Raw genomic sequence first — 72089 nt, 5'->3', positions numbered from 1 at the left:
AATTGAAAGTTTGGTGGGGAAAACAGATAAATGGGCAATAAATTAAGATGTTATACTTTTGTATGTATTTATTTATATATGGTATATATTTTTTATATATTTATTTTATATATTTTTGTTTGTCTTTTCTGTTTTATCAGTGTTATTAGATCTTAGCAAACCCCAAATTAATGGTTATAATATTGAACAGTACTGAAAAATTATTTCCACCAAAGCTCATGGATAACATTTTGCCCACCCACTTACATAAAATGTAGTTAAATCTGGCAACACTGGCTTTAACCCTGTCTCCTAAAAATGACATTTATTTGTTACGGATCATTTGATTTGCCTCAATACATTTTGAAGGAAATGTAATTGCTGCTTGGATTGAGTTCAGTGGCTACATTTTAAAGGAGTAAAGGAAGTGCAACCTTTTTGTGCCGCACACATGGTGGTTGGGGTGGATGGCCCTGCAAAGCACAGTGCTTAACCAGATACCAGCAGATACCTGAGGATGCCAGAGGCTGAGCTTCACATTCTGAGTCCTAACATGTGGTTACGTTTAGACCACAAGGATCTTTCAGTTAAATGTTGATAAAGTAGGCACATTTTGTTTTTGTCTTGTACTTCACGTTGCTTTTGACTTTTTCAATATTTGACCAAGACCATCTTTCCCTAAACGTAACCGAGTGCTGTGAGGTTCTAAACATAACCATAAACAAGGCCTTTGGTTTATGACGATGCTAGCACCTCTGTGAGGCTGTACTTAGGTGGTGCTTTGGTGGTGCTTTGAGCTTAATGTGAATGTCGGCATGCTAGCATGCTCACAATGACGATACTACAGTCCCTCCAGGATTTTGCTGTCTTTTTTGGGGGGGATTGTAGCAGCCTGAAAACACTCCACAGTAGCTTACCCTTTACAAGATATTGTTTGAGCTTATTTGTATTTAACTATTTGTTCTCTCTTTTGCCTCACTCAGTGATGTCTCTCTCACACACATGCTCTCCATCTCTGATTTCATTACAGATCCAACTTGATATTTTGTCACAGTTTGTCACACTATGTTGTTGACACCATTCATTGTAAAAGATAAATACACAGCTGGTCGCTCGCAAGGGCGATCACCATGTAAGCCTGATATGTGTTAAATGTTTAGTCAGGGATTATAATGTAATACGCTTTTTGTCAAATTTAGCGAATATCTCTTCATGGTCCACTAGCTGTCCTTTCTCTGTGTGTGCTGAAAAAGGATTTGGTGTTCCGACACAGCCTTGGCTATGTAGATGGGATACAAACAAAGTGGCTCGGACCGACAGTTCCAGCCAATCAGCACCCGGGGGTGATCGTGCTTGCGTTGGGGGGGTAAAAGGGGGCAGTGGGAGCGAGAGAGATTGAAATTCCAGGGCATGCTAACATGCTACACAACAGAGAAGGAGAGATGGCCGATTACAATCCTAAGAGAAAAAGGTCTGAGGAACAAAAGTTGAAGAAGAAGGGCTATGATCAGGCGAGGGGGAAGACTTTAATGGTGAGGCTTTCCAATGGTGGAGACTGAACGGTCAGACTGTGAAAGAAATTTAGCCCTGGACTTATCCGCTGGGACTGGTCTGAACCTCAAATGATAGGCACACAGAGATGGCCAGTAAAGAGACTGACGGACGGTAAAAACTTAAAAAATCTTAAGGATTTTTTAACGGTCTACCGGCCCACTGGGATTTGTCCTGCAATCCAACTATGACAGAGAGACCTCCAAGAGTGTAAGAGTGTTGATCCCAAAGGATCAACAATCTACCTTCCAGAAAATCGGATGCATTTCTGGCAAATTTTGGCCAGCTGTCTTGCAGTATGAGCAGATCCATTGTCTGAATTCCCACAAATCCATGTGAAACCACTTCAATGCGCTTGCACATGGCGCAGACGAGACATCACATTTTGTGGACAGAATCACTTGAGACCACGCTAATCGAGCTCTGGTGACAACACACTCGCTTGTACGATGTGTCAACAGAATTTTAAAAAATTGTAAAATTGTCAGTAGACTGCTGCTGTTGTTCAGCTGACTAGTAAGTTTTTCGCTTGTTTTAGGCTGCCATTAGCATAGCATGTAACACTAGCTGTGTGTATGTGAGAGTGACAGATATAAGTGGAACTGTGAAGGGTACAAATGTTAAGACAAAGGTGCCATCAGATGATTGTCCAAATAGTCTTGTTCTACAGCAGAAATAGAGTGAAATGTGTTTTTATCCCCTTTTTGATGAAAAGTCTTCGAAGTGAAACCTGAATCCCTCAGAATGCAGTTAGGAAAGCGTATGAAGCCAAAGGGAAGTTGCAGTAGTTACAAACCTCCAACATCCAAACGGCAGTGGATCCTCAGGCATCTTGACTTTCTGAGGCCCCACAGGATTCGTGTTTTTTTAGTGAAATCGTACACATATAAATTGGTGAGTACAATAGGTATGAACTGAGTAGGCAAGCTGCCATCTCATTTATATTCTTAATAGGACAACATTACGGCTTGAGGATGAGGAGTGTGAGGTGGACACAGGTCTGGTGACTGAGAAACAGGGGGGAGGAGGCTAATACGCTGCCTGGGACCCTGAATCTCCCTCCGCCTTGACGACTGTGACTTCTCACTCTAAAAGTTCTACGTCCTCAACACCTGGTCAGACCTCTAAAAGATTCCACAAGAGCAAGACCAAAAGGTCCTCTGATGCCACCCATCTAGAATTACTGAAGCTATCAAATATTTCCCTTCAAGATGTTGTAAAAAATGAACTGTTCCTTCATGAATGTTTGAGAGGTTTAATGTGAGCCTACACCACAAAAAAGATCATACATCTCTTGAAGCAGAGCTGAAATGATTAATGGGTCGACAAAAAAATAACCAGCAACTAATTTAATAATCGATTCATTGAAAGTGAAAAAGTCTGCAGATTTTCAGGTTCCAGCCTCTCAGATATCAGGATTTGCTGCATATTTTTGTCATATAAAAAAGTAATCTGAGTCATTTTCGGTTTTCAGCCAAAACAAGACATTTGAAGACGTCCCGTTGAGTTCTGTGAAGTTGTGATTGGCATCACCTTTTGATATTTCATACACCAAAAGATTAATCAATGAATCAAAAATAATCTGCATATCAGTCGATAATAATATAATAATGATTGTTGCAGCCCTATACGTAAGACAGAGGTTGTGCAGGCTACATTTGTTAGTCAGATGTGAATCTAAGTGTACTCTCTGTGGTCAGTTCAGTCTTTTAAAACACTAGACCATACTGCCTTAGAGGGAGAGAATTCCAGCACGTGAGAGAAGGTACCCACAAAACGGTTTCCTGCTCTCCCACCTGCCGCAGGCAGGAGTGCAGCCTCTCGTCTCCAAGCCCCTTCAATCAACCGGACTGTTGGCAGCTTCAGAATCTACATAGGCAGGTGGAAGGTGCGCGTCAGACCTTCTTTCTCACAAAAAGTTGTGGAGACACAGACACGCAAGGGTGATGCTTGATAATGCTCCAGGGAAATGGGAGATCAGAAAACTCAGAAGTGATCTGCCCAAATGCCAAAGGCATTTTCTACAACACGCCGTGTCCTTAGTGCTTGCTAGGTGTAGATCCTTTGACTCCTGTTGAGATTCTGAAAGGGATCTTCATCAGATAACATCTGAGTGGGTAGGTGTCATCACTGATGAAATATAAATACGATGTCACTGTTTGGCAATGGCTGCTGGGGGGGGTGCGGGGGTTGGCATGCAGCAGGTCTCTGCCCGTGGCAGCTCTCAGATCTGAGTATGCAAACACCCCAGCATCTGAAATCCTACCCTACGTGCCCACACTTGCATACAAAAAACTTGAAAGGTGCAATAACAGCAGCCATGAATGTGATGGAAAACCTGGATTTGCAATTATAATCCATGCTCCCACTGTTGGCAGGGGCTTGTTTGAAAACATGCTTACTATCGATTTCCCCCAGGCAAGTGGGGAAGCTGCCACACTGCCACTCAGCAAAATCTCTGGCAGTTGTTGGTAATCATTGTTGTAATCATATCCCAAAACTCACATCAACGTTTAGGGTGATTTTATTGCGGTAAAGCTGAGAATAGGGTGAAACCTGTATTTTGCCAGGCTCCATTTATTCCCATATTCCCTTCCAGATTATGAATACCAGAATAAACACAAAGTCAGTATTTTGTATAAACACAAAGGCATGAAGTGAAATATAAAAACCGTCTCCATGACCAGTTTTGCTTCCGATGCTGTACTGCAAGCTTAAAGAGTTGAATGTCTCACCTACCAAAGTAGGCACAGACCTCTGTCAACATTTAAACAAAAGTCAATAACAGTTTAGGGCTTACGGCCGCTTGTACTGATCAGAGACAAAATAAAAGGTGATATTACTGTCAGAGACAATACCGCGGAGGACGATGGGTCTCCTACCTCTGGCTGTGGGGAGCAACTCCTACCTGAAGGCAGCTGAACCCCTCGTGTGACGTGCGCAGAAGGTTGTGAAAATCCCCTCACACCGTCTATCTACATTACAGTATCAAAAAAATGACAACCACTGCAACCGGGCCTATGGCCACGATTTCAACAGGTAAACTAGTCGGTGCAGTTGAAATGGTCGGTCTGGCTGTGAAGAGAGTAATGGACTTTTTTCACAGCAGCGATTTTAATGTTTCATTTGCTGAATGCGATTAATTTTGTTTCTTCAGCATCTGTTATAAATTGTAGTGGGCTTGTTTAAATGATACTAGTGTAGTTTTTTGTACATTATACCTAACTGTAGGCTGCTCTTGTCATCGTTAAAACTGAACTTGAACCACAAATACGCTCAGCTGACTGGGGTATTGTAGAGAACGGTGCAGATTGTGATGCTGTTGAACTGCATTGTACTGTATTATAAAGAGAGATATTGTCATCATTTAACCTACCCCTGACTGATATCAATGGGATGGACAAAATAACCCAAAACCCTGAAATACAGCAGAAGAGCACCACAAACGTAATCCTCCAGAATGGACATACAGTTGAATCAGCAACGCTCCGACACAGTTTCAACACGGAATGAACATCGTAACCTTCATGAAGGAGGATTTATTACAGGCCTGGTAGATTAGACTGCATTAGTTTTAGCTCGGTATACCTAATAAATAGGTGTTTCATATCTACTAGTGACTATGTTAACTGGTGACCATCAGCTGGATGTGTTGGTGGCTGTTGATAGTTACGACAGCTTCCATAGCAAAAAAAAACAAAAAAACGATTCCAAAGACAAATTAAGTGTCTGTGTTTTGATAGCAGCCAAAGTGGCTTTTCACAGCTACATTACAGTGCAAGCACAGAAATTGTGGCTTCTGGCCGTGCAGGAAGCCGAAGCGTGCAGTGGGAGTTCACACGTCGCACAACATTAATAAAAATCGCAGTGTCGGCCCAGCTTTAGAGGCCAAGCTGGAAACTTAGGTCTCCCGCTTCGTGCTCAACATCCTTCGCCTTACTCGCTCTCCTCCCTCCTGCAGATATGCAACTGCTGCTTCTCTCCTCCTCTCTCTCTCTCTCACACACACACGCACGCACGCACGCACGCACGCACTCACACACACACACACACACACACACACACATTTGCATCTAGCAAGGATTTACCCTTTGTGTCTTGTGTTTGTTATGCTCAGATAATCTTGGCTGTGTAGTTGATGCTTTTAGTGTGTAAGACACCCCTGTTATGTTTGAATGACCGGCCATGATGGTCGTTCTTGCTGTAATATTATCTACACTAACCACCTATCGTCTCTGGTTACACACTTGAATGGTCTCGATTTTCTCATCTAACTCTTAGAAAATGTTCAAGTTTTCCTTGGCAGGTATGGTTACTGGTGTTTTTTATAAATGTAAGCAGCTTTCTTAGAGGCCAAAAAACCCAGACTTGCAGTATGATCGATGTTGACAAGTCTCTGAAACATGAAGATGGGGTCTAGTAAGGGAGCAACTGAATAAACTGAGGTTCTAATATTCTAGAAGTAGAGTTGATATTTGTTTTAGTACGTTTTTTGCTGTTTCACTAATGATGCCCACGGACAGCAGGTCATTGTCTCCTCGCCTTTTAATCCACCATGACCACATTGTCTGTTAGAAAGTCTTTATGACTGAGTCCAGCGGGAGCAGCCCCGTTAAATTCACCAGCTAAAGAAGTTTGGTGTGGTCTGACATATGGAGGCTGTTCACAGCTCACTGGTGAAACAACAGATACAGCACAAGCCAAGTACGCAGTCGGGGAAATGACTTAGGTAGACGAGGATTCCGGTTACGAATACAGCTGTGGATGTTGTCCTGACTGCTCAGTGCTTTGGCTGCATTGCGACAGCGAGGCGGGGAGCTGGTAACCAGCAATCAAGTGGCTGGCCTGGGAGTTAACCCCCTCTTGCTGTCGTTGCTATTCTCCATATTCCTCAATACGACTGGAGGTCATGATTTATTTACCTTATTTACTGCCACACCACTGCTTTATTGTCTTACTCGTCACATTTTAACTGATGCATTTCTTCAGCAAAACATACAAACTTGGCCCCTACAGTAAACTTGATCATCACAAATACTCACACTCTTCAGCCCCACCACCATGAACAAAAATCGAGTACATGCTTATCCCTTAACACACCATTCTCACTGTCACTATGATGTATATTACTATCAAGGTACATCTGATCCTGAACGGACAGAACCCTGAGTACTCCCTGCTACATCCTTGCTTCCACAGTCTTTTCAGAGCAGTAACAGGTGCATCACTGTTAGGTTACCATGTAGCGCCTCCCTATGGTCTCTTTAAAAATGGACACTAAGTCAACAGTTTGGTTATGTTGCCATCTGGAGGTGAATGATTCACACATTTCACAAATTCCCCAAAAATATGCTAAACCTTTGGGTAATACAGTTGGTTTGGAATTGTTTGTGAGACTACATGTAAAGTCAAGAGATAAAAATGTCCTTAATAGTGTTCTGGATTTTATTTGGTTGACATTCTTCTGAAGTTGCGGCTCCTAAACCTTGGAACTGTCTTCTGCTGGGCCCACAGTCTGTGGCCACCGTGACCAGGTTCAAAAAGTCGTCTTGCGTTGGATTTCTCACTTATTTTCATCCCTCTTTTATTCATTATGTCTCTATGTCGTGTCTCCCTTTGGCCTTTTCATTCATTGTGAAGCAGTTTGTGATGTCTGATCTAGAAAGGTGCTACATACATAAATTTGACTAACTCAAGGTATTAATCATCTGCGTCATCGTTTCAAAAAAGACAGATGTCAAAAAAGACAGATGAATCTTTTTTCATCTTATTTTATTCTAATTTAATTTATCATAAGTTCTAATGCCTTTTTCACTTTGAATTTTCTTTTGTATCTAAAGGTGTTACACAAGTAAAGTTGCCTTACCTCACCTATGAGCCACTAGTAGGCACTGCAGTCCAGCAAAGTGACATTGATCTGGTATTACATTAGACAACAGATTCTTCCTTTAATTGCCCTAATAGTCTCACGTAAGATACAGCATCTGTATGTTGTTAAAGCAGGTGAGAGGATTGTCCTCAGCTGGACTTTGTAATTCCAATGACATCAGAAAAGGAGACATTTCGAGATACATTTCAGGACCGTCGGCATAACATCCTCTACCATGAGTCTTTAAAAGAGGAAGCTTCTCAAGCAGGTATTTGCTCAAATCTACTTCGCACCTTGGCAGAGAAAAAACCAGTAAAACACCCATAACCTCAGTGCAAAAAGCACAAACACTTCTTGTTTCTACTCTATGCTCATTTTGGTATAACCAGTAATCCCCCTGTGTGTGACCAGGCTTTTTGAAAAATTTGCATAAACTGTTTTTGTAAGCTTGAATTGATTGATTTTGAAAAACAGACCACAGTCTGTTGAGTTGTTTTTTGTTTTTTTTCTGGCTGGCCACAGTGTCCTGAGATGATTTTTGTAATGTTTATTTGTTTCAAGATGTGAGAAGCACAATGAGGTCAAAGGAACCACTCCATATTTCTTCTAGTGGCATTAAAGATTTTTTTTTTTTTTTTTTTAAATAAAAATAGACAAAGATACAGAAAGTCAGTAAAAATACTTTTGGGGGTTCTGTCTCAGGTTTTGTCCTTTAAAGGGCAGAGAGCTCAAACGTATGTTCTCAGAGCTGCAGGCTTGTGTGTGTGTGTGTGTGTGTGTGTGTGTGTGTGTGTGTGTGTGTGTGTGTGTGTGTGTGTGTGTGTGTGTGTGTGTGTGTGTGTGTGTGTATGTGTGTGTGCATTTTATTATGTAAGAAAGAAAGGAAAACAAGACTTAGAGAATGAAAGGTGGAGACTGCCTCCAGAAAACAAGCAGAAACTGGGCTGTGACAAGAGATTGCATAACCTGTCGAGGACAAAGAACATGTGGTCTGCATGTAAACCTGCCCGTGCTGCAAGCTGATACTGATGTGAAACAACACTTAATTCATTTACTGCTCAAAAAACGATGGCTGCATGCTGCCGGTCAGGAGGGCGAGTGGGTGCTGCGGCAGCCCCACGCTAATGATAAAGCTGCATAGATATTTGCTCTGGAACAAGATGGAAGTCACCAAATGACGGCGCCGCTGTTACTGTCGTCTGTAAATGTCATTACTGACTGAGGGGATTAGTGCAATTAACGTTTGCTTGATTTTTATTTGTGGAGCTGAGTGCACAAACTGTAGCACAGAAAAGCGGAGTACTGACAAAACAATCTCAACTCAAAGACCATTTAGTAACTGTTCCGGGGCTTTCAGTCAAATCACATGATCTTCATTAGCAGATGGAGCAAATCTGAATGTATTTGCAAGGACAACAAGTTGTAGTTTGTCCGGCCCATCACAACTAAATGGTGTCCTCAAACAAAGCTATATTAAAGCATAACTCTATGACACTGATTAAAATGAATAAATGCTCTTCCATGAGTATAACTGAGAAAATCCTCTTAGGCCAAAAAGAAAAAAAAAAGCCTATAAAATACACTGTCACAAACGCTTAAATGTGGCCACTTTTACAGCCGAAACAATGAATCAGTACGTCAGTCCACAGAACATTTATCTGAAACAATTTTGCTTTTTCCAAAAGTCCTTTTTCAATAAGAACCATAATATATCTCTGGTTCCAGCTTCTCTAATCTGAGGAATTGCTGGTTTTCTCTGTTTTCTATCATTGTAAATGGAATATTTTGGTTTTTCGTCTGAAAAAAACAAGACATGATCTTGCGGTGAAGAAAGATGTGCTGCACATTTTGCTCTACTTACGAAACTTTACAGACCAAAGAATTAATCAACAAATAGTTACACCACCAGCTATTTTTCTTATAGCTGTTGTTATGGCTCTGCCGTTTTTTGACATGTGCTCTTGCCTGGGGCCTTTTTCTTTCCTGAGTGCGTCTCTCGACACCAGAGCTCTAATGCGCCAACAGAGCAGTGATCTTCTAAATCTCCTCTAACAGTCAAGGATCCAGGTTAAACATATTTGGGTTAATGCTTTAAAATCACAATCTGATATCAAAGGTACCCTGTGGCGTTTCTGACCTCTAGTAGTGGGATGGAGCAGCTTTTTAAAAAGTTGGTCACTGTGCACGTGCCTGACGATGCAAGTGCATAGCGCCGCGCATTGACACCTAAATGTAAACAGAAACTTTGTGAGTTTACACAACGATCTCCATCAGCAAAGAGATTCTGCTCAGTTCTCATGGAATTTTATCTTCAAGAAAAAGTTTTTTTCTGAGCATTTTAAAGACTTCTCGTCCACATTGGCTTAAATATTGAACGTCTAACATGCATTAATCTACAATTCTACAACAACTGAGCAAATTCTGGCTGCTGATGAAGATCATGTGAAATCATGGAAAGTTCTAGAGTAGCTACGAAATGGACCTGGAAGTGAGATTGTTTTGTAAGGAATAATCTTTGAAACTTATGCTTTTGGACTTCATTTCACTCGAATGTCAGTTTAAGTTCAGCAAATTTACCACCTATGTACAAGTCTTCAATACTCTTCCCGGTTTAATACTCTTCTTTGGATGATGTGTTAAAGGAAGGTATTAAACTGGTTTGAGTTGTCACCATAGCAACTCATGACTTCTCCGGACTATGCCAGCAGCTCACCCCCCCCTGGGTGCAGTTGTTACAGTGACACTGTGAGTGTGTCTGTTCATGTGCCTGGATGGCGGTAGCCCTGGCTTCAACACAAACACTGCCCCGGCCCCCAAAACACAAAGAGTGCTCAGCGGAGGGCCTCCAGCCAGTTCCACTGTCGGTACGGACCATGCACAGTCAATGCAAAGCAACTTCTCCAGTAATCCAGAAATAATACAAATCTGCTGACCTCTTGCTCTTCCCTGCGAATGTCTTCATACTGCATGTGAAGGAGGAGACAGTCCAGATGTCCGTCTATGTTATCCATGATGACCTGAGGCGCCTCCTCGACCACAATCACAAGTCTGGGAGTCTCAAATTGAAATTTTATTTTCATTGGACATGCATTTATTCATTTAACTGAACAATACTGTTTTCGGGGATCAAAGTATTTCTTCATTTAAAGGTAGTTTATGGATCCCAGGGGACCTCTGCTACTGAATGGTGGCCTGGCAAACCACCAAAGCAACATTTCAATTTAGAGTTGACTGTTGAGTTATACTCTACTTCTGAGGCTTTTCCTCCCTAGCAAAAAAAAAAACACAGGTAGAAACACAGAATAGTAATTTAATAGTAAGAATAAGTAATAATAATCAAGTAGTCGCTTCAAGTCATTTATTAATGAAATCTCAAATATTTTGTTTGTTTTATATTGTTGTAAACCCCAAATCCCTGGGTTTTAGATTGTTGGTCGAACATAATAAGACATTTGACAACATTGCTTTGGAACATGTAATGGATGTTTTACTAGTGCCTGACATTTCACAGACTAAAAGATTAATTATTATTAATCGATTAATCAGTACAATCGAAAATGAAAATACAATATACGTATTGTATCAATCTAAACTGTTTGTGTTGAGCTTGACAGTTTATTCTTGACTTTGGAAAACTGTGAAAGTAATCTCCATTCAAAGTCCCCTTACTTGCTAGTTCTCGAACTTTTGACAGCATCACACTGTTTTCATCAGCAGATGGAGTTTGCTTAGCTGTCATGGAACTGCTGGTGTTTTAACTTTCCATTATTCCTTTGGATCATGTGATAACAAAGCTCAAGAACAAGCAAGTAGGTTGACTTTGAGTGGAGAGTGTTTTGTCAACTGCTGTCTTCAAGGTCTGGAATGTAGTTCTAAACTTAACTTTAAACCAGTGCCAAGTCCTTGAAGTGCTTAAAAAGATGGAAAGATTCATCAACAACTACGCAACTCCATCTACTGAAGAAGAATGCGTGATAAAATCAAACGCTCCAGAACAAGTAAGTACGCTATAAGAGAACCCAGTGTGGAGAGTTTTGTCAACTACATTAACTGAGGCTTTAGATCCTGGTCACCTCACAGTCTGATATTTGTTTCTTGGCACTGAGAGAGGCAAAAATAATTATTAGCACGAATCACACTTAACATCTAATAAGGTTTTCTAAATCAAATTTAAATGAATTAAGGTAAAAAAATCTGGAATGTTCAAATTGAAACTGTAAACAACATAGTAAAGGTCTAAGGCCGCAGGCTTAGAGACGTCAGGAGAGTTAGAAGTCAGATGAGGACTTAAATATCATATTTAACTGAAAGGAATCCAATTTATTCAATGCAGATTTTCAGCAAAAATACTATCAAAATACTATGACATTTATTCACCCGTATCCCTCAGTGCTTGACTAATCCATTGCTGCTTACAGTTTTATCTGTAAATCCGATTTTGGAGGATTTTTCAGCAATGCAAAGTTTCCATCCAACAGCCTCCCATTCCTGCTTTGTTGTTAGAGAAGTGGAGCTGAACAGCGACTGTTCCAAGAAATGGGTCTGATCTTTATTATGGGGCATTGAGATGTTTTCATCCACACACTTTTTGTTGTTGTTGGACATAAATCATGAACCTGCAGGCAACAGCAACTTGGCGGAGAGCTGACAGAGCATAGCAAATGCAAAACCTCTATACAAAGGGGCAGAAAACGATAAGATGTAATTCACAAATGAGCTTGAGGAAGCAGAGTACATTTCTGGTCAGCCTCCAGAAAGCTAGAAAAAGGCCTGGGATAAATTTAAAGTTAAGTCTCATAAAAAATAACCAAGCAACTTACCAGCCCCTTGTAAAATGTACAAACCACCTCAGGGCAAGAAAATAATGAGTGTGAACAACACTTGAAGATTTAATATATCATTTTTGGTAACTTTATTGTTTTTGAAAATATGCTCAGAAACCACCATCAAATGTTTAAAAGACTGGGACACAATATGTGAGAGACAACGAAGAAACTGATTCACAGCATTAACATGCACAACACGACCACATTTTCAAAAGTCACATTGCAGAGAAACACCCGACATAGGACAGTGCAGAGGAGTCGGGGAACAGAGTTATAGTTAACAGTGGACCTGTACAATCTCATATATTACTGTAACAGACATCAACATACACTTTTGCGTCTGTGTTGTAATTGTCTATAGGAGGTTGCTGTTCTATGTAACCTTTGGTGTAAATATGTAAAGTTCCAAGAACAAATAGCTGTGTGTTTTTTTACATGAAAAATGGAACATCTATCATCTACTACTGATTAAAGCAGATAAATACAGCAGCTTAATAATCCCACATGACAAATACATTTCCTTGCTCAGTTTTTCTTATAAAAGAGAAAAATGTCTTGCTTTAAATTGATCCTTTTAATGTTTTAACAAATACTTTTCATGCTATTACAACATAACCTTCTGGCTATTACTACATATCAAATGATTTTTTTTTTAAACAAGAAACCTGTCGTTATAAAAACAAATCTCTATCTTGTTATATCATGTTATTTGTGTTGTATCACCAAACTGTCTCCTTTACAAAAACAATTGCACAAAATCAAGGTACGCCGTTAAAAGAAATGTTTCTAGTTATAATATTATAGACTTTTCTTATTATCACATAGCTGGTACATTGTTATAATGAGAAAAGGATCTGGTCGATGCTTTAGACGTACTGTGGCCAAAAGGCAGAATGTTTTTATGCATTATGGTTGTGAGCTTTTTTCGGCTTGTTTTGCGCATTTATGCATCATTTCTGTGTGGATTTGGTGTCGGTTTAGCCCAGTGATTGTCCACAAACAGGTGACAATTCAGTAACCTACCCTCTGTCTATCAGCAGGGAGGATCCCATTCTATACTTGCTGAGACTATGTACAGCTGAAGCAAAACCGACACTACTGGGTTCTGTTCCAGAAGAAAGAAATACTTCTTTCGAAATCCCACTGATATTTGTTACTATGCTAGTCATGGAACATAACATAACTCAACAGTATGTTGTGTGGTTCACTCCATAAGTCTAGATAAGGGTGGTAATTTCAAATGAAAAGAAAAAGAAAACAATAGATTGAATATTGTTGGTTAACCAAGATTCCTGAATTTAGTGGCCTAACAAACAACATTTCCCAAAAGCCCTAACCATCGCAGGTGAAGTGTCACGGCTCGTAAGATGAGGTGAGTCCGTGAGTGAGTCGAGGGGCTGCGGCTAGTTAAACCAAGTCTGTAACAACAGCAGGCCAGAGAGGACTGAGCGTGGCAGACGTTTTTACACGGCAGAGATTACACATTTGGAAGAGTGTGTTGGTGAGTGGATGGATACGGATGAAACCAGGTTATGATGATGTAAGTAGCTGTGTTTTTGTATGCTCCAAAAGTGATCACCTTCGTGACTAACTTAAAATCACAAAGGTTTCTAATAGCCAGTGCTGTGTGGAATTGTAGATTTGTCGCAGAATATGCAAAGTAAACCCCGGGCACACACTTTATTATGCTTACTACATACATATCGAAAGCCAAGGACATGACATCACGTCCCGTTTAGGCTCTTTTCCACTAGCTTCTGCAACCCGATATAATCTCTGATTCAGCATTTCTGAAAAAATAAAGTATCTGATGCTGAGTACCACATGCTGTATCTACGATCAGCACCAAACCTCCACCCCTGTCTGGGCCAGACTGAACAATGTTGAGGTTGTTTCACTTGGTACGCATATATTTTTACATACAGCTTTTAATGTGGACAATAACAGATTTATGCTAATAACCAATGATAAGAAAAAAAAAACAAGATAAGAATAGTATGTCATTATAGCATGAAAAATATGAACTTATAACGTGAAAAGGATCTAAAGCAAGAAAATGTTCTTGATATCATGATATACTGAGTGTATATGTTTTTGTCTGGGTGGCAGCAATATGCCGCAGTATAGTATAAGCGTGTGAATGTGTGCCGTGTCATTTTGCAGTTTTAGCATAACAACATACATGGAATTCCTTCATCAGAATGAGCAAGCAAAAATACAAACCTCCACAACATAAGATCTATAAAAGCTTCCACATTCAGCACAATCTGGCACAATAAAAAGAACACAGTTAACAGTATCAGTACGGAGAGCTAGAACTGGGTGCTTATCATGGTCAGTGGTTACACCACAGCTGCATTACTGCGGGAAAGACCAAACCAAACTTCTTCAAGCCATCTTGTAAGGCAAAATCCAGGAAAAAGCACTTCCTAATAGGTCGCTCCTGTCTGTCAGCACTGACACCTCACTCCTTCTTTTATGGTTGGAATTCAGAATGAGTCGTCACTTAGCATTTCGAACAAATAAATAGGTTAATAAATAGACTGAATCACAAAGGAATTTAAGACAAGGATGAGGCCACTAAACCAGGGTATAAGCACAAAACACTGGAATGATAGTAACATTAAAATCTGCCTCCTTTTTTTTCACTCACTTAAACTTGGCATCAGATCCCCACGACTTAACCAAATATACATATTCGGTTGCAGGAGAAGTATTAAATGTATTTCAAATGAGAAAATACTGCATACTTTTAATCTCAAAATAACCGATTTGGAGCTGACTCTATGCTCCTAAATATAAAACACAAAGGTATGCAGTAGTACAATTCACACGACAACTTGTGTAAATTTAATAGGCACCATTTCGGAACATTAAAATGTTTCCAGAAAAGGCTGAGAAACTGATTTACTCTACATTACATCATGATTCTGGCCGGCTTCAACTGAAATGTAACTCATCGGTATTTTAAGACAGTTTGTGAGACGGCATTAAGCTTACACCTGTCTGTGATAAGAGACATGAATAATGATCTGAGCCGTAACATACTTGGATACAGCTGGATACAAACTTTTTCAGTAAAATACAACAGTTTTCTGTTCATTGCCTTTATCCAGCTGGGGAAGAAGTCCTGATTGTTGTGTTACCACCATGCAATAAGGCAATAAGATACAAAGGCAAATTTCAGAAGTACAAAAACCTTCAGTGATTCGTTTAAAGTGACTTTAGAGACCGTGTGGTGACGCCACCAAAACTCTCTTCAGATGGTTTCTTAAGTGACTAAAGGATGATTGATGACAGCCACTCAGCTGCATGATTACATTGTCGCCAGGCAGCAACGGTGGAGGTCTGGGAGACAGGATTGAATTTAGACACTGGCTCATCACATTGTCATGGACGTGATGAGTTTTGTGGATTATTTGATGGGAATTTTTAACAGTGACACAATTGCTCGAATGTGGTTTTAGGTATTAAAGGTTTTCCTGCAACATGTATTGGTGGAGGTACAACGCCTTGCCTAAAAATAGAGTTAGAAGAATATCAGAAACTATTACACCTTTATGAAATATAATTATACTACATTATGCTAGACAAGATGCTTCCGAATCGGTCTGGTTCGACTCAGCAGGGCACAAGGACCCATTGTTTGATCACAGCTTTCATTTGCTTTGCGGTAATAAATTAGAACAGCTCTTTGTAATGGAAGGAAAAAAAGAAAACCTTTTAAACACTGGTAAAAGTGGCAATCAGGTGAGGAGGAATAAAATGAAGGAAAAATAGGCATCAAGCTAACGTTAGCCTTGGGACATGCCTTAAGACTAGCTAAAAACTTACAAAGACTGGACAAACCATACATACAAATTGTTTCCATCAACTTGCACAATTTTTTAGTCTTTGACACTGACTCAGTGATCAGTAACAACTGGAGTTCTGGGAGTAGACGACCTTTGGGCTCAAATTAGGGTCAAAAAGATTTTGAGCTTGTAAAGTGACTTTCACAAATAATTCCAAAGTTTGTAGCTGCAGATAAACTTTTGTAAACCTTTAGAATAAATCTGCATGAGAAATTCAAGTGTGTACATGTGTAGAAAAGATTAGTATTTAAAAAAAAAAAAAAAAGAGAGACTGTATGCTTAAAATCTGTGACCAAATAGTATCAGTGAGTTTACACAAAGACACTGTGAAAAAAGAAGTGCTTTTGCGAACGTCTGTGTAAAGATACAAAGCAGACAACTGCGCCCTTGGCGTTCAAAGTGGTAAATGGTAAACAATTAATGTGCTGTGTACATATGCAAACCCGCCTGTATGAAAACCCATCTTTACAAAGGGTGACTTATAACTACAAACTTTGGAAATATTTGTGAACATCACTTTACAAGCTCAAAATCTTTTTGAAAGTAGTTTGAGCCCATAACAACATCCCACATTCTGTGGGAATACCAACTGTCATGCATTCTTGTACCAGTACAAACATGGACAGCAACCAGCAGCTTGCTCTGCTGACATGCAGTGACTTTGGTGCTGACAAAAGCCAAAAAAAAGGAGGAAAAAAGAACAGAGATTGGGTGAGATGCTGGATGGAGAAGCGTGTAGGACTGTATAGCCTATAGAGTGAATTGAGGTGAGTGAACTTTGTAAAGTAAAGCTGTTAATTTACCGGTATGTCTCCCTCAGGCGGTACACAAGTGATGTCATCAGTCGCCCATGTCAGTCGCAATTATCAAACAAGTTTAAAAAAAATTTTATGAGAAAAAGTGGCCACCATGAACTGACCCAGATTGAAACAAGCATGATCCAATTTGGCAAGAATTTGTGTCCCTTTCTTTACTTTTTCAATCACCAGTGCTAGACACATCCAACAGAATCTGTATTGAGCTGAAGATAGTTTAAAGTTTGCATTTAAGTCTATAAGTTGGACTTGTCAGTCATCAGACAGTTATTTTAAAGAGCGGCACCTTCCACCTGCTCTATCCAATTTACTGGGGAAAAACTGTATTTGCATTACATTAGCTACTTAAATATGGCATGTCTTCAGTTAACAACAGGCCACAGAGGACATTTTGACATGTTATGGAAGGAAAAGCACAGGTGTAAATCATAATTAATAATGACTGAATTCCGTTTAGCTGCTTCAGTTTTAGGCTCCTGGTAAAGTTCATGCTCTCTCACTGTCATACTGTCACGGCTTCCAGGGACACTTGAACAGAACAGAGCCGTAGTTAATGTTATTCGTAACACCTATACTTTTCATACTCTGACGAACTCAAAAGGTCTGCCGTGAAAAATGCCTTTTACATTCTCGGCATTAATAGAATCCACAGAACGCAATGTCGACAGATTTCATAGGGACTCTTTTTTCAACAGAGAGTAGTTCAAAGTGAGGTCTGTGGATTTTACAGAGAAACCCATTGCACTAGGGTGGAAAAGGCAGAAATCTTTGAGACTGATAACTGAAAACGTGGACAAATAAAACCAAAGGTATCAGCATGGATAGAAAGGAGAGAGAGAGAGAGAGAGAGAGAGAGAGAGAGTACTGTTTCACAGTAGTCTACACAAAAATCTAACGTTACTGAATGGACCTATGCCAACACCAGTCGCTCTTCATATACCAGTTTTTGTCAAGCCTAGCTCTTGTGTTATTTATACATATTCATACAACTGCACAGATAATTTTCCGAGGAACCTGTTAAAAGAACCTACCTGTAAAGCCAGCTTATGGCCAACTCTTAACCACCATACACTACATATGTACTTTTCCTACACCTGGACAGTTGCAGGTTAAAAACTTCCAGAGACCTATGATGCCTCAGGAAGGCTCAGATTTAGGAAGTATAGCTCAAATTATGTCAGAATCACACGTGGCTCTACACAGAGCCAGTAGGATACCGAAGAATGGGTTAACAGAAACTAGAAACAGTGACGCTAAATCGCTATAGACCGTTTTGAGATTTAAGTTGGGGGAAAAAGCAAATCCTGAATCTCCCGATTAGAACAACAGGTGCAAGGTCTTCTACCCAGAGACTGTGGGAGGGGATGAGGGAGAGTGAAAACCATCTGAAGTGAGTTTAATCAAAGCTGGGGGCTTTAGTAGTCAGGAAGAGGGTGGATGTGGACGACAGATGATGCTTTGCCACATGTTTAGATCTGCACTTCACGTGAGACACATGAGATCAAACACAAACCATGTGCTCTCATGTAATTAAAGCTGCTTCAAATGTAGTGTGTGTTTAAGTGTGTGTGTATACAGGACACCATGTTCAAGAGCCTCACATGTTAATACATCATCACGTAATTACAGAGAGAACTGAGTGACATCAAGGGTTAAAAGTGGGGACAGAGAATATCCAGTCTCACCAGAAACCTTAACTTACACTCTCATTGCAGAACATTAGTAGAATGGGAGCAGCCTCACTGTCACACTGTTTTTCAACAATTCAGCGGTGGTGAATGATTAGGCTGATAGTTAGGATGATGAAAAGTTAAAGCGTGTGGGTTGTCTCCTCATGCCATCAACTTCTCTGGATTTTTAGAGAGGGTCTGCAGCAGGCCCCTCTGGAAGTCCTCCTCAGGTACTTCAGGAACCAGGAACTCCAGAAGAAGGTCAAATATACAGTAGACCAAGTGTCTAAGAGAACAGGACCAACATATTTTCTTTAGTGACTTAATTTGAATGAAACCTGGTGAGGATATCCTATGATAATGTAGCTGATGTGAGGCCCCTTTGAGTTGTCATGACAGATTAATAAAAAATTAATAGGATGCTATTTATGTTTCTGTCAGTTCCTTTCTATAAGTCATGTTGTTTAAAGTGGGAAGTTTGAGTTATTTCACACTATAGCTGACCAGAAAAATTTATCAAACACATTTGTTTGCATTGTATGCTGCTTCCCCTAGAGGTAATGTAGAGAATCAAATTGTACTGTAAATCTTGAGTTGATACATTTATCATCAGCAGCCTGTTGCATTATAATGTCAGTGTTTATTGAGCAGAGATTTAAGCATTGCTAAATGGTCACACCACACAAACTACTTCTTACATAGAGATTAGTTCTTATAAAATATTTACACCCAGTAACTGCAAGGTTACTGGGTGTAAGTAACTGAAAAAAAAAAATGCTAGCCTCCTAATACATGATTAAAGAGTTAAATATGGTCAATACACAATGTTTGACCTACAGGGCATAGGGCATGCACGACAAAGACTTCTACAGGTCCTGAATCAAAAAACAAACTGAAGGCAAAAGTCAGACAAAACAACACCCCACTGCCCTGATAGCTCCCAGCATATTGAATCTTACAGGGCAACGTTTAAATCATCATTTGACCTAACACTTGATAAAATGCTGTTTAATAATGACTTCAACTGGTAAGATAGCACAAATAATACACAACATAAACACAACAACATTAGCCTAATTTACCTAGTAACATTAGCTAGGTTAGCTTAATCAGATATTTCTCTCTCACTCTAAAGGTGGTTTGAGATCAGTTCCACTTGAACTGTGATACACTGCAAGCAAAGAATTAGGATAAACAAATGAGGAAGCAGAGCAGGCAACTAATATTCAGACTCTGACAAACAATCCCCGGAAGGAAAAATGGGCCTAAATAAAGCTTGTTTAAATCATATTTCGTCTGATAATCTCTGAGATGTCCCTCCAACTAACCCCATGTGTAACAACAAGGCCACAGGTGACAAATTCCCCTAAATAGACATGATTTACAAAGGCACATACTTTCCTACATGTATTTAATGTGCAAGAGCTCACTGGCCATGTTAGAACTAAAATAAAGGGATGAGGTTCAGGAGGCTCTCACACAGAACTGAGACGAAATTGCTCAATACTACCATTTCCCAGAACTACAATAAAAGATGGAAGTTTGAAACCAGTGCGACTTTAAGTAGAGCTGTCTGTCTGGACAAATTCAGTAACGACCAAATTTCAACAAATTTCAATCAATAATGATTAAATTTAAACAATCAAATCAAGATTTTACAAAAACTAAATATGGCAAAAGTGAAGGGTAGTTAGTTAGAATGTGAAATCGGCTGATTCTAACTACGGTTTCTTTCCTACATCTGTAAACCTTTTTAGACTTCTTCAACTGTTGTTTAGTCAACAGCCTGTTGTTTAGTGGAGAAATTAGTCCAGACTGAAAGTTTCCAGTATGAGTCTTTTTTTTTTATGTCTGTGTGCAAGTGACCTCATACACTCCCTGGCCACTTGATTACATACACCTGCTCGTTAAAACAAGCCAGCACCTCCGTCAGCAAACAGTGTAGTTGCATCTGAGTATGCAAAGTATACAAAGCAGGGAGGCAGCTTCAAGATGATCACCTGATCAGTACAGTTTTTACACCAGAGAGGACAGGACTCGTGAGGTAAGTTAATGGTGTGGTGTCATTATTGTTACTAGAGGTGGCATTTCCAACAGAATCACACTTCTGTCAATCTCATATTATTGTGCACTACATTGTGTAGTTGCAGACAAAGGAAGTTCTGTAGGCACCAACACAGTGGAGCGGCTGGAGGAGCATGACCACACATTCAATAACAGAAGTGCATCTATGAATGAATTTTGAAGTGGACTTCTTACTGCATACGAAGACCTGGTTTAACTTCAGTCAGCTGAGAACAAAAAGATGAGGCTACAGTAATAAACGAACTGGAAGACTCAACAGTGGTTATCGTCACTTGGTCTGAAAAGTCTCTTGTAACATGCACTTAGCGAGAAAATGGAGTAAATAGCATGAATAAATATAATAATTTTTCCAAGGTTCACAGAACAGGTGGGTGGTGTGTGTGTGGAGGTACTATGGAGGTCTACCTACTGTAATCACTGGCTGTCTTGAATGCAGAGTCACTACATGCCATACACTGTTGGGCCATACACAGGATAGGTTGGGAAACTAAAAATGCCATCAATTTACAATTCACATGTCATATACAGGTTCTTAAAAAAAATGTATTGTGCAATTTATTTTTTTCCCTCTTTGTCCATTTTTGAATGCCTTATCCCAATGAATGTAAGAGAGTGTCTGAACCACGTTGAGGAGACATTCTGAGTTTTGGTAATCATCACATCAGCCATGTCATGCTAATAAGCACTAAACACAAAGTAAATCTGAGGCTGATGGCGATTTCTTCAATTTTTCAGTATTGGACAATGAAATTAAAATAATTAAATTAAATTAAATTAAATTAAATTCAATTAAATTAAATTAAATTAAATTGTACAGATGGGTGACAAATTAAAAGAAAAACCTGAAAAATGAGTAGAGAAACAGGATGACAAGCCCTCCATCCATAGAGCACCCAGGTTCACTGAATGGTTTGATGAGTATAAAAATGATGTGAATCATATTCTATGGCCTTGACAGACACCAGATCTCAACCCAATTGAAGGCCTATGAAAAAAGCTAATATTAATGGATTTTGTCCCTCCTTGTTTTTCTATTTAGGAAATACAAATCCCATAATGCCTCTGGCGATGTAAGCTTTGGGCTACACCTTGAGTCTCTTTCAAGTTTGGAGAGTCTGCATCATGGTAAGTCATACCAAATTAGCCATTATTTCTTGTTTATACTGTAACCACTACTGTACAAACAACAATTACTCGATTACTTCTGATAATGAAGAAAACATCTAAAGATGAAAATCTGAATCTATAAGAAACATATTTTTTTTCTATGATTTCTCAGCAGATCATGGACATTTATCTGTGCCGGAAGCTGGAGATACCATGATACCTGTCAACACTGATTTTAGGAGTGTATCATGTCTGTGTGTTAAGTTTCAAATAAGATATGAATCTAAGAAGAAAGGTGTAAAGGGAGAGCCTTCACCCCCATGCACTGGTGCCTTAGGCAAATTGCCTATGTTGCCTATACCATGACTTGCAACTGACTGTAATGAAGTGGCCATTAAGTATATAGTATACAGTATACTCACTTGTTAATGTGGGGGTCTTGAAAAGAGTCCAATGCAGTCTGCCAGCTGAGTTTGTACTTGTCTGAACCCAACATATCTGAGACCAGATCTGGAAAAACACAAAGATATGGAGAATTATAGACCATTGTCTAACTGGTGTTTGTTGTGTGTGTGTGTATCCCTCTGACATAATTTTTAGCTGAAGCACTCAATCTACCGTGACCACCTAGCATTAAAGCAGAATTTACAACGGGGCCTGAGTAATGCCGGAAATTCAAGGCTAATACTGATATTTTACGTCATCTGATACCAATTAATTTTTTTACATAAACACATAACACAAGATTTTTGATGAGGATAACTTTCATTATTTTATTAAAAAAACTGTGACCAAGAGAATTAGAGATTTGTTGGACAAACTATGTAATGGCAATTCAGTTTCTTAATATTTGTACTGCAATTTTTTATTAGGTTATCAGTCTACACATACCCCAATATCAATACATCTGTGATAAGCTAAAATGGTCCAATAATGCTGGCCATGCCGATGTATTGGTCGGGCTCTAATTTACACACTGTGAACTGAAAATTTTTACCACTTTACTGTGTGTATATGTACCTGGTAGGAGTCTCATCAGACAGTGTAAGGCTTGTTGCCTGGTGCTTTCCTTCTGCTGCTGGCTGCGTTCAAGTTGAGGGGAGGTAGGCAGAGCTCCACCTGGCCATACAGCCTCCTGGATGACCTGCAGGTACACCACCCAGTACCTTTTGCATGTCAGGTTGGCTACGCTCACATCCAGCCATCTGAATTTTACAAACACATAACAGTTGTTTCAAGTAAGAACCAAAATTTAGTTTAGGGTAGAGTCTGGGGGTCTCCTACTATTCAAGTTTTGAGGTACATCTGATTTCTGCCACCATCCCAGTATTTAGTGTTATTGTGATTTGGGTGGACTGAAACACTTCCCTCTGAATAAAAGTTTATCTCATGTCAAGGCAGAATGACCTTGGCAACTGTTGGTTAACCTCCTGACTTTAAGGTCCCACAAAACAGTCCAGTGAATTGTGACCTTTCTCATCATGCCTGACCTGACAAATACTGACTGATCTTGTCCTCAGACCAACCAGTCCCTTTACATATAACCCATGCATCATTGCATTCCCACACAGATTTGAAACTAGAGGTTCAGCAGAGGAGTCCAGCCTAGCACAGTCTCACACTGAAAGTGATCTCAAACTGAGCCCATATCCCTGAAGTATTCCACATAACTGTTGGATTTAAGGTCTTGTGATGAGTAAATTCAAAAGACTGTGTAGCTTGGAGACTTTGACCCTTTGAAACTCAAGGTTCTGACCTGACCCTTTTCCCACAAAGATTTACCATCTGAGGCGTGGAGAAACAGCCATTTGCCATCCAGACTGGATGAGGAGGTTATTTAAAGCACAAAGTAAAAGCTAAAAACATCAATGTAGCTCAAGCATTCAAGCACTGTATAGGTCAAGCCTATAAAGATGTAGGTGATACTTGCAAGTTGGTAGGAGTTTAAATGTCAACAAAGTAATTAAATGCAAAATCTTGGTGTTCAAGACCATTTGAGGCCTTAGAATCACTTGCAGACACCCTAAAATGTTTAACACCATGCAGATGCTGTTATGCAATATTGTTCAAAAACTCAGAGCTGTGTTAAAAAGAACCAGGAACCTCCCTCAGGCCTTACTGTTCTGCTTAATGTTTGCCCAATTATGCAGGCCCTAATGAAGTTATTTCATTAGCCAGTTCTGGCCAGTTACCATTCTGCTGAGCCGCATTTAGAGAAGCTATGAATGGACAAGCTGAGCCAGACACCATTTTTGGTTTCCACTATTTTGTATATTTTCCTCCCATGGTATTTCATAATAGTGGAAGAGAAGCCAAATCCTTGATATTGATGGTATTTTTGATTCTTCAAGTTGTACAACTGCAGAGGAAAAACAGGCGTGATCATAAAAAAGAACTTCCATTGCTTGGTCCGTAAGAACTTTTTAAAGAAATTTTAGTCAAGATCAGTTCAGCCATTTTTCATTCAAAAATGCAACAGCTTCTGAATAGTTGGGATTGGCTGCTTTTTCTTTGTCTTACGTGATATCAAACAAAATAATTCGTTTTGGACTACTGGTCGGACAAAAGTAAAGTTTAGGAAGACACAAACACAGAGAATACACTCACTATGCATTTGATTAGGAACATCATACTAACACTGGGTAGGGCCTCCCTTTGACCTCAAAACAGCCTCAGTTCTTTGTGGCATGGAGTCCAGAAGATGTTGGAAACATCCCTTGAAATTCTGGTCCAGGTTGACATGATTGCAACCCATCATTTATGCAGATTTGTCAGCTGCACATTCATGCTGCCAATTTCCCATTCTACTACATCCCAAAGGTGTTCTACTGGATTCAGATCTAGTGACTGGGGAGGCCACTGAAGTACACTGAACTCATTGTCATGTTCATGAAACCAGTTTGAGACGACTTCTGCACATGGTCAGCAACAATTCTCAGATAGAAGGCAGGTTGGGTTCCTGGATTCATATGCTATTGACGCCAAATTCTGAACCAACCATCTGCATGCCTCAGCAGAAATCCAGATTTATCAGACCAGGCTAAGTTTTTCCAGTCTTCAACTGTCCAGTTTTGGTGAGCCTGTGCCCACTGCAGCCTCAGTTGTCTGTTCTTGGCTGACAGGAGTGGAACCTGATGTGGTTTTCTGCTGTTTTAGTCCATGTGCCTTAAGGTTGGACGTGTTGTGTATTCTGATATGCCTTACTGCTCTCCACAGTTGTAAATAGTGGTTTTCTGAGTTACCATAGCCTTTCTGTCAGTTCTAACCAGTCTGGGCCTTCTCCTCTGATCACTCTCATCAAAAAGATGAAAATCACAGAAACTACTGTAAACTGCATATGTGCAGTGCAAGAATGGAAAGTTCAACAGATATAGCAAACAGTGACTGAAATTATATTTTGCATGCAAGTTCTTAATTTTTTTTGATGATCAAAAAAATGAAATACATGCCAATAATACCAGACAACGATTCTTTATGAACAATCAGGAATTAGTCATAATAGTCACGGCTCCACTGTACAGTATATGCAAGTTAAAAGTATGCAGATCTGCGAAGCACTGTTCAAGATTTTTTTGAGGACAAAATACAGACTTAGTGCTCACTGTGTCACACTTTCAGTGAATCCAAGAAGCCTTAAGATTTGAAAATAAGAAACACTGGTCACAATGAAGAAAAAACAAAAAACTATTTTTCAGGCACTTTTAGGCAGAGCAAGGAGTGGGGATGTATTAAAATCCTTTATTTAGTCGGGCACATTAGTTAAAACACCGACCAGTTTCGACCTCACTGGGTCTTCGTCAGGGCGAAAAAAAGAAACCGTGAGTGAACCTCATATCAGCAACAGTATCATTAAGGATGAACACATGCTTCTCATCAGTTTCTCTGTGGCATGGCAAAGTTGTGCAGCATCATTTGGAACAGACATCTCAAATTGCATCTCAGTAAATGACAGGGTGCCAAATAGCTGCTGGTGAAATCTGTGATATCATGTTAAGAAGACAATTAGGGTTGAGCTCTGACTCAGTGTTGTGTCTGACTGAGCCTGTTGATTTGTATTTACCCTTACTTTAACCGAACTAGTTGTCTTTCGCGAGGCTTGACCTCAACTCAACGTTACCCTAGCCTTAACCAGTTATCTCTGCAACCTTAACTAACATTAATCTAAATTAAAACCTACCCCCAACCATGGAGGGCGGCGCTACGTGTAACACACTGGTAAACTTTGTTCGAATAGGAAACAGATTTCAACACAAGACAAGTTCCACTTTGGAACCAGTTCCTGGCTGGCAAAATACCATGATTTGCTAAGCTCTGATACCATCTCTTATCAAATCTGTTTCAGCTGTTGCTCATTAACATTAATTCATAACAGACAAAATGACATGTGGCTGTTGTCTGTGCTCTGCCAAAGAACATTTATCAGTGAAATAAAACATCACTCTGTAACACCACTCTATGACTGCGAGTGAACTGTGTGGTTTTGTAGTCCAACAAGGACGTCAGAGTGGAAACTCTAAAAAAAATGATTTAATTGATCACATCATGTCAATGTTAAGATAATCTCCCAGTTAAACATTTATGTGTATCCCATCAATATTTGTTGCTTATCTAACTCATAGTTCTGCATCTGTACCTCCAGCATTTAGAGCAAGTTGCTCTCGGAATAAAAGAAAGAAAATTTGTCAAATTAAGCGGGCTAAAGCTGTTATTTCAGTGTGAATGTTAATGTCAAGTAGGCTGCCACTTTCAACTGTAGTGCTTCTGCCCCCAACAAAAACTGATACTTTAGTTACTTGAAAATGTTGAAAGCTCAACCTAACCACAGTCAATAAGAAATTTCAAAGAATTTGTACTTAATAAGCAATTTTGACACTATACTTCAGGTTTTCTAAATAATTTAGAACATTAAACATTATAAAACCTGAGTGTGTATTTATTTGAAACAAAATGTCAGAATAAAAAGCTGCTGTCCAGTGGAACCACCATTTTTCCATTGCTTATTCAACAATCTGCACAACTCTTTGCTCATTCCACTATTACTATTGGCACTATATACTGAATTAATGTGACCACAGAGTCAGACTGGTACACACATCACAGGCTGTAACAAACTGATAGAACTTGTTGCTGGACGATAGAAAGGTACCTCCATGTTTTATCTCATAGTAATGAGCAGCATCTGTTTTACTGGACCCCATGACACTCACTCAGGCACACTTCCTTTCAAACTCTGTACACTGGAGGTTCAGAGAGAAACTCTTCAACATCTAAAACAGGACAGACTGGAGCACAGAAACAGGATGTGGCAAATAAACACATTTCTCAATGGCTGTAGTATTAGTGATTATATCACCACTCACATAGACAAGTCTGTCTTAAATTACCTCCATAAATTTTAGCTGCAGGTAGAGTCTCAAGAGTACAGTTCACTTCTGCCCAGAGCTCAACATGTGGAACATGAGAAAATACACAGGATGAACACATACAACCTTCTCTGAATTCACTGTATCTACCACTGTTGTTCGTGAGAAAGAAACCTGACCAAAAGTTGCGAAAAAAAAACCCTCAAAATATTGAAAAAAGGTATTTAAGTTGACTGAGGCGGAAAAGGTGGTGTAGAGATAAAAGCTTAATGCAAGGTGCAATGAAAACAGATTTACTGAATAAATCATGACGAAGCACGTGACTTAAACGTCACGTAGGCTTGCAAAGAAGAGATGAACATATCAAATCTGCGTGGAGCAATGAGAATACATGAAACAAACAGAAATGTCATTATTGCCATCACGTTTTCTACATTCTTTTTCACTGGTTGAGGTTTTCTTTTAATTATGTCACCTTGTTGCACCCACTTCTTTTGCAATGATATAACGGCACCCAACTGGAAAATTAGCGCCACTAGCTGTTTATCTAAACAAATAAATTCCTTATAATAACATAATGGTAGTGATTGGAAACATACTTTTACTGCATTTTCTCTTGCAGATTTTTGAGTTGAAACCCAGCTTACTGATCCACCCTCTCAGTTTGCGTTGTTGAAGAGATATTATCTCTAGAGGTGAAGCCAGGGGAGTCAACTGAACAGTGTGCAGATCCTACATTATTCAGTCTGTCGCTTACTGCTTGATAGTAAACACTAACTAGCCAGCTGTCTGCAAAAGTCAGGCTGATATCAAGAAACAAAAACACCAGGGTGTGCCTCAGTAGCCTAATGGTTAAGGCGCATACCTCGTAACCGCAACGTCCCGGCCAAGGACCCCTGTCGCACACCATACCCCTCTCTCCCTCTCCCCTCATTCTTTTCTATCTCCACTACCACTACCAAACAAAGACAAAAATACCAAAAGAATCATCTAAAAAAAAGAGCTGAATTAGTGAGCAGACTTTTCTGAATATGTATAACAATGATAACCTTGCAGGCAGTGCAAGTCTTTTATTATTCTTGCTTAACTAGCTGGTACATGAAGACCTAAAAAATATAAAGTCTTAATCATGTTTTAGTATTCAGGCATTTTGAAATGGGAATAAAAAACGATTAATATCGTTAATCATCCCCAAGCTTTAGGAAAAAAAATCTTTAATCATCAAAATCATTAATCATCCCCAAGCTTTAGAAAAAAAGAAAAAAAAATTGGCCATATCACCAAGCCCTAGTTAGACTTCAAGGATACACACAATTTTTTTCAGTGAGAAATCTTCACAGGGTATCTTTAATAAGGAGTAACCCTGAGACATAACTACTCACTATATTGACAAAGTAGTAAGTTACCTAGAAAAGCCCCAGCCCCATTGGGTTGGGATTCATATTCCAGGGAGTTCTGTGAGATAAAATTGCCGTGCTCCTCATTGTTTCAGAGCTACAGCATTGGCAGCAATTTGGCAGCTTTTTATCCATTGCCAAATTACAAGATGTGGTTAGTAAGAAACGATATTCTGTGGAAAAATCCCTTGACCCATGTCTGTTCTGACAGCACTTGAATGTGCCAAAAAAACCCACTAGATATCTGGCACTGTAAATGATACAGAAATAGAGGGGAAAATATCCGACACATGCATCCCTAAGAGGATAAGAATCACTAATCAGCACACACATTATTAAAAATAATCCATTCTACTTTCCAGAATTAAATCCTATCCATATGGGGGTGTCACTGCTAAAGGATCACCCCCAAGAGCCCCTTCAAGCATGAAAGTTTGATGGCAAACCCTAACGTGTCTGAGCACTAAAACAACGATTAATTGATTATTCCAGACTTTCTAACAAAGACGGCCTTTTTTCTCCTAACTGCCTTGTTACATACATCCAATGCAAACAATACAGCTCTAAGAATGACAGTACATTCGATTGTTGCTTTTACGAGAAACTCTGTTGAGGTAAAAGTCAGTGCCATGTGTTCACCACAAGAAGCTGTGTTCTGCTTGAGATGCAGGGATAAAATTAGAGGTCAGTCAATATGATGAAGTGCTAATTGTCTAGCGTTCACAGCCAACCCTTACTCAGAACATGATTATAGACAGGAGGAGAGACTGCTAAGTTTAACACTACATCTGTTTACATACAACAATATACTACTTATGGATATATTAGCAAGAACGTGTTTCCTAAATCTAATCATCCTTTGCTAAAACAACATGACACCCATATGTATAGTCTATTTGGGCATTCCACCTAAATAGATTTGCCCCCACCTTAAAAGACGTTTTTTTCCTTTCGAACTTTGCTTAAAAACTGTTATAAGTGCAGATTGATTGAAAATGCCAGAGTGGTGCTGCAATGTGCAGTTGTTGACATTTTCTTGGTTATTTCAATGCTGTTAGTAGCTGAGACTAAAAAAAAAAAAAAAATTCATAAAGTTGGCAAACAGTAAAAGTGAAATAGGTAGGTCACCGAATGTCATCGGAATAGTACTGATGACTATCGCAAAAGTGATGTCCTGATTGGTCAAAAGAAATCAGCTATTAAGCACCATGCAATGCATGGCTCAATATACAGGAAGTGTGATGTTCTACATGAAACACAAAAAAAGAAAAAAATCACGCTGCTACTTTCAGTGTTCTGAAACCCCGTCTACATCAGATACATCTCAGCCATGTTTTTCAGTCGTCTTTCTCCCATTCTTTAAACACTCAACACTTTAACCAGTACAGCTGCTTATATCAGTTCTGCGCTGGTTCACACTTTTCTCACGCTCTACTGTGCAACAGTGCAAGCCTTTCTCATTTCTGCTTGCTCGTGGACCTGGCGCACGCCTCTGAAAAGCTGTTGATGCTTGGCTCGTGGCCTGCGTGACCAACTGATAATTAGAACCTCCTACTTCTAATCTTTTGTCAAGCTTGCACAGGAAAACCTGATTAATCCTGATGGGGTCCCGCATGATCGCAAAATTTTCTGTCCCAGTAAAAATTGTGTTGGTTATTTCACATGAGAGGTTTCTGTACGTTTCTTTTTCTCTAAGCTCTTTTCACTGGTTTTATGTGGGCCAGACTCAATTGGGAAAAGGTGATGTCACATACTTCCGTGCTCAAATCAGAGTTTAACAACATTGTAATCAAAATGTGATGACAGTTGTGTGGTTGTATTCTTATGTTGCCATGCCACTGTCAATCAAATACTGTATGACCAGACCCAGCAAAGTCTTCATGAAGCATATTAGCTGAGTTCTGGAGTGTTAAACTTTTAATAAATAATATGTAATGACATTTTTTCCTAAATTTAACTTTTTTGTTTATTTTGTCATGAATATTCAATGTTATAGCTGAAGTCTTCAGGGGCTTTAACATTTCTTTATTTTCCTCTAAACTGGTCAGAATTTGAAGGTTCTTTATATGACACCAAAAGTTTAAAATATTATACTATACATTGTACAAAAGAATTTGCAGTAGGCCTTCTGTTGAGCTTGCCATAAATTTCTACACAGTGGTGACTACAGAGTCTGCATGTGAGGGCAGCTTCAGCAAAACAGCCGCAGAGGAGATGGTCCACAAACAGGAATATAAGGCATGATGAGATCACTAAACCTCAACATTAGGGGGCAAAAAGGCAAACTCAATGACAGGGAATTGGGTTTAATCATCGTCGTATAATAGTCTGCACAGTACAGGCAGAATACAGAAAGACAGAAAGATCCATCTCCACAGACACACACAACAGCAGAAGCAGAACCAACCAGACTTCCAATCTATGCCGTTCTGAACACCACAGATGTAAGCAATGAGGACAGTTGTTTTGGCCTAAATACATGATGAGTCTGATCCCAGTGAGGCGTACACCTCAGTGTAGTCCACTGGCTCAGGGCTGATCCCATCACCGCCTCCATTCAGCCCATGGTGCTGTTTTACAGCTGTTTAAGGTCAGCTCTGGTCTGTGTGTATGTCTGAGTGTGTGCATGTACGTGCCAGGCCTGGTTTTATTGGGACCCTCATGGTGTCTTGTTCCTCATCGATGGTAAACACACAGAAACGTGACATTATAGCCCACAGTCACAATTTAATCACATGATGGCCACAGAGATCGACATTAACACCGTCTTGGTTCCATTCATGTCACATTAATATGTAACGGACACGCATAACATACAAGACAAACACTGAGATAGGTCAGTGATTGCAAACACCAACACACACACACACACACACGCACACTCGCACGCACACTCGCACGCACACACACAGAGCAGAATGCTTTCAACCAATTAGAGCTGACAAATGCCAAGAAATTCTATATGAGAGATTGTGGTCTGGTCGAGTCATAGACTGTAAAGCATTATTCCTACCATGAAAACCAACAGCTCAACTCTGTCACAGAGACATTTTTCTAAACAAGAGAAGAGCGCCCAACCAACGTTCTGCTCTCTGCCTGTGGGCATAATGTGGCTTAAAACAAACAAAGCATGTAGTGTAGCTGTATTAAAGTCACACTGATACAAATGTTGGATGATATTAGGAGGAGTATACACAATATGTCTATGACACCAATCTGGTCTGTCAGCCTGCTAATTTTACAAATTTCTTGTAGATGTTTGTGTCCTCATTACTGGCATTTTGCAGTACACGGTGCTGATCATAAAGAAAAAAAATAGATAATGTATATTAGAGCAAGGGGCCGGTTTAACAGTATTGTACACAAGCAGCAGATGATTGTAGCTGACCCAAGACTGCCTGGGTGAAAAACATGCTGCTCACACGAAAGAACACAGGGACCTAGCCAGCTATTCTCTCTGGTAGTGATTACTCCCAACTCCTCTGCTGGGCTTGCCAGGAAAGAGACGTTTACAGTGCAGGTGACATACTATAGTCCTAAGTGGAAAATCCCCTCAAGCATTGCACTTGAGTTTCCAAAGGTACACAAGCAGCAGACATAGAGTGTAGGCAGTGCCAGCCCAATATGAGCTGAGGGGAAGATTCCTGAGAGTTAGAGACAGAACACAGCTCCACATATCACATCTGCCTAGCTCTTTTATTCATATGAATTCAAATGAAACTATAAGAATCCACACATTTTCAGCACTATGCAAACTGACCTAGGCTGAATGGCACTTAGTGTAATGACTGACCAAATTTATTGTAACATTATTGCTCAGCAAATTCTATAAAACTGAAATGAAATTTGAATTCTTGTCACTTTTTGTGAGGAAATATAAACTAAAATGATACTTCAGCCATTGTGCATATTTTTCCATTTTTCAAAAGAGTATAAAACTGTTTAGGGGCTTATTCTTGGAAACAATGCCTAAGCTTGAGCCTCTGGGTACTCGTTTCGTATGGCCGATGATTGACATTTGAGGGTTAACATAGATTGCTAAAGTCAGCACTGATTCCCGCTAGACATTACTTTGTTTTATTTCAGCTCCTGCACAGTCAGAGTTTTGTTCATCCTGCATTATAGTAAGGTGGGGGTCTCTTGTTAGCCGTCTCTTTTTCATTGGTCCAGTTGGATAAATAAATGAACAGACTGTAAAAACTCCCACCAAAGAGCAGTCCTGTAACCTGACCACTCCATACATCATCACTCTGTGATTCGAATCACAAAAGTAATGTACAGAGTCATGGAATATCATACAGAGTGTATAAATCACAGATGGGATAAGGCAATGGATAACAAAATCACCTTTCAGCTGGTTAACTGCCTGTGTGGCGTTTGAATTGAAGTTTCAAAATATATTAGGTGCCCACACCAATCAATTTACAGTATCAACATTAGTCAGGTTTACATTCAATGTATCAAAAATTTTTAACCAAATTTCCAAACACCTGGTAAAAGAAAATGTGAATTAATGTGTGTTTCCAGTCCGGCATCGAAGAACAGGTTGCAACCAGATGACATGATTAAAAGAGCGGCAGTCAAACCTCAAACGATGGGAAACCACATAGAAAACATGACGGAAATATGACATTTCTGCTTGTTTTGCTTGTTTCATGTATTGTCTTGAAAAACATTACAGTCTCCTCATCAGTCATGAGGACTCAAATGACATTTAAGTCATCTGATTCAAGTACATTCTGATTTTCTAGGTCTGATTGCATTGCATGTGGTTGCAGTTTGTTTTTATTGAGAAACCAAATCTTCAACCTCAGCCAAACAAAAAAACTTTTTTGCAACAGTTCGACTTTATTACAAAGTTCTGGCACTTCCACCCAGATTTTGCATCGCACATTTGAAAATGTGCATAAAAACAGGTGGATGGAACCAAAAATTCACACCTGCTGGAGAACATTAAAGTAGGGGGCAATAACACTGCTCACACAACTTAAATTTCTTCTTCTTGGTAATTACAGTTTTGACCAAATAAAAACACAAACAAACATCAAGGATATATATACTAATTTCTTTGTAAAAAATGAATTTTACCTTTGACTTTAAATCTTAAGCCTCTTTAGCACAGTTCATTTAATAATTTCCTATGACACCCTTCATTCACTGGGTCAGCATCTCGTGTCCCTAGAATCATCTGGGAGGCACACTGTGTACTTTTTTAAGAGTTGTAGGACAAAGGCCAGTTATACTCACAAACGCTCAAGGGTTTGAATCAACTGATTAACAGAACAACTGCTGGGCTCAGCTCCAACAATCAACCTGACACAATCAAAGACAATCAAGAGAAGCTTTGAATGTTTGGAAGGAAATCAATAATGTGTGAAGCAACAAAATTCAAGTAAACGCAAAAGATCAGCTGAGCTGGCCTAAAACTATGTAAGTGTTGGACTCCACTGGGATTTATTTTAGTTACCATTTATGGTAAACACAGACAAGTATAACCAGGTCAGGCTTCAGCTAAAATAAGCCCACAGCCAGTTTTCGACAGGCACAATGTCATTGCACAAGTATGTCTCTGGAGACAGAGGATGACCCATGACTTTGGAGCCACATCCAGGCTCAGGTGAGTGGTGAAAAGAGACACCAGAGATGTGAAGAGGCCAAAGGGTCACTCCATGACTTCATCCCACTACTGTCCGTATTTAAGGCACAGTGTTTATCACTTATCGATTTCACTTTGCAAACATCCCAGCAGCGTTTCAGCACAGCTCACTTTTTCTCCATCTAACAAGTGTGTAGACAATTCTGATGCGTATTATTTTTAAAGTTCTGCCAAGGGAGGATTTCGATGTTGCTACAACTCTCTAACACTAAATAAGGATAAATGGACACAGAGGCTGTTAGCTCTAACTGATGGCACACTGGGGCTGAAGGGATAAGTGTGTTTCATAACCTTCAGAAGAAGTGACCTTGGTATTTGACCTATAATGTCCCCTTGAGATGATTACATAGGTCTGTAGGAATATGAAAAGTAACTGCTGACTACTAATAGCCTGTAATAGAGCATAATATTTATAGTTCAGAAATGTCTGAAGATGTTAAAAAAAAGGAATAAAGCCCTGAGCAGACATGATAGAGACATGACACAGGGAAAACTTACAAACTGAAACTTACAACTGAAGGGTAAGATATAAGCCACGCAGACAGCCTGATCTCGCTTTGAGGAGTGCGTCTGAATTTGGCTCGTCTCAGTAACAGCCTGTCCAGGGATATCATACCCCCCCCCCCCAAACACACTCTAAGGAGGCTGACAGATAGCTTGCACCATTATGTAACAAGCATCTTTTCCATCCAACATTCCCTCCTCTTCTTCATATCTGTCACGTATGGCCCCGTCTGTCTGACCACCAGTATACTCAGCCTCAGAGTGAATTCCAGCTGAAGAAGAAAAAGAAGAAAGAAGTTTGGACCTTCCATGCGGGCTCTTCTGTTTGCACTTCATGCCTGGCCCCAGGACCCATATGTCAAGGCACAGCACCAGAACAGAAAAAAAACACAAGAGTCTGATATCACCTCCCCACTGTGAAAACAACCAGATGTGTCAAATCCTCCCAAGCTGAGAAGGGATCTCTGTTCAATCATTTAGAGGAGTTAGACTCTTAGAAGTACCTGGATTTCCCACATCCCTGTCACTGAGAATCATTAGATTTTCCCACAGTAACGAGGCATGAGGTCTTCTGTTATGTTAAGACGAAATGAAAAATGAACCCTGAAACTTGTACAGTCAGGCAGAGGTACCAAATGAAACACTATGTCCACAATAATAAATTCTAGGAACAACAGTTACTGAAGTCCCAACTAGACTAAAATTAGACTTGTGTTCAGAGCCAGACACATATGGCTATTCTCTTATACCGGTAATATCTCAAACTAAATATCCGCTAATACATATCTGTACATGTAGAGTAATTTTAGACCAGAGTGCATGAAAGTATTTTTCTCTCTCTGGAGGACAAGGTGTCAAGCCTACAACAGACTACCAGCCAAATGACCCATCTGACATGCGTAAACATCACTACATATGGATCTGCTCAACACATGATACCAGCATGGAGCTAGCTGGAGCCCTAAGCTGTGCCTGAACTGTACTGCTAGTGCTGTGGCTTTTGCAAAGATGAATAACAGGCTAGGACAGTTTCCCAACAGTAGGAAAAGGGAAACAACATTAAATTTGAGAATAATTGCAGTTTTCCTCCTAAAACACTTGGTGCTGGATGCTCAAAATGAATCTGTGTAATGACCTTCTGCAACTATAAAGTTTTTGACAACAGAAAAAAAATACAGCTATTTAATTATATAAATAGCATATCTTCGATTTCTTCAACACTGTATTTCTTACACCTACAATAATTGGTTCTTTGGCCAACAAGCTGTTAATACTGACAAACGTTGCTGAAAGTTAAACAAGGAAGATCTTTTCTCTGATGATCTGCCTTTCTTTCTCCATCAGAGAATTTCTGCTATTTCTCCCAGCTTAAAGGGATTTCACTTTGAGCAGCGCCCAGTGACGTAAGTGTTCTGTATTTTGAATCAGCAGCAGCAGGATACAATTCTGCCCTGGCTCCTGGCTACCAGTCTGTACACCACAGGCTGCTGCTATCCATCTTCTGTAATCCATCTTCTGTAATCACACAACTAAATAAGGTGGGTTGTAGTTTAGAATAGAGAAAAAGGTTAGCAATATAGAAGTTTTTCTAACTAGTATCATAAACATTGTTTATTGTCCCAGACTTCATAATCAGGCTTTCTGGCTGATGTTGCTCACATAACGTTTCTCTTCATTGTTGTGTTTGCTCTCTGCTAGTGCAGAGGTGTATAAAGTCAGGCAACACAGATACCAGTAAAATTTGCTCCTGTATTGTTTTCCCTTGCTGTGGTTACTGTAGTTGACATGGTCAAGCTAAAGAAGTTCAACTATCATTATTTCCAAATGCAGCGGTAAAGAGCTGTGGGTATTCATGGGAGCGGCAACTGCCCTCCCTCTCCTTGCCGCTGCTGCCAACCTTGAGAAGACAGCTGCCACTGTGCCACAGCTGCCACTTTACATTGAAAACAATGGTGGCAGCAGCAGCAACAACTGCTTGCTGTCTGAAAGCACCTTAAATATAAAGTTTCTTTCATCCACAAATTATGACTACATCTGGCTAGTCATCTTTCCACTGGTGTTTCTAGAGCCAATCCATTCTTGGATGTTGCTCTATCAATTTCAATGCAATCCCTTATTCATCTTTCGTTATCCTGTCTTACAGACCCACTACTGTGCAACCCATCACCTTCTACAATCACCACTATGACCTTACAGATGTTATAGGACGTCAAACTGAGAAGTTCCGTCTTCTACCAGCAGGCTTTACTCCACCACTAGCAGCAACTATAAACCAGGGAAATCCTGTCCCATGTCCTGTCTTCATGGGGGTGTGTTAAATCAAGTTGCTTTGTGTTGATTGAGTCTACTTGCCAAACTCTCTCTTTCAAATGAATTTCATGGTCCTGGTCGGAGGAAGGATTTGCTCAGTTGTCACGGAGATAGTTCAGCTTTGATCCCTTCCTATCTGTAACTGAGGCATTTCAGTGACAACAGAGCAAACTCTATCTTCTGATGAAGACTGTGAGATGTGTCTGAAATTATCAAAATAAGGCCAGTGAGTGGACCATGAGTTAAGACCATTTTTATCAAAGCCCTGAACACTGTTCGTGGAACATGGTTTTGCAGTGCCTTAAAGACCATCTAGTTGTTGGAAAGTTATGGTATCTGATGTGGTTTCCACTTTTCATACAAATTGTGTTTGATGACACAGTCTTCACAAATTTCATCTACATGAGCTTTTAGAAAACATGCAATTAGGAAAGACTTTAATAACCTGATTAACATTCAAACTTTTGTTCTTGGATACAGAGTGCAACAGTGCCACCCGCCCATGCTCGACAAAATGTGCAAATTCAAGGGCAAGCTGCCAACTCTTAAAGGTGAAAAACAAATTACGAAATAGTATGCAAGAGGACTCAAGGCACATAAAATATACTACTTAGAAAAGCTAGGGTTATTTTGTTAATCCTGGAGTTCTGACCACATCTTCAGAGTTCTCTCCAAATACCAACCCCCGAAGCCAAACAACTTGTTCACCACTAGTGAAACCTAAGCGGGCCATTGGATGTCAGATGGAGAAGCCTGGGCATTAATTAACAGTGTAGCTGAACTAGAGACAGAGAACTGTTGACAAGCTTTGAAGCCTCCATACTCCCCTTCATCCCCAACTCCATCATCAAGCTGTGAATTGAACTGTTTATGGAAGTGTTAATATGCCGTTTTAGGGGGTAAAAATATAGGATCATGTCATTGTATGACAGGTGCAGCTAAAGACTGGCAGAGCAGAGATGCCACACAGAGTTTGGTGAGATAAAATCTGTTTTGCGGAAGCCCTTCATACCAACAAGCAGCCCAACAACAAAACAGAAGAGGACTACTAAGCATCAGCAAGGTAGTAAAGGTGCACTGACAAATAGCACCTGTGCATTCAGCAAGTAGGTGGAGTGCTAAAAATGGCAGTCCATCAGCAGATATGACGTGTACTCTGGACTCGCAGGGGGAAACAAGGGTGTTTTTGTGTGTGTATACATATATATGTATATACTGTAAGTCTGTGTATGCATATTGATGGATGCTTGCCTCAAGATGATCCCCAGCTGAAGTTTTTGCACCTTTTTATTTGACAGTTGACAGATGAAGGAAGCATTAGGTTTCTGGACACATTTAACAAAACACAACAGTGAGTATAACTACAAATGCTTGTGATGTTGACATAAAGAGGCTGCACTCTGCTACATATACAGTATGTCGAGACACTGACAACAATCTGGCTCCAGCTGGATTTTCCATCCAGACTGCTGTCTAAGAGAAATAGACTATATTCATCCTAAACTGTCCCACTTTCCAGTCCATAAAAATCAGACATCTCCCAAACCAGAGCCTCGCCTGGACCCCATTTATAGGAGCAGAGAGCTGGCATTTCCAGCCAGATCTGTCACACACACACAGACCCAGATTTGGCGACCCAGAGTCGGGTCCTGGTTTCATCTCTCAGACAAAAACACACTTTCTTTATCCACTCGCAATTCCAAATTAAATTCCGACATATGTGCATGCCCTACAGCTTTGGACAGGCATGGATAAGGTTTCTGCTGCCTTCAGCTTCTATTTGCCTTCAACTGACAGCTGTCAGATTATATAAAAAACTTCACAGCACTCAACATATCTTGACGGTCCCAGTAAAAATGCTCCCTGTGAGATTTTTAGACAAATTTGTGGATTAATTTATTCATGAGAAAAACTGACTGAAACTGAAAAAAAGGGTTTAGTTACATCCCTCCATGAGTGCACTACCGGGGCTATGCGTTAGGACCATTGTGGTGTCTGTTTTACAGTGTCTTTATATTTCTTCTGTGTACTGAATATGTATTGAAAAATATGGGAGGTACATTTGGTAACCAGTAGTGGGCAATAATGAACAAAGAGGTGTTCGGCTTGAATAAAATGAAGGACAAGGTGGAAGCAAAGCAATTTTCTCCACTGAGTTCATTAGTTTCTACTTTATCCCAACATCTCAAAAGTGTCTAATCAAGCCTGCTTTATAACATGACCACTTAATAAAAGAAACAATTAGGTGGCTGAGTTTTGGGTTAGCTGTAAGTTTGAACTCATGGTTGGGTTAGTTTAACCAGTGAGTTATCTGGTATCACAGTGTGAAGCACCAGTAATGTAGCTAGAGTTACCTTTAGCTTAATAAAACTTGTGCACTGATTTTTGAAAAAAAAGAAGAAAAAAGTGGTGGTTAAGTTGTTAATGTAAATGTGATTGGAGTTTCCATATCTGATTTTAAAGAATGTCTGCTAGCCACTATTTTTTTTATAATTATGCCATTTTTCAATGGTACAATTATATACCATTAATATATAATAATAAAATTAACATAATTTAGTTTTATATTGTGAAATTTGATTAATTTCTTTTAAGGAAGCACTAGATGACTTTTGAGCATTCACGGTAAAAAGACTACGAAACAAGTCACAGAAGTACAGCCCTGCATTACCATCAGGTGAACACATTTTTATGGCTAATCTGTTAGGAAACAACTGGCTATTCATGCAACCAGTAAATTCATACTTTATGTATGAGCTACTAAAAGCTGCAGAAATCACTGTTAATTCTAACAGTTGTACTTTTTGTCATTTAATTCAGCTTCAATATTAACAAGACTACGAGTGTACAGCCGTGCTAGCAGCTCTATGAGGTTGTACTTAAGCAAAGAGGTGCTCTGAGCAAAATGCTAATGTCAGCATGCCAGCATGTTCACAGTGATAAAGCTGATGATGATGTTTATCATCATTCTTTAATCACTTTTTCCTTTTAGTAGACAGGCTTTTAAATTAGGCTTTTATGTAAATTTAATTTTTGTGTAAGCTATCGTTGCTTTATTTTTGCATTTTACTTTCATGTAACAATTTAATCCGGGCCTGTAATTTTTTTAATTGTTTATTTGCTTGAATTTTATTTATTGATGATTTATCATCTATTTATTCACCACTTTGTTTTTAACTCTGTTGAAAAACTATAAATGAACAGAACTATTTTAGTAACACAACATGTGCTGTTTCTATCAATGGCAAATCACAGCATCTTGTGTCCTCTGCACAGAGAAACCAGTTGATGAGAGGAGATACCTGCCACACAGAGCTGCCACTGCAATGTTGACAGACCACTGCCTAATATAGATGAGGCTAAACAAAAGTACAAGGCCTTTCATACTTGGCTGGTGGAACTTCTTAAAATAGAGGACTCAGTATCAACGTGAAGCAATGATATTCTGATACTGACACCCCAGGGAACGTGAGGTCACAGCACTAACAGCACAAACTTTAGAACCTGAGAACATTGTCTGCATGTTCAGTTTACTGGCAGCAGGAGCTATACCTAACTCTGACAAATGTTTGCGGAGTTGATGTCAGGCATCTCTTAAGGGCCAAATAGTGCAAGCATGCATGTATGCACGTAGATTTATATATTTTACAACACATGTAATCGCGAAAAAACCTTTATACTATTCAAAATAGGGCAAGCTTATCCAATCGAATAAAGAGCATATGTCTTTACTGTTTATGTTTTTGTTAAGTGGTTAATAAGTACACTGCATGGCAAGTGATGTCCCTGATTTTATAAGACATGGACCACTGCAAGGACTCAGCCTCAGTCCAAAATATCAACTCTCTTGACTAATGACTGTACATAAGCCAGAGTCCCCATTCCAGCTCATAAACAGCTCTCTTTGTGGAATCTTCACTAGGTAACACGTGTCTTCATGTCCTGACCTGGCTGAGTCTACAGACTCAGCGGCCCCCTGCTCCGTAGAATTTTCCTTCACTTTTTTTACGGCAGAGAAGCTTGTAAAAGCTATTTGAGAAGACAGAGTCATTAAGAGGCAATCACTGTTAAAGGGAGATAAAAACGATTTGCGTTTTTATAGCAGCATTAGCCAGATAGACATACTGACTTGCGGTTGTTTTAAAATGTGACCAGCATCTGCTTATAACCACTCACTAGGAATGGCGAAACTGAGTGAAAACAAACACCTCACCTTGTACTTGGTCAACAACTGCTGTAAAAGCACAAATGAGCAAGGCACTTAAGTCTCCGCTGGAGCTGATCTGCACCCAAAAACATGAGACTTCACTTACACTGCATAGCTCCTGGGTGCCCACAGCAGAGAACTTTGGTTGCATTGAGAAACTCCCAGTGCGAATATGTCAACTGTGTGAATGTAAAATAAAACAATGATGATAAAGAGCGAGAATGCTATGCCAGCAAAACCTCCCCCCACCTTAATTAAATTTGTCAAACATGTATAGTATCTACATGAGGTTTTGTCTCTGTCATATTATATGAATAATCGTCATTGTAATTAAGAATAAAATAAATTTGCATTACAATTGGTGGATTGTAGTGAATTGGAGTGTCAGCATCTCAATGTCTTGGTCACAAGTGAAAGTGAGAAGGACTGGGAGATTATGGATAGACCAAAATGAATAACCTTCCTTACATCGGAAAAGGTGTCATTATGTTTCAATTGAAGTGCTTGTCAGATGGTCAAACAGTCTCTGATACACCTCCCCCTCAAAACCTTCCAACGTTGGAATTGAGGTAACTATGTTTGACAATTTCTGTAGCTTTCCAAAACAGAGAATACAACAATTACACCCACTTCATGCATCAGTTGGCCAGGTGTCCAATATAAAAGTGTAAGAAGGGTTTTAAATTCTCTTTCTAGGTCTTCTATGTACAACTGAGTAAAATACTATGATACCATCGAGGAGATTGTCCTACAATGTGCACCATTATCACCATTTTATCACATCTTACGTCTCCATGATGGCAGGCTTTCCACCCCACCTTTGAGCGTGGCTGTTTGTAACAGATATAAGCACCTTTGCATGACACATGGTCAGGCAACATGTTGTGCAGACTAGTTAATTTCAAGCATACTGACATTCTTTGGAGCTCAAAGTAGAACCACTGCTCTGTCACACTGAAAGCACTAAGTTAGCGTAAGATAGTCTGGGCATCTGATTAGGATGCTTCTTGGATTTCTCTATCTGGAGGCCCTCCTAACGCATCAAACTGGGACGAAACCCCAGGGCAGACCCAAAACACATCGGCAGGTGGTCGGAAAGCCTCCGGATCCTCCAGAAAGCCCTGCAAGGCATGGGTGGCGAGAAGAACATCTGAGCTACTTTATTTAGACTGCTGCAATTGCAACCCGGACCCAGAGAGCAGCAAAACATTCTGACAAGAACTGACACCACAATACATTATTTTGCCCTGCTAAGGACCTAAGGATGTTGTTTGGGTGCAGAGGATGGTGCAGATGGGTGAAAAAAAACAAAAACAAACAATTTTAAGGGAATTAAATACAACTTTATGAGCACTTTAATGCTGCCCACAGGATCAACCCTTTTCTGTTTTTACAACCAATACTGACCTAATAAACTAAAAGCAAACCATAGGTCTGACATAAGACCATTAAACACTAATAAAAATGATACATTTTGGAATCAGAGACATAAACCACTGGCACTGTGAGTATGCTGCGAGTATGCACAGTTTAAAAGCTGCCAGGCTGCAAAAAATACCTAGACTCTCCTTCACAGTCTAGTAACAGTTTATATACCCTGTGTTTGCTGCCAAACAACTACTGACCAGACATACCTTACAGCCAATCGCTGCATTGATCCAGTGCAAATTCTTTTTGCTCAACTGGGGGAACCGTCTTGAGCAAAAGGCAGCTTACTGGACTGATATGCAGTAGGATTGAGGGTTAGCAATCTATCTACAACATATTTAAATTCTGCTACCTTTAACCTCATGAAAAGGCACTGTCATTGCCTCAGCTTTAAACATAATTTTAGTTTTTCAGTGATACTATTGCACATTAACTTAGTGAGTTCATAATGTGACTTCAGCATTTTTTCCAGTAATCGATACATACGCTGCCTGAACATAGATGATTTTTACCTAACGGTACCTAGGTACAGAGCTGTTTAGTGTCTTGCATTAATGATTAGCCCAAATTGGTCTCTTAAAAGCGCAGTGGCAAAAAAGGGCTAAAGGTAAAAATCTGCAAAGTGTATAAACCCATAGTTTTTGTATACTATAAATACACTATATACTTCATCTAGTCACCAGAATCTGAATGTCTGTGGGCTAGTAGTCAAGGACAGATGGACTGATCTTAGACAAGACAAAAAGTCTACAGACAGAGCAATGACCTTCTAATGCTGCAATGTCCAATAAATACCAGAAAACAAAACTGAATCACTCATTCAGACTCAGCTCTGTGTTGCTCAGTTTCCATAATTTTAAACTGTACTTTTGTCAATTTCAGCTGCAGTTAGGCTCAGCTCTGCTGGGGGCTAAATACTAGTACAAGCTATTTGTTCATTTAACTTTATTTCATTCTGATTCATTGTTCTTTTATGTAAATATATATTTTTAAGTATGTGTTTGATTTATTTCTTTTGATAACTTCCAATTGAAACTTTGTAAAGTATGCTGTTAGACACGTTACTGAAATAAGGTTTTATAGTACTCTGTTGTCGCATCCCGCTACTTTAAAATAAATGTAGTATGTCACCTGTTTATAAGGGTCCCAAACAGCAACCTGATGGTCCTCTGAATGTTTTCAGTGCACAGCCAGCTCCACTGCTCTTTCATCAGCAGACACAGGATGTTCAGAGCCACCTCCGCCAGCGCTGTCTCAGATGCTGTGCCCACGACATGCAAGACACACATAAAAAACACAGCTCACCATGACACACTACAAATTGATCACTGTGCTGCAGGCATGGATGGATGGATGGATAGATACATAGATAGATAGATAGATAGATACCACATTCAAAATAAACTGTAAGTTGGTTTAGTATGATCGTTAGAGTTACAGGTATGTATATCTGTAACCAAACATTATAATCTGTTTCAGAAGTAATACATTTCTTCTGTGTGCATCTTATGAACATTCAGGTCCAGTAAGCACACCAGCACTTCATATATGTATTAACACTGCCCTCGTGTGGTTAGACCTAGATACTGCTGGTGTTGCTGGGTGTGATTTTTTTTATTTGTACAACCCTAAAACTTACCATGTTCAACTTCATCTACATGTGCAATGTTGTTTAATATCAGTCTTTTTGTTAGCACAATCGTTTCATTGCTATCTGCAGGTAAGACGAATTAAGAGTGAAAAGCCAGATTAGAAAAACAGAAATCATCTTGATGGCTTCAAAAATCAACAGGCAACCAAAAATCCTCTGAGAATCATACACACACCTCTCTGTAATCTTGAACGGTGGCTGTCAAAGGTTTTCCGTTTTATCCTTTACATACATTGATTTTTTTTTTTTTTTTTTCTAATCTTGAAAACTGGTACAGGAATTCATAATAGCTGACTGAATGATGTGCTTTGTGAGTTACAACACTTCAAAGTTTTCAAAGCCAACTCTCATGTCTACAAGCGGACAGAGCTTGATACTGATAAGACTGAATCTGAGAAAAAAACACTTCAGTATGAGGTAGATAACTACAACAATGCAGACACATACTTTTGAGTAACTGAGAGCTTACTGCAGTAACCTAATTTATTAAACCAAATTTATTTGACCTATGTAAGCTTCTAATATATACATTGGACGGAAAATGTAATTGACAGCTGTGCAGCAGGCTGAAAGAAAAGATCATTACTTGTTGCAGTGACTGCTTTTGATTTCAAAAAAATTAAATCAAATTGTAACTAAGACTGAAGCTGAACAGTAACATTTAAATACTCTCAACATGTAAGGAAAACTGTGTGCTCTCTCACTATAGAACATGTCCTGTCAATCTGCAATCAGTCTAAATGCCCAAACAAATAAATAATAAAAACATAATAAATAAATTGATAAGCTGCACACATATGTAACCAGTTACTGCTATGAACCTGGTCATCGGTGTCCGCGATCAATTTAAGTTTTACTTTCTCCCAATCTGTTTTCTTTCGTGTATGTTGTGTACACTGTTGGATTATAACAAATAATGAAGGAACAAAATGTTTTTATATATTGGAAATTTGCTGACTGCCTCACCTATTCTCTTTTGCAGAAGAGCAGATGTCTAAATGTGCGAAAATGTGACCGCTTGCTGGAAACGGGTTGCTAAGCTACATGTTTTGTCTAACCTCCGGTTGCTGTATGCTCTGAACAGACCAAAGGATTTGTTGCTGAGTGCGGTTGAGTGTGTGTGTGTGTGTGTGTGTGTGTATGTTTGTGCAAAGACATGTGCTTACTCCACAGACCTGAGCGAGAAGACAAGAAACAGAGAAACAACTGAGGAAGCCACGTCTGAGCAACTCATTTTGCGTCTCAAAAATAATTGTACGCTTATATATCCTGGGTGAGGGAGAGACAGTCAGTCAGACTTTGTGAACTGACCGAACCTTGTTGGCGCTAGGGATAGACGACAGCCCAGAGCTCTGTAACCATCATTTATGCTTTTAAATAAATATATTTGAGGATTCATCAGCTCTCCTGTCAACTTCATTTTGAACACGCAGAGGAGAAGGGCGTTACAATAACCGATTTGTTTTTAATTTGAGCAACAAAACGACTTCTCCGACAACGCTCAGCTAAATACCGATATAACTTATATGATAAGCAATATGCAAGTTTTACAACCGGCCATCCTGTTTTCTGATTTCCTGGTGAACAACCTTTAGACTACAATCTGAACTCTGCCAGCAATACCTACATACTGCAGAGACTCAAACAAATCTGTGTACATCTGCAATACACCTGAAGGCTGATATTTCATCCAATGTCCCTGATGATGCTGATATTTCATTCCACGTTCTTTTAAATTTGATATTCCAATGATGGTGACGTAATTATGGAATATAATATAATATTCCATATAAATGATATTTAAATACCACTGAATTTATAACACTGAGAGATTTTACTGTGGAAACTATCTAACTGGATTCATGCGGCTGGAATTTCCAGAAGATAGAAATTTCTGAGGGTTTCCAGCCACTCACCAATACTTTCTATGCTATACTATACAACTTCTTCCTGGATCATACGACTGACAGAACTTGAAACATGTTCAAGTTTCAATTTTCCATTTTTAATTTTGGTGTCTGACTTTACCAGTACAGTCAATATGCGCAAATTGAAACTTGGACTTGACTTGAAATTTTAGATCCTAAAATGAACAACTGAGCCATTTATAGATAGAGGGAGTATACATAACAACTATATGGAGATTACAGTTTTTTGAAACTGAACAAATTAAAATTACCTTCTGTAAAGAGGGGAATTTAAACCACATAAATTTGTAAAGACAAGAACATTTAAATGCTATAAATTTAGTGTCAGTTATTCAGTAAGGATTGAATTTTTAAAAGAAGTTATTGGTTGGCTTAAGATTCATCGTACTGTAAACGCAGTTTGAAACATCTAGTGAAAAAACAAGGCATTCTGACATCTGCAGATCTACTGTAAAAGTAGCACATTAGTCCCCTGTGAACTGTTACTCTAGTAACCTCGGTTGTGGAACATTTCAGGGTCTTTTCAGAACTAGACACTTCATTAACCCTGACTGTCTGGAAAAAAAAAAGTCCTTCAAAAAGACAAAGACCAGATGCCTAAACAAGGAAGAAATGCAATTTGGATTCAATTAAACAGGGAATGTCTTGTCCAATGTCAACCAAATGCAAAGATCTTTTCCATACGATGAGATCATCCATTTTTCCTATGATGATTCCCTGTGATGGAGAAAGATGGAGCAATGATTGTGCATGATGCAACAAGGCGGATGGGACCATCCAAAAGAGTTACAAACAACGCCAGGCATGGGTCCTTTCATCAGGCGTATGACCAATGTAAAAAGTTTGTTTAAAAGAAAAAATATTTAGCACAAGAAAAGGCAGAGCATCTTGAACCTTAAAAAAAGTGAGATCTTTGAATTTTAAAAAAGGCTTTTAATGATGCACTTCAGAATCTGCCACTGCATATTTGGGCCCTAAAAGGTGCACGACACAGCAATCCCATTTACACACTTGCTTTGCACATTGATCAGATAACACAAATTAGCTTATATAGTCTAACAGACTGCAAAAGGAATGTCCATGGGTACCAATCAGGGCCAGTTTGAGTGTCATCAAGACTGTATACAGTTGCAGAGACTTGTGAGGGCAACAATCTGAAAGATGGACACTAATAACTGGACAACACAAGACTAAATTAAAATATTTGGAACATGGGATGCAACCCTCAATACAGGAATGTGGGAGAAGTCAATCAGAAGCCAATCTGAATGGCTGAATGGTGTATGAAAAAAGTCATTATAAAGCTTTTAGTGGCTCCAGAAGGACCTGCTTGAAGTTCTATAAATTTGCCTCACGTGAGGCAATGTCAGTTGGGGCTGAAGACTTCAAGTTTAACAATGAAAAAAAAACTGGAGGAGTTGAAAGAAGTAAGCTTGACAGACCTCAACAGCCCGCTAATCATCTCTGCTTTAGGTTAGCAGCTCAAGGCAACATTAGTATAATACACCAAAATTGTCAAGTTAGTCGAGTTACATTTTGGGTAGAGTAGGTGCCAGGTTTTGACAAGGAAGAACAATGCATGTGATTAAAAAAATAAAAGGAATACAATATCTCTGGTTCTGCTGCATCAATTTTTTCCCTTTTTTAAAACTGTCCTACATAAGTCTGACAAGGTTTTAGGAGTGTAATGCTAAATCGGTGGAGTACTGTTTAAATGCTCCCCGTTAGCATGCAAGATTCAAACTGGAACTGTTCGAAGAACATTCATGTGACGTGGTGTGAATGTCCTGGTAACCCCAATCCCCTCGGCTACTGGGTGACACCCTTTTGGGATGTACTGGAATGCAGAATAAGGACTCCCATCCACCAACCTGGGGAGTTGCATGAAGCACTCATGTCTGCATGGTCAACAACAGCAAGACGTGTCAGTTACCTTGTTGAGTCATTACCATGACATGGGCAAGACTAAAGAGAGTACAGGGGTTTCTATTTTTCTGGTCACTGAGTGTAATACTGCTTTCATACAGGGGACATGCATATAATGCAGGTCTACTGACAAATTTAATCCACAATAAACCATTTATATAAGACTACTGTTATAGATTAATGTATCGTTGTCAGCATTCACTGACTTCAGTCTACATCTAAAGCGGTGTAGTGTAGTTCCATACACTTCACTGCCAAACCACAAAACTACAGGAATTACATTACACAAGTCCCAAAAGTTTCACTTTCCATTATCTCTTTACTTACTCACACTTTAATACTGTGCCGCTGTCTCTCCCTCCAAGGAGTGAAATTATATAACACTTATACGTCAACGTAATTTCACACAAAGTTTCCATCCCCAACAGAGATGGCTGTTCACTAAAGCTGAGCAGTGTCCAAACAGTGTTCACATGCACGTTGACTGATTCACATAACCGCCAAGCCAGTTTTAACCCATGTCAGTGACACAGGGGTTTCAGTCAATGTCAAGGCTTTGACATTCCAAGGCTTTTTGGTTTGGAAAGAAAAATTGACAGGGCTGTCACACCAAGTAAATTCCTATGCTTTTGTCTCTTCAACTACAGCAGCATGCCAAAGTTGCCAAAGTATGAACCTGGTCTAATGAATCTGATGAGTGACTGGTATATGGAACACGCTGGTTTTGATCAGAGGGTCCTGTGATAATTATAGTGAAATACTGAATGGAAAGGGGTAGAAGGAGGCAGACAGGAAAGTAAGAAGACACAACTGGCAGCGAGTCATTGAGCTGGTAGACAAAAAGGAAAATGAAAGCCGACAAGCCAGGATGACTCAGACAAGCAGATGTGATGATTGCACAGATAATGATGAAGGGCTGGAAGGTTAAAGGATAAGACTGGTGATTTTCTATATTTGATGACAATACGCAAAATACAGAAAATTACTGGCTTTATCCTATAAGGTTCAAGTTCAATATTGGAGTTTAACTAAAAAACATATAAAAATATTTGATTAAATCATCTTAAGATAATCAATCTAACTATAGTGCCTCTGTAGTACAGATCTCTTTGTTTGTAGATTAAGTGCTAGTGCCAACACTGGTATGATGATTGCTCCAGCAGTCTAAACAGAAGCCATTACAGTTCTTGTGATGCTATCAAGAATTCAGAAATCTAAGAACTGGACCTCATCCACTGGCTGCATTAGACTATGAGCACTAACATGGCTGCATATGGTGCTGTCCCTTTTCAAATGTACCTACAACAGGTTTGAGACATTTACCAACTAACAACCTGACTGAACTTGTCATCAGTGAATACTATAGTATATCACACAATGCATCCCCGTGTCCCACTCTTACCATGTTCCCGACTCTGATTTCCTCTCAAGCTGTCATCCAGACAGACACTGAATTCTCGGACCACTGGACTGTCATCCCTCTCTTGCTCGCTTCTGACGGCCTGTTTTTCTTGTTCAGTGATAAAGGCTTGCAAATCTTGCAAGGACATCCTGTTAAACACCTTTGAAAGCACAGAGGAGGAGGGAGTTCAAAAAAGACAGACTTTATCAAAGGAGCCATTGGCATGTTGAGCAGCAAACAAAAAAGCAAAAGAACTGAATACATAATTTTGGATTAATTCAAATTATTTGAGTGCAAAATTTCATCATTGTGGGTTAGAACCACATATTAAATATCAGTAGTGCAAATGTAAATCACTTACTGTGCTAGTTTGCTCCAGACTGAACAAAACCGATGGTCTTATGTCTGAGCCATTCATAGATGGAATGTTTTTACTAGAGAACTTCAGACGAGACCTATGAGTGTACAAACAAATTTATTTTTAACACAGGCACAAAAATAAACTGAAATAAATATTGGGAAATAAATATTTCCCATAATCCTAAATGTTCTCTGCCAGAGAGGATGTTGCTTCTTTTCACCTGCCAGCAAGGGCAAGAACGTTCACAGTGTCTCCACAGATCCTAGCCCCCTTCATGTAGGCCATGATCCCTCACATGCTTCCCTCTTGCAAAGAAACTCACTCTCAAAGGGTGCTGTCATGGCTCTCCCCGTTCCACCTCTGCACCCTATAGCTGCACCCCTTAGCTATTTTTTTCGTGAAAAGGATAACTTAGTTGCTAACTAACTATATAATTTATAACTAGGTTATTTCGACCAGCTGCCATCAGCAGGACCTATTTTCAATAAGACTGCACTGTAAGACTATCTTTTGAGTAGTAATGCAATTCCCAGAGTGCTGAAAAGCAAAATAATTGTGGTAATGCTTTATTAGATGTTAGATGTCAAAGAGACCTGCTCTGCCTCTCTACAAGGGTTACATTTCAAGCACTTCATGGGTTGGCTCCTAGTTATATTGCTCCATTGCTGCTCCCCTAAAAAAGCCAGAGCACAGCACTAGGCAGGGCTTTACTGGCTGTTCCTAAATCCCAGTTCAAGACCAAAGGTGACCAGGCTTTTGTAGTTGGAACCCCTCAACTTTGGAACTGCCTGCCTAAAGCCTTTTATTAAAGTTATACCTAAGTTTAATTTTTTCAGTTCTAATCTTGATTTTCCAATGTCAAACACTTTGTACCTTTGTTTTGAAAGGTGCTGTATAAACAAAGTTTATTAGTATTATTATTATTATTTATCAAAGTATGAACAGATTAAGACGAAGTAAGAAAAGAGTACGATCTTTAAAAAGGCAAAACCATGAGGGAAATGCCCTTTGGGGTGGGCGGTGTGTTCTCTGAATGTGTTTGTGTTTCTGGCACATGTGGATAAAGGGTGGTCTGGATCTCTGAGTCATACTTGCTCTTCTTGTCCCCAATTATTTTCCCTCCATCCATCTCTCCCTGAAAATCCTCTGTGGGGCTTTGAGGTTCTGATCGAGGAAAGGCTGTCTTCAAGGTGTCCACAATGGCATTCACTACAATCTACACCAAAAAAAACACACATTTACTGCATTTCAGATCCTCTTTGAACCCAGCAGACACTTAGACATACTTCTCTTACAAGGAGACATAATTGCTCAAACAATTGCTCAATTTGTTTTTATCGTGTTACTTTTTGTGTTTAAATCATTGCACCACAGTCTGATTAAAATAATTACTATGGACATGTAATGTGCTTATTATGAAGTATTATTCAGTTGTACCATAATGAAATATCCAGGCTCAAACCTTGTCTATGCGTGACCCAATGAAAGGTTTCTTGACAAAGGCAATCCTGGCATCTGTATTGAGAGCCAGAAACTCCTGCATCTCTTCACTATTGGCTATTTCAGGGATGGCACAGAGTTGCTGAAAAAGAGGACAGGAAGTGGGTCTACAACCTTTAAGATCAAAAACGTTACATTTTTGTGCATGTACATGTAGATACAAATACTAAATTAATGTATTAAAATATCAATCCACCAACCTTTAGAAAGGTTTCTAGCAGTCCTTTCCGGGCCTCTATCTTGTCAGTGTCCATGTTTCCAAATGGCATGTCTGGAAATATTTTCTTTGGACCTTTCACACCTGAAGCACAGGAAGATTATAATAAAATCCTGGATGTTGGCTCAAGTACCAAGCTTCGAAGCAACGTCCAAGGACCAAACTGCAAATCCAGCTGTGTCTGCAAGCAACGCATGGATTTCTGCAACCCAGACTAATGCTGACTGGGCCACAGTGCACAGTGATAGCTTCCAACAGCAACAGAGGATTTCAGATTTTAATTTCATACACAAAATACATTTAAAAAAAATCAGCTGGTCCAGAGTTTACCCGTCCTACCTTTGATGAGTTTCCTCAGTTCTGTTTTTTCTTCCAGCCGTGTTTGCAGGTTGAGGAACTCGCTGTATCGTCTGTTGACCATGTGATAGGCTACCGGCTGAATGGGAGACGGATTCTCACAACTCGTCTGTACAACTTCAGCATCCTCAGAGCCTGGCTGGATGCTTCCTGGGTTTTCACAACCCATCGCTGTCTCATACTGAAATCCAACACAACCAAATGTAAGACTTGCCATTTTTTGCTGTAATTTATATTGTGTGTAAAATTTTGTGGTTTGAGACACAGTTTGTAAAATGTCTTAAGGATGCAGATTTGTGTATTTTACGTACTGCCAGCTAACATATTGTACCATTGTTCAACTTCAAAGTTTTACTATTTCATGCAAAACAATGATGGTGTAATTCTCAAAAAAACTCTTGAGTGAAACCAAAGATGGAAATAATGTTAAACAGTTTTGTGTAAGATACTGTATATTCAAAATGTCAACATTGGAAATAAAATCTGATTTGAATGATTTTTTTCCTACTTAATTTATAATGTTATGATTACATGACAAAATATTTTATTAAAGACCAACATTAAAAATTAATTTGAGGATGAAAATAGAAATCACTATTAAAGTAACTGCAGAAAAATTGGTCTAACAACACTAAAGTCAAACAGGCTTCAGCTCTGAAGAAATTCTGTTGAAAATCAACAGTGAACACAACCCTTCTTAATATTATACAGTATATTGAACTTTTATTTAATCTAGAAAATAATGTATTATTAAATTAATAATGACGGTAATTTAATATTATAGTAACTGTTAATATCATTAATAAAGTAACTAATTTTACTGCTGCACCTTCACAAAACTATTCTATTTGCTAAGAACTGGCTAGCACTATATTTGCAGCAGAGTAAACTTCTAGGCTAAGTATGCTGTATAACCACAGTTAGGTTATTTGGCATTTTGCTTCTATACTCAGTATGATGAATGAATATACACTAGAGGTCAAACTTTTTGGAACACCCCCATTTCCGGATTGTTACTGAAATTTACATAGTGTAATGTCTCATTGTTTCTGAAATTAAAGCATAGTATATATAAACAAAAAAAGGAATCATGGAATCTTAAATCATAAATTTAATCCAAATTTTTGACTCATCCAGCAGCCGAACACACTCGTTGCCATCTTCCTAGAGTGAAAAAGAAACACATCTTGGAAAAACTTGTCCCAACACTTTTGCAGAATTTCCCACAAATTTGCTGCACTTGCAGGTTGCTTTGCTTTCACCTTCTGTCCAGTTCATCCCAGACCAGCTCAATTGGGCTTAAGTCTGGAGACTGTGCTGGTCTTCTACCATGTGAAGCCACCGTCTAGTTCTTTTCCTCTAATATTTTGGGTCATTATCTTGCTCTAGGATGATCCACCGACCAACCAGTCTGCCTTCCTTTGTTACCTGTCTTTTTCTCACCATTCTGACAGCAATATAAAGTCCAACTTCCTGCAGCACAGTACTGTTCTAATAATGCATCAGAGGGTGTAGTAAGAGTTTGTTCCAACACTGCCTTTGTACAGACAGGGAGTTTGTAAGCCATCAACTAAGGTTGGGGCACCCGTAGGAATTGTTTGCATTAACTTTCAAAGCTTCATTGACTTCCATCGCTGCAGGAAAGATGTAAGTGAACCAATTTCTTAATCCCTGTCTGTTTTCTTTGAAATTAAGATGATTTTTCAGTATTTGGTGACCTAAAACTTTTTTTGTTTTTACCTTGAGCAGTTTACCACTTACCTTTGTAACATTTAAGGTTATTCACTGGACTGAAACTTTCAATAAAAAGTGGAAAAATTGGGGTGTTCTGTAACTTTTGATCTGTATTGTACATTTGATTAACTAATTAGTGATTTGACAGAAATGAATTTAACTATTTTGATAACTGATTAGTGTTTCAATATTTTTCTAACAAAAAAATGCGAAGATTTCACTGGTTTCAGCTTCTCAAATGTGAGGACTTAATGCTTTTCGTCTTGATTTATGATACTAAACTTAATATCTTTGGGGTTTTGACTAATGGTCAAATAAAACAAGCCATTTAAATATGTCACCTCGGGCTCTACAAAAAATTGAATAGGCAATTTTCACAATTTTATTTTCTTTCCTGGCGCACTGCTATATTTGTTGGCGCATTTCCACCAACAACTGTCAATCAACAGAAAACTAAAAGCACATTGTGAATAATGCTACCCACATGCCCACGTGCTCATGCGTATGAATCCCCATGTGCATGAATGTTAAGAGGTAATTGGGGACCCACTCATAAAAACATTGCTACATTGAACTACTAGTAGTCAAAAACTCCAAACGATACCTTGAACTTTAAAAATTCTTCATTTGTAACTTTTCTTTGAAACTTGCCTTTGAAAATGTCTTTGGACTGTTATCTTTGAACCCTACATTGGCCTAATGCACACCAAAGAACAACCTAAATTTCTAAGATAATAATGCTGAAGTCTTGCACCTGGAAAAGTACAGGATCACACATGAAAAAATAATGAATATATGACATAGATTGTGTAATCTCCTTACTTTGATGGTGTATAGTGTGTAAGGGTGTGAGCCAGTGCCTCTGTGTTCCTTAGCTGTGATGGTGCCAGTGATGCGGAGGTTCTGGATGATGACTGGTCCATCAGGGCTGCTGAGGGGCTCAAAACTGAATGATGGCATGGGGGAAGAGCCCTGCAATGGACTGACTACAGTCAGATCATTGGGGTTCCCCAACCCAGTCTGTTCTACACCCAGAAGAAGGTCTCTGGTTGGGTTTACTAAAGGGGAACTGCGCTCCCTCTCCAAGTCCTGGAGGCTGGTGATACTGGGAGTCCCCTCTGCTGATGAGGGGCTGTAGCCATTAGGATGTTCTGAATTCACCAGGACATTTCGGCAGGAGCCATCCACTGGACAGGGACAAACATCCGCCAAGTCCACACCATTGTTGTTTTCAGCAGATGTGGTACATTCTTTCCTTATGTCATTCACACCCTCCTCTTGGCCTATCATGACCAGGGAATCAGTGGAACTCTGTTTATAGTCAGCCAAAGGAGAATCCAGGTCAGAGTCATTTTCCTGGTAAAATGGATTTAACTTGCTTCCTCTAATGTAATGATCTAGAAAGGGTCGAGTAGTTTCTTGTTCTTCAGTGTTGTTCTGTGGACAGTCGACCCCCTTTGAGTCAAACACATCACAGGAAGCAACCTCAGGCATCTCTGTCTCATGAACAATTTCAGTCTCAGCTCTTGCTTGAGGAATTTCAGTATATTTTTGAGGTACCTGTGTTGTCTCTTTTAGTGGAGCAAGCTCTGATTCAGCAAGTGGTTGTGTTATTGGTGGGGATGAAGTCAGTGTCTCTGTTGTAATTGGTTCCTGGGGTTTGCTGGACTGGCCCAATATTTCAATCATGAGGATGTTTAACCAGTCAGGGTCAGATAGTTTTGCAATGAAAGGGAGAAGGACGTTGCAGTTGATGAGCTCTCCGACAACAAACCGTCCAGTGCGGGTCTCCAAGTGTGGCAATGGCACCAAAACATGCAACAATAAATCTACAACCGCTCTGGTGTAATTGAGTTCAACTGTATCACTGGTCATGGCAACATGAGGTGTGGTAACCCTGAAATACGCTTTCCACAACTGCTGGCTCTCACTGCTCCATTTTGTTATCATGGGTGTCTGCTGCTCAGACACCAGCTCCTTGGCTCTGATGTAGTCCTGCAGGTGGCAGCCAAACAGATCTAGGATCTTCTGGAGCAGCTCCTGCAGAGATTAGAAAAATTACTCATGTTCCATTGAAGTCAAGTTGTTTTCAAAATTTAAATGTGAAAATACTTCTTCAACAAGCAATCTCCTGAATAAATCTGGTGACAGTTTCTTTCAATACTGTTTTTAATCAATAAGGGTGTAAATATACTGTCTTAAGACCCCTTCACTATTTGCACACTTTTTTGTGTTGTAGATTTAATTTTAAACTGATAAATTTGCATCAAAGCGTGTTTTAAAATTTGTTTGCAAATGTATTAAAAATCAAAAACGGAAAGATCTAATTTACAAAAGTATTCAGGAACTTTGCTGTGACACTCCAAATTGTGGGCAGGTGCATCCTGTTTGCTTTAATTGTCCTTGAGATGTGTCTAGAATTTGATTGGAGTCCACCTGTGGCAAACTGAATTGGTTGGACATAATTTAAAAAGACACACGCCTGTGTATATAAGGTCCCAGAACTCACACTTCATGTCAGGACAAAAACCAAGCCATGAAGTCCAGGACCTCATAGAGAAATTTGTAGTGAGGCACAGATCAAGGCAAAGGTAGAAAACCATTTCTAAAGCTTTGAGTGTTCTCAGGAGCAAAGTGGCCTCAATGATTGTGAAATTGAAGAAGTGTGTCTTTCTAGAGTTGGCCAATCCAGCCAAACTGAGTAACCAGGCAAGAAAGGTCTTGGTCAGAGAGGTGACCAAGAACCCAACTCTTACTTTAATAGAGCTTCAGAAGACCTCTGCAGAGATGGGAGAACATGCCAGAAGGATGACCATCACAGCAGCGCTCCATCAATCAGGCCTTTATGGTAGAGCTGCTAGACAGGAGTCACTTTGAGTGAAAGGCAAATGACAGCCTGCTTGGAGTTTGCCAAATGGCATTTAAAAGACTCTCAGAGCAAAATTTTACTCTTTGAGCATTATTCCAAGCACAACGTCTAACAAATACCAGGCACTACACATCACCTGTCTAATAACAATCCTACTGTGAAGCATGGTGGTGGCAGCATCATGCTTTGGGGGTGTTTTTCAGCAGAATGGACAGGGAGACTGGTCTGAAATGAGGGAAGGATGAATGCAGCCAAATATGGAAAGATCCTTGAGGAACACCTGCTCCAGAATGGAGACGACCTGCGACTGAGGAGACGGTTCACCTTTCAGCACGAAAATGATCTGAAGCATACAGCCAAGACAACAATTGAGATGCCTCGGGACAAGTCTCACTGTCCTTGAGTGACCAACCAAAGTCCACACTTAAACCCCCTAGAACATCTGAAGAGTCCTGAAAATGGCAGTTCACAAGCACTTCCCATCCAATCTGACAGAGCTTGAGAGGATCTACCAAGAATAATGAGATAAACTACCCAAATCCAGGTGTGCAAAGCTTGTAGAACTTTACCCAAGAAGATTCAAAGCTGTAATTGCCACCAAAGACACTTCTACAAAGTGCTGAATTAAGTGTGTGAATGCTTTAGTAAATGAGATTTCAGTTTTTGATTTTTAATGAATATGCAAAAATTTCTAAAAACATGTTTTCTTTTTGACTTTATGGGCTAATGATTATAGATTTAAGGGATAAAATAATTTTATCCATCTAAAATTTAATCTACAACACAATTAAGTGTACAAAAAATGAAGGGGTCTGAAGCCACTGTAAATGTAAAATAATTGTTTTGTCAATTTCAGATTTTTTGACATCAGCCAATACATACTGTAATGCATATTAATACATATGGAAGTAACAACTGCATATTTATACAATATATATTTAATGTGTATGTATAAATTATGAAGAATCAAAACATTTACATGACATTTAAGAAATCAGGTCATGACAGAAAGCTGACCATAACCTGGTTACGCAAAGTGCACGCAAACACACTACAGCACTGCAAAAGCTCCCACAACTGAGGTCTTTAAATCATAGTACCTTCCTGTCAACCTGTTTTGCACGCATTTTCAGCTCCATAGCCATAGAGATCATGGCCTCTTGAACCTCAGTTTCAAAACCACTCTCATAGGACACAGTGGAGTACCAGGAGGTGACAAAGTCCCTGATGATTTTCTTCACTGTGTTGTGGATCTCCTGGTCCAAGTGATGATCATCCTCCACAGAGGTAGGAACCTGAAATTTAAAAATGACAAAATGAGTGTGAATGAAGTGATACTGTAAGTAGGTATGGGTCCCTGTTTCCAAAAGCATCTTAAGGCTTAGATTATTTTAGCCTAGTAAACCCAGTAAATCTTTTATAACCATGTCAACAAATGAAAAGTGAAACTAACATCGGAACTGTAAATCCCATTAAACTTGACATTTACCTGCTCCAGTGTGATAAATCTCTCCAGGTGAATCACACTGTCGGACTCTAGGACTGCCTGCGAGCCAAGCCAGCCACCTAACACCACCAGCAGGCTGGTGAAAACGCAGAGCAGCCAGATGTTGACCAGCAGGTGGAACAAAACCAGCCATGCCAACACCACACCAAAACCCAACAAGCTCCTCTGTCCAAACACCTCGGCCATGGTGCTGTAGGGGTTACTGTCTGGCTTGACACCCTCAGGAAGAGATGTGGAGATCACACATGCCAGAGCAACATCACACTTTGAAAAAACAAAACCAATGGAGAATACAGATTAGGTATAACGTTCCAAACAGACTGAGAAGCTGCACGGGTGTGAGATGAATTATGAATTACCATGAATTAAATCGGGTGAATGCATGATCAGAATAACCTGCAAAGGGTATTGACCTCTTTTCCTCAAACTCTGCGTATGTATCAGCACTAGGATACAAGACAGTGCAGACAGGAGTCTACACTTTGCAGCTTACTTTTACAGTAATATGCCTAAAACCACAGAAACCAGCCATTTAGTATGCTTGATATGTGCCTGTATGGTTTAAGATTATTTTTAACATTTATTTGAGATTATGTAACATCAATACATAACCCACTAAACTACTACGGTATTAAAAATCAGATCTCTATACATAACTGGTGTTATGGTGTTATTACTGTATACATTTACCGTAACTGTGGTTGGCTTATAAACAACTAATTTAAATTTCGTGGACACAAAGCCAAAACATATTTAAGCCAACCGACAGATGATAATGTTGGGCACAGCTGTGTACTCACTCATCTGCCAGGGCGCTAATGTGGAGCAGGAAAACCGAGGAAAGATTCATTCAGCAGAAATTCCAGCACACGCACACACAGGGGAGGTCTAGATCATTCTCGTTTATTAACGGTCGTACATGATTGCAAATAATAAACATGTTTATGCTAGCGGTTAACGTGAGTTTGCTGAAAATTCACTGCTTATTTGTTGCATGACACACATACGCCCGAGAACCATGCTTTTTATAGCTTACTGCTTTAATTACATCCAGCGGCTGAGCATTTGGCAGGTTACTCGACCTGGGGCAACATAATATCTACTTAATGATTACGTTGGCGATATACCACTTCCTCCGTTTATAGATATAAAAGGCGGCGGGATGCAAGTCGAAATATTACCGACATAATTGTTTCGTGGTGGATTACACACACACACACACATATATATATATATATATATATATATATACACAAACATATATATATAATGAAGATAAGATGCTTTAGATTTCAGGGGTCTGCAATAAGGTCCCGCGTGTTGTTATCATTTGCCAAAACACAGACCAACCTGAAATTACAACATTTTTGGCTAAAGGATGTAGCGTTAGGCTCGAGCCCAAAGCTTTAAGTATCATTAGCTAGCTACAACTTCACTCTACATGCTGCACGGTCGACCATGTTGACTGTCGTCCTTCGTGGATACATTTCACCGAGCTATTTAAAAAAAAAAAGGGAAAAATATTCAACCTGCACGAGCTGTCATGGCACTCAATAGAGGGTCTCGTGAGCGTCTTGATGACCACTATGTCGTCTGGTTTGTTTACTTCCTGTATCATGACGTAGGTTCAACTGAGAAAGCCTCCTCGTGGCTCCTACGCGCCGCAAATGCTTTGGAAGCGCGAGAACGAGGTTGTCGGAAAAAGATAACGGTGCCTTAAAGATAACGGCCTTAAATTATGACCTCATATCACTATAAATATATGAGGATAAAACACGGATGGTTATGTTGGCGTTCAACAACTACAGTTCCCATGAGGCTTTGTCAGCGGCCAAGACCGATGGGATATGTATGTTTCATTACACGTTCTTTATGCAGATGGTCACCTGAAATGCTTTTCCAGAAAGTCAATATAGCATTTACACAAAACCATTAAGTTATTTAAGGGTTGTACCACAGTGTTTTAGAAACCCCGCCGTAGCTGTAGATACATTTGACAATAGAATATTTTAGGACAATTAAACGTTAAGGAAAAATGCTCCAATAAAAAATATCAAAAATATTATATGTGGTGTGGCTCCGCCAACGGGGAGATGTTCTTAGGCTGTCTCTTTATAGAGAGTTGACCCTGTATAAAATATGGTTAACTGGTGAGCACAAAAATGTGTTAGTAGTTGACAAAAAAAAAGTCAGGTTTCTTTCTGCACTGGATATATACAGGGAAACCTCCTTGGTTGAGGGGGTTTCCACTGGATATTGATTAGACTTAATTTCTTAAAAACAAGACTCTCATTAATTCCATACATACATATATATATATATATATATATATATATATATATATATACACACGCTCACTTTACAGATTATTGGGAAAGTGGTATAGAGTGAGTGTTAGAGCTTTGTCACTGAAAAACCCTTCTTTTTTTTCTTTTTCACCCTCTACTTTCCCACCCCACTACTCCCAAACTTTTTTCCAGACCTACATTCAGCGGACCCGGCGAAGTGGCTATAGCTAAGACTCCTGTCTGATTTCTCAGCGCGAGAGAGAGCTGTAGCTTACACATTATTCATTAACATGGTTGATTTAACTCCCAAAGCCTCATTAGTTCAGGGACCTCAGTGTTTTCCCATATGCTGACAAAAATGTTAAATAAAACCTGCCCCTTGACCTCCAACAATGCTGTGTTAAGCTACGCACCTCTCTTATATTGCTAGTTTTGTAACCTGTGATGTAGGATCTCACCTGAGTCACAGTGGGCAGGTCAGGTAAATGTCTCCCACTTTGAGGCATTCTGCTGAACAAGCAACCCGACTGCTCAAGTCCAAATCAAGCTTGACACAAGACACCAGAGAACTGGAAATAACAAAATTTCATACTCCTTAAGGTTTCTGAAAGGTATGTTTTTTTTTCCTCTTTTTCTATTCCTTTGTTTTTGTCAGTTAAGTCAAAAATGTACTCAATACTTTCTTTGTTCACGTTTATCACATCCAGTTTCCACAAAAGTAATTAGTCAGCATTTCGTTTTGAATACAAAAGAACTGAAATACAGTCATTCATGTTGTTAGGAAAATGAAACTTGCTCTGTTCTTGTCTTACTGCTTTTGCTTTCATTTACTGTAGCCTATAAGAGCTGTCTACTTGCTATAATCTGTTGGAGACAGAAGGTCATGGGTGAGTGAGACTGCTGTATTTTGGCCATACAGACAATATAAAAATTTAAAAAAAGTTAAATTTGTAATAGAAAAAAAAAAATTGTTTTTGTGAAGTATAGTTAGCTCCATGTAATGAGGCTTTAAGTTTGGGTTGAATTAGGCATTTTTTGAAACTACTGAATGAGCAGATATTTCAGGTCAGATATTGAAATGAATGAAGATGGAGGAAACGAGGTATGCAGATGACTAGTATAACCTCACTAATCTGATTTGTTCAGTGTGGTTGACTCTCGAGCCAGTGTGGGAAAATACTTCTAGAAGACATGAGGAGCCACACTGCCCCTCATTAAAATTACGTTGTGTGCAATTTCACACATACCACGCTTCCAGGTTTTCCAGGTTGCTTTCATATGGAGAGGCACAGAGTTAAAAGTTTAGCTTTATCAAGGACTTGGTCATTTCTCCCCAGTCATGCATAGGCTTATGGTAACTTCTGAGACAGTGCCTTTGATAAAGGTGAGTGGAATGTAGCCTGAGAGAAATTCAAGTCTGACCTAGCATTATTTCATTTCTCATTTTAGGTAATTCAGTTATGCAGGTGCTTTAATTAACTGCTTGTTTTACCAAATTTAACATATTTTTTCTGTGTTTTTAGAAAAAGACAGTTCAGTTTTAAACCAAAAACATTTAGTTCAGTGGAATATTAAACTTCAACTTGTTCATGATAACAGGAGCCTGAGCCTTTCATACTAAACTTGTAACATGCTTGTCTTCGGTAGGTTTCCTTTTCCTCTCACAGTGTCAGTATTAGCAGCAGAAGGAAGAAGTCCAGACTGTGGAGTTCCATCCTCAAGATGATCCCTCACATGGCGCTGTGTAAATTCTGTGAGTATTAAATTGCTAAGACATAATACATTCCTTTAATACTTAAAAGCCTGATGCAGCTATTGTGATTTTATTAAATTATAAAAGGTATCTTAAGTAGAAGTGAATAAAATCGGCATTGCAGAGGGGAGGCTTAATTGTGCAACATAAGTGAATTACTGTGAAAATACAGTATGACCACAACATTTGATGTTATTCCTCATAAGTTCTGCTTAGAGATGTGATTTGGTTATTTGTAGCAGCGCAGCAATAAAGAGTGGAAACTGGAAGTTGTGGGTTGCACAGCGATCACTTAGGGAGGCTTTTCAGTTTTAGCTGTTAAAGTCCGACTGTTAAAATTTGCATCTTCTCTTCTGCATTTGCATCATGATGCTTTGAATTCATCGCTTGAATTGATATTTTCTGCCTCCATCAGTTCCTCTGGTTCTAGTGGGGGTTGTGGTATTTGCTGTGAGTGGGATTATTGGAGACCCTCTGTATGAGTGCCTCAAAGATACAGACTACAGCGAGCTTCTCGACATTGTGGATAAAGGTCTTCCTGCCACTAAGACACCTCGTCATATAGCGATCATTGGTGGGGGCATCGCTGGATTGACTGCAGCAAAGTTTTTAGAAGATGCTGGCCATAAGGTAAATTCATTTATAGTGAGAAATAATGACTTCAGCTTGAAATATTGCCTGTTCTGTGACAGTAATCAAACATTTTTTGAGTAAATACTGGTGATCCCTGAGCAAACTTCTGATCTATCCAAAGACACAGAAATTGTTAATATCTCTTACATTGCATTGCAGGTAACAAAGAGTGGTGTGTGTAAGGCTTTTAAATCTCTCAAAGCAAGGAGGGCCTCAGGCCTTGATGGTATTTCTTCTCAGGTTTTGAAGTGTTGTTCCACTGTATTATCTGCTGCATATGAAGATACTTTTAACTGGTCACTGTCTTCTTGTTTTGTTCTTACCTTATTTAAAAGAACATCGATTATACAGTACCTGTGCCGGAGAAATCCAAAGCAACATAATGTATACAGGCCAGTTGTTCCCTCTTCAGTGACAAAGAAATGCTTCAAACAACTGGGTAAAACCTACATATGTAATACCTGACCTGGTACTCTTATGGCTGGGGTGGTAGAGCGGGTTGTCCACTTATCACAGGGTTGGCGGTTCAATCCAGGGCTCCTCCTGTCCACGTGCTGAAGTGTCCTTAGGCAAGACCCTCAACCCTAAGTTGCCTCACTTGTAATTTCACGTTTTAAATTCCTTGGCACAAAGTTTTCTAACACTCTTGGTTGGTCCGGTGATGCCAACTGCATACTGAAAAAGACACAACAAAGACTAGTTTTTCTTAGATGCCTTAAGAACCAACCTAGGTCAGTTTCTACCAGTGCCCTATTGAAAGTGTTCTTGGATGAAGTTTAGATGTGGTGTGGTAACCTGTCTGTGACCTGAAGTGACCGGACAAATTTGTTAGGCAGGCATCCAGAATAATTGGCAGTAATCAGCCATGCCTGGATGCGATACAGTATATGATGTCAGTTTCAGGAAAAGAGCATAAGCCATCCAGAGGTAAAACTCATCCAGACCATCACTTCCTTTCACTGCTACCGCTGGGTAAGCGATATCGTAGCATTAAGGTGGACAACACTTGTTATAAAGTAACCGCTAACCCACTGTGTTCTTTGTTTTGTACTTCTTTATACTGTAACACTCTGTGTGATAGCGACTGTATGCTGCGTAGAGTTTAACATGGTGATTGGAGAGCATCAATATGTTGATGGGCACAAGTTTTTCAGTGTATGAAAATGCACTGGTGGTATCTTAATGCACATGAAAATAAATTCCTTGAACCCTTGAAGTACAAATGCTGTACATATAGAGGTGTATTTAATATGATCATTATGTGTCCCCATGGACAACAAGGTGACCATAATCGAAGCGAGTAACCGCATTGGAGGACGTGTGGAGACCTTCAGGAACAGAAGAGAAGGCTGGTATGCAGAAGTGGGTGCCATGAGGATCCCCAGCTTTCATAAGTGAGTTTTATGGCTGGGCCATAATATGACAGTAACATGAGCACAACAATGAGTGGATTCACCGTGTTAAAGGTTCTTTGTTTGATCAGTATTTGGAGGAAGTAAAGCCGAGTGATGCCAATGAATTTTCATTCAATTTAATCAGGTACCATGTTTAAGTACAATTTCAAAACACTTGTTACAAAATGCTGTACTTTTAACTCTAGCTATAATTACTGGTACTTATTAGTAGTATTTTCCAATAGTCTTTTAGCTATCAATACTAATAAGCAGTTAATGAATGGATTCTGGTCTAGATACCCTGCAGTCTTTTTTCAGCCCTTTACATTCCTTGTACATTAAAGACAAAGCAAGACATGCTGTAGAAAGATCTACGCAGCAAAATAGTTTTTCACAACATGTCAACCCAGTCGTTGTTCTCAGTGATTTAGTAATTGTTGTGAGTTATAAGAAAGTTTTATCAAACGTTGCTTTCTTATGAGTAATAATAATCCAATAATATTATTTGCAAATTATACTTTTGATACCTAAAATATATCTAAGAACATGTAATTACTTGTAATTGAGGGTATTTACAGTGTTGTATTGCTACTTCCACTTTGAAACACAGAAAATTATGATTCGTCTCTGCAGTTCAAGTTTCTTTTGGCTAAACTGAGTTCATTCTTTTTTGTTTTATGGCCAGGGAATTTGCTGTTTTGTTTCAGTCTCACAGTTCTCATCAGCATTGTTTTCAGCCAGATGTACACTACCTGCCCAGCACCAAACAGCAGGCAGGAAAAGTTAGCATATACTGGAACTGGTGAACACAGTGAATCAACAGCCAGATATATCCCTCAGGAATTGGTGGAGACCAAAACAGAGTGAATATTGGATTTACAATTGTCAGGTGGCCAGAAACAGGACTCCGTGTGTAAATAGGCAACTGTAACTGTAACTAAATGATCTAAATAACTCATCCCACACTGGTCTTCTTACCTAAAAAGGAGAATGTCAAATCTCTCTTACATATACAAATATTAATATACAGTATATATTCCACAGGATTCTGCTTTCCTTTGCCTCCAAATTACAAATTTCTTTAAATCACTTCATCCAAGATGACATCAACACATACTATCTGGTAAATGGAGTGCTACAGAAAACCTATGCTGTGGAAAACAACCCCGGTGTGCTTAACTACAGCTTGAATGAAAGAGAGAAGGGGAAGTCAGCTGCTCAACTCTTCAGTCAGTCACTGTGGAAGGTTTGTATACATTCCACACATTAACAGTATCCTTATTATTTTCGTACACATTCATAATGTTTTAATGCAGAAGGATAGCGATTACCTTTAAGCAAGTTGTAATCTGTGCCCAGGTGAGGGATGACCTCAAGACAATCGGCTGCTCTGCCATGTTGAATAAATATGACTCCTACACAGTAAAGGTAGCGATTCATTTATTTTAATATTGTCTTAACAGATATCACAAAGGCCATAGTTTGAATTCAAATGAAACATGTCACTATAAGAGTAACACTTTACGTTTGATTGCTGACAGGAATATCTGGTGAAGGAGGGCAACCTGAGTCGTGGTGCCTTGAGGATGATCGGGGACATCCTGAATGAAAACAGCCTCTTCTACACATCACTGATAGAGATGCTGTACATACAATCAGACATCAATGACAACACTGAGTAAGAAATAATTAAATTAAATTCATATCATTTTTATTATGTGTCTGGCAACACACAGCCTGTGGACCTAAGTTTATCTTGTCAGAGATAGAGCTAATGTGGAGCTAGAAATAATCTCATTGGTTGAGTTAAAATTCAGTGGGGAGGAGCTCAAAAAGCTGCTTTTTTGTTGTTGTGTTTTGCTCAAGGGCCCTCTCAAGGACGGTGAAATTTTTGATTCTTATGTGAACATACAGCATATTATGCCTTTATTTTTGAATATAATAAGCGATGATATCACTAAATCCTTGCACATGACTTTATTTCATCAATTTTAAGAACGGATGGTCAAATAAGATGCAGAATTTAAAAGGAAAGGTCTGCAGGGCCCCAAATGATATCAACACATGGGACGACTAATAGGTTAGCATTGAGGTCAGTGATCCACAGCCGTGGAAAGTAACAATGAATACTCAAGTGAAGTACTTCTTTACAATTTTGAGGTACTTCTACATCGAGTATTTGGACATTGAACCTTTTTGCTGTTCACTAGTCTTCACTACAGTGCAAAGTACATTGTATATTTTACTTCTTATAACGATGTATCAAATTACAAAAACAATATGAAAAAGTGAAAGGCTCGTTCATAGTTATGAACCTACGGAGAAATATCACCTGAATCTACAGGCCCCCTCGGCTTTATGGAGCTTCATAGTGAGTTTCAGCTCATTGTTGAGCTGTCCAGCCAGCAACTTTACTGTTTTTTGCAGTTTTGGTTCACTCTCACCACTCTAATAGGGAGTGAGGGGGCTGAGGGGAATTATAAGGTCAGGTGATCATTCTCTGTGGGTTTTTGATAATGAGCGACACCTTTTCAGTCATTTGATCCTTTGTTAATTAAAAAATATTGATCAGAGCAGCTTTAATGATGTATTGTGATTAAGTGGTTTTTATAGGTTTTTTTTTTTTTTTTTCCAGGTACTTTGAAGTGACAGATGGCTTTGACCACCTCCCCAAGGCTTTCTACCAGGTGTTAAATGCCACGATCCTTCTCAACTCAAAGGTCAAGCTGATCAACCAAACAGGCAGCAGCAAGGTAACCGTAACGTACCAGGACTGGCGTAATTCAGGCTCCCTAACCAACCTAACAGTGGACTATGCCCTGGTTACGGCCACAGCCAAGGCCACCCTCTTCATTAACTTCCAGCCCCCTCTCTCCGGGGACAAGATGGAGGCCCTGCGCTCAGTTCATTATGCCAGCTCTACCAAAGTGGTTCTCAGCTTCAGCGAGCGCTTCTGGGAGAAAGAGGGCATCAGAGGAGGGAAGAGCATCACAGACCGTCCCTCTCGCTTCATCTACTACCCCAGCCACAGCTTCCCCGGTACAGCCGCAGGGGCCCTCCTGGCATCTTACACCTGCTCTGACGATTCCACCCTCTTCCAAGGGATGAGCGAAGAGGAGCTCATGGCTGTGGTCCTGGAGGACTTGGTCAAGATCCACGGAGAGGTAATCAGGCATCTGTGCACGGGGGGGCTGGTAAAGAAGTGGGGCTTGGACCCTTACAGTCTGGGAGCCTTTGCCCTTTTCACGCCCTACCAGCAGGGACACTATGCCAGAGAACTGTTCCAGAGTGAGGGGCGGGTACACTTTGCAGGGGAACACACAGCCACACCTCATGGTTGGATTGAAACTGCCATGAAGTCTGCTCTCAGGGCAGCTAAAAATATTAACAGCCTTACAGTGTAGTTCTGTTTGCAGCAAATATTTTTCACATACATCCTAACATGTTCACTCTTACAGGATTTGTCTGATAGATTGGTTTAGCAGTATATCTTGTGTCTGGTCTATCAATGTCAACCCACCCGGTGATGTATATTTTTTATGTTATGTCATATTTATTGATCTAATTACATAACTATTGATCAGCAGTACAAGGCTCGTCTATTGGCAGCCCCCAACTGACATTTTGAACAGATTCCACACAGATTAGCATAAATGCAAATTTAATTATTCTGATGGTGAATGCAGAGTTTTTCTGTGTATATGTGATGTTTTAGAGGATATTCCATGATTTTCTAATACTAAAACGTAATAACACAGAATTAGAGCTGCAAGTTAACAATAATTTTCAGCACTGATTAATCTGTTGATTATATTCTCAATTAAACACTCAATTGTTTGGTCTACCCAATATCAGAAAATACTGAGAAACGAATAACATCATTTTCCAGACCCAAAGGTGGTGTGTTCAAATTGCTCGTTCTGTCGAATCAACAGTTCAAAACCTCAAAGTATTCAGTTTACTATCATTAGATACAAAGAAAAGCTGTAAATCCTTCTGCATTTGAGGAGCTGGAACCAGCAAGTGTTTGAGTCAGATTTTAAGCAAAAAAGCCAAACGATTAATTAGTTATCAAAATAGTTGCTGATTAATTTTATGTCGATCAACCAAACAATTAATCATCTAATCGATTCAGCATTACACAATATTGGCATTTGTTTTCTTCAATACGCTAGATGAAAGGAGTTCCTGAAGGAAAAGGTTCACTGTTTCTATACCAGCACTTTACAAGTCATGCCTTTCATTTCTGTATTTTGATTTCATTTCAGCCGATTTATATTTAAGTTACTAAAATTTACTCTCAGATTCAACAGGAAAAGAACATTTTTAAATAAAGCACTTGCTTTAAAATATGAGTTGTTTGGGAGTAAAAGGTTGTGTGTTACAAAAGAGAAACTGTGGAAATAACCATGAAGAAACACAAGTTCTGACATAATTTCATGTGATAGAACACCCATTAGACACACATTAGGCAGCAGATTACCATTTTGTAGATATTTTCTCCTAAGGACCCATATGGAAAGACTATTGTAGAGTGTTTTTTATGAATGGCCAGACTCCAAAGTGATGGAAAGTAACTAAATGCATATATTCAAGTACTGTACTGATCTACATTTTTGAGATATGAGGGGCTTTTTGGATTGCTCCAGGTGCGGGTTTGGGTTGTGAATTCTCGGCCATCATCACCACACGTTTGTTGATGTTGAATTATTCGCTCTTTTCAACTCGACCTACATTTCATTTTCAGCCAATGAAAGTGACGCGTGACTCCTGTTCATCATGCAGTGCATTCTGAGCTGCCTTTTTTTCCACAAATGAATTGTAATTTTCACCATCAAATGTCTGTTTTGTTTAGTTTTTTGTACAGTTTGATTATATAAGCAAATTTAGAATATTCGTTGACTGTCCTGCAGCATACTGGGACAAAAGAACACGGTTTTCTTTTAAACAATAAGTCTCACAAGGCCAAAAAAAAAAAAAAAGCCCATCCATATTGTCCCAGAATATTTCCTCTGCCCTCCACTTTTTCTGAACAATCACCAGTAAATTTTCATACACTACATATGTTAATGCCCAAGTTCTTTGCAGCAACAAGAGACACTAGACTGCATTCTCTTATAAGGCTAACATCGAAAGATAAATATAATACTGACCTCGTGTTTTTTGGGGGGTGGGTGTAAAATGTTATTATGCATTTTTTGTGCTATTCAACATTTATTTTCTGTTTTAATTTTATCAGCATACATTTAATTGCACAGGAGATGCAGTGGCAAGAAAAAGTAAGCAAACTCTTTGGAATTCCTGGCATTTATATATAAAATTTGTCTTAAAATATGATCCAATCTGAATCTAAGTTAAAATTTAGAACAAACAAGAACCTATTATAAGTAAGAACACACAAATCATTGTGTTGTTCTTGTTCATATTGAAAACATCATTCAAACATTCACAGTGTTGGTTGGAAAAAGAATGGTAACCCCTCTGCTAATAGAAAAAAAAAATACAACGCTTATCTGGTATCAGACTTTAGTTGAGGCGCTGTAGCTAAAAATATCGAACTCAATGAAAGGAGCATACATTTGTAAATGTTCTGTGGACTGATGAAACTAACGTTGAACTATGTGGGAAGCACACGTAGCACTATGTATGGGGCTCTGCATACCAACATGAAGACATTATCCCCAAGATCGCCATCATCTAGGGGAAAATTAATTCCCAAGTTTATCATGGTGTTTTACAGGATAATGTCAGGGGGGCTGCTCGGCCGCTGGAGCTCAGTAGAAGCTGGGTGATGTAGCAGGACAATGACCCTAAACATCGAGGTAGATTTACTACCGAATGACTTCAAACAAAAAAAAAAAAAAAAAAAAAAATCCACCTTTTGAAGTAAAGATGAGAAAGATTAAAACTGACTCACATGAAGATCGGATCACATTTTATGAACAATAATGTAATAAAAACAGGTCATTCCAAAGGGTTTACAGTTTTTCTTGCAACTCCATCAGGCTACCATTTAGAGAAATTTTTCTTTGTAACATTTAGTAATGCCTTGATGTTAACTTTCAATCTGTATCATTTATGTTTTTGCAAATAAATATATGAAAACCATGTTATTTACCAGTGCTTTTGTAAACATTCTTGTGGTTGTCCTTTCCTAAAATTCTTATTGCTACACCTTTACTTCTTTTCTCGATTACGATATTTTACACTGGCATGACACAAAAGGTGACAAATCCAAACTTGTCCCTGAACCCAGATCTGTTCTCCACACCAGTGAGTGAGTGCTCCCCCAGAGAAAACGGTTCCATCCCCCGCGTTGTTTAGTGCATGAAGGATCACAGACAGGATGGCGAACACGAGTGTACTCTTGTCAGTTTAATAATGTCACATTACATGTCTTCTCAATTAAAACGGGTACATCTTGCTGCCATTTGCAGCCACAGCTATGCGGACTTTCCCATTTTGGACCACTCAAGCACCACCAGTCCAAAGACTAAACAAGTTATTTTTAAAAAAAACATGTCTTCTTCACATTATCTTCCATGGTAGGAATACAAAACACTATGTCATAATACAGTCCTGTTGGCATCGATAGTCCATTATTAATGAGCGCCCTTCTGCACCATCTGTGTGAAGCGGTTGGTTATGGTCAGGGTGGTGTCAATGAATCGCTCGACACAGCTCACCAGGCAGGTCTCTGTCCGGTAGTCCAGCTTGGAGCCCGGACTGTCCACACACTTGTCCCAGCAGATGTCAGTGAAATTGTGCACCTGGAATCAATTTAAAAAAAAAAAAAAAAAAAGCAGATCGAGACATCATTCATTTAATTCTGGGATTATGGAATTGTGGTGATGGACTTTTGAACAGAGCTGCTATCACAAACGTAACAGATAAGAATAGACTATGGTTGTATTAATTGCCATTTGCCTTATGGGGATGAAGCATCGTCAGTTTCTGCAGACGATGGCACAGCTGGATCAGCTACGACTCTAATGGAGTTTCTGAGGAGTTTTTTTTATTTGCACAGATAATGGGATGCATTGTCCAAATAATAAGGGCGCAGTGAGTACTGCCAGTGCAGCGTTGTAGTCATGTGCTCGAACAGGACAAAAGTGAATGTGAAATCTCTTCACTTTTGCTCTTAAATAAACAGGTTGAAAAACGTGTGCACATTCATCAAAACCAGTTTGTTCAGAAGCAGAAAATACATGTCAGAAATTCTTTATTTTTTTATTGATTACTTGCATTTGTACATACGGATATTCTCTTCATTAATTAATTATGTAATAAACCACGTTATGATTTGAATGTCTTAATTTGTGTAAATAATTTGGAATCGTACATGCTTTAATGAAAGTGGATATTATGTTAACATAATCACACCCAAAAATGTACTTTCTACCAGAGTTACAGGGATTTTTCAGCCTCATAAACCCATTTTTAAATAAAATGTTGCTACTGCTGAAAGACAAAAGACTCCTCCTCTCCGTGACTATATTATCCATGATACAGGTTAAAATTGGAAGAACACTGACGACAAAAAGACAAATCTTTCTAATGAACAATGAAAATAGCTTCATGCTTCCTTTACTAATCAGACCTAGTTACCACAGAGCAATCATTTTAACTAAACAGTCAAACAGCACACAAATAAAAACTAAACCTGGTAGTGATTTTACGCCTGAGTGTAATCTGTTATTCATCCCAGTATAAACTGCGGCGATTATCAGTCGGTTAACAGATTTCTGATATGGGGCTCTCGTGTATCCTCGCTCATGCCTCTTCGCGCCTCAAAACAGAAATAAGGGGACAGACGTCTTTCACGATGGCGGACCGGACAGATGTCCAAGTCAACCCGGTAGCAAGGAGACATGAAATTCAGCAAATGAAAAGCATCCTAGGACATTTTACCGCAGAGAAGCAAACATGTCAGTGCTCTCCGGTGGAC

General features: G+C 39.3%; 3 protein-coding genes and 1 long non-coding RNA gene across 8 annotated transcripts in view; 2 read left to right on the top strand and 2 right to left on the bottom strand.

Moving 5' to 3' along the window:
* Nucleotides 1–12332: 12332 nt before the first annotated feature.
* Nucleotides 12333–58283, bottom strand: LOC120791793 (sorting nexin-19-like). Of its 4 annotated transcripts, XM_040130510.1 has the most exons (13): nt 58056–58283; nt 57667–57861; nt 54520–55737; nt 51946–52144; nt 51590–51690; nt 51352–51471; nt 50981–51105; nt 49890–49983; nt 49529–49688; nt 43753–43882; nt 22777–22961; nt 22179–22266; nt 12333–18850 (listed from the first exon to the last, which is right to left on the bottom strand). In XM_040130510.1, the coding sequence occupies exons 1-13, from the start codon at nt 58257–58259 to the stop codon at nt 18727–18729; spliced, it is 2943 nt and encodes a 980-aa protein (XP_039986444.1). In that variant the 5' UTR covers nt 58260–58283; the 3' UTR covers nt 12333–18726. The 4 variants fall into 4 exon arrangements, with proteins under 4 accessions (XP_039986444.1, XP_039986447.1, XP_039986446.1 ...); XM_040130513.1 differs by lacking the exons at nt 57667–57861; nt 58056–58283 and adding an exon at nt 56030–56069; XM_040130512.1 differs by lacking the exons at nt 12333–18850; nt 22179–22266; nt 22777–22961 and adding an exon at nt 34882–34948.
* Nucleotides 20495–22239, top strand: LOC120791794. The gene is made up of 3 exons (XR_005707740.1): nt 20495–20608; nt 21689–21774; nt 21932–22239. It is a non-coding gene; the product is annotated as an uncharacterized LOC120791794 (long non-coding RNA).
* Nucleotides 58284–61712: 3429 nt separating the features above from the next.
* On the top strand, nt 61713–67709 carry il4i1 (interleukin 4 induced 1). Its single transcript, XM_040131346.1, has 8 exons — nt 61713–61745; nt 62009–62114; nt 62530–62744; nt 64029–64141; nt 65186–65387; nt 65501–65569; nt 65683–65819; nt 66777–67709. The coding sequence occupies exons 1-8, from the start codon at nt 61713–61715 to the stop codon at nt 67543–67545; spliced, it is 1644 nt and encodes a 547-aa protein (XP_039987280.1). The 3' UTR covers nt 67546–67709.
* Nucleotides 67710–70496: 2787 nt separating this feature from the next.
* timm8b (translocase of inner mitochondrial membrane 8 homolog B (yeast)) overlaps nt 70497–72089 on the bottom strand; it is a 3931-nt gene continuing 2338 nt past the window's right edge. For both annotated transcript variants that reach the window (XM_040130152.1, XM_040130153.1), the window contains one exon: nt 70497–70911. In XM_040130152.1, coding sequence (XP_039986086.1) covers nt 70744–70911 — 168 coding nt within the window. In that variant the 3' untranslated portion in view covers nt 70497–70743. The remainder of the gene's footprint in view (nt 70912–72089) is intronic.

The sequence above is a fragment of the Xiphias gladius genome, chromosome 7, assembly GCF_016859285.1.
Source record: "Xiphias gladius isolate SHS-SW01 ecotype Sanya breed wild chromosome 7, ASM1685928v1, whole genome shotgun sequence".
Taxonomy (NCBI): Eukaryota; Metazoa; Chordata; class Actinopteri; order Istiophoriformes; family Xiphiidae; genus Xiphias; species Xiphias gladius.
The sequence above is the reverse complement of the archived record's forward strand: the minus strand, read 5'-3'. Positions and strand labels throughout refer to the sequence as shown.

Coding starts and splice junctions, on each gene's coding strand:
- il4i1 (XM_040131346.1), top strand. CDS start 61,713: ATGGTAACTTCTGAGACAGTGCCTTTGATAAAG. Junction 61,746..62,008: donor AGACAGTGCCTTTGATAAAG/GTGAGTGGAATG, acceptor TGTCTTCGGTAG/GTTTCCTTTTCCTCTCACAG. Junction 65,820..66,776: donor GACATCAATGACAACACTGA/GTAAGAAATAAT, acceptor TTTTTTTTCCAG/GTACTTTGAAGTGACAGATG.
- LOC120791793 (XM_040130510.1), bottom strand. CDS start 58,259: ATGGCCGAGGTGTTTGGACAGAGGAGCTTGTTGGGTTTTGGTGTGGTG. Junction 51,691..51,945: donor ACTGAGGAAACTCATCAAAG/GTAGGACGGGTA, acceptor CCTGTGCTTCAG/GTGTGAAAGGTCCAAAGAAA. Junction 22,962..43,752: donor TTTGGGACCCTTATAAACAG/GTGACATACTAC, acceptor TGTAAAATTCAG/ATGGCTGGATGTGAGCGTAG.